Source organism: Heterodontus francisci, unplaced genomic scaffold (assembly GCF_036365525.1).
Source record: "Heterodontus francisci isolate sHetFra1 unplaced genomic scaffold, sHetFra1.hap1 HAP1_SCAFFOLD_157, whole genome shotgun sequence".
Lineage (NCBI taxonomy): Eukaryota > Metazoa > Chordata > Chondrichthyes > Heterodontiformes > Heterodontidae > Heterodontus > Heterodontus francisci.
In genome coordinates this window covers 1,155,550-1,216,497 of record NW_027140118.1, presented here as the reverse complement: position 1 = coordinate 1,216,497, position 60,948 = coordinate 1,155,550, and the positions used below count along the sequence as shown (strand labels likewise).

General features: G+C 45.3%; 1 protein-coding gene across 1 annotated transcript; it reads left to right on the top strand.

Annotated features, from left to right (window-relative positions):
* The first annotated feature begins 269 nt into the window (after positions 1–269).
* On the top strand, positions 270–27,896 carry LOC137358852 (probable G-protein coupled receptor 139). The gene is made up of 6 exons (XM_068025069.1): positions 270–387; positions 6,590–6,723; positions 8,387–8,497; positions 11,998–12,141; positions 12,436–12,631; positions 26,998–27,896. Exons 1-6 carry the CDS (start codon positions 270–272, stop codon positions 27,894–27,896), a joined length of 1,602 nt encoding a protein of 533 aa, XP_067881170.1.
* Positions 27,897–60,948: the final 33,052 nt, after the last annotated feature.

Here is a 60,948-nt window from a genome sequence, read left to right as displayed (position 1 = left end):
TATGGCACATATAGAAATAAATGAATATGATTTGATAGCTATTATAGAGACGTGGTTGTAGGGTGACCAAGACTAGGAGCTCAATATTCAAGAGTATTTGACGTTCTGGAAAAATCGGCAAAATGGAAAAGGAGGTGGAGTAGCTTTGTTAAAAAAAGAAGCTAATAGTACGGTGGTGAGCAGTGATATAGATGCAATTTTGGGTGGAAATAAGGACTAGCAAGGGTAAGACGTCACGCGTGGGGGGTCGTCTGTAGGCCCCTGAAGAGATGCCTCACTGGAGGATAAATCTTAAATCGGACACAATGGAGGCGTGGAAGAAGGGCGCTACAATTGTCATAGGTGATTTTAATCTGCAGACTGACTGGACAAATCAGATTGGCAGAGGTAAGATGGAGGACGAATTTATAGAGTGCATCAGGGATTGCTACTGAGAGCAATACGTTGCAGAACTTACCTGGGAATAGGCTATTTAAATCTAATAATGTGTAATGAGGTAGCATTAATAAGAGATATCATAGTTAAGGATCATCCGGGGGGAATGAGCACAACATGGAAGAATGTCAAAATCAGTTTGAGAGAGAGCAACTCGGGTTTCAAACTAGTGACCTCAACTTAAACAAAGACAATTATGGAGGTATGAAGAAAGAGTTGTCTAAAGAGGGCTGGAAAAAAAAAGACTAAGGGGAAGGTCAGTGGATGTGCAGTGGCAGACATTTAAACAGATATTTCATAATGCTCAGCATAAAAAAATATCCAGGTCAAAAAGAAGGACTTGATGAGAAGGATGAATGGCCGGTGGTCAACAAAGGCGGTCAAGGAGAGCAACCAATCAAAAACGAAGGCATACAAAGCAGCAAAAACTAATGATAGGCCGGAGGATTTGGAATATTTTAGCAACAAGCAGTGGATGACTAAGAATCTGATAAAGAAGCAGAAAATCCATTATGAAAACAAATTGGCAGGAAATATAAAAACAAACAGCAAGAGCTTCCACGGTTATATAAAAAGAAAGAGAGTGGCTAAAGTGTGTGTGGGACCCTTGGAGGATGCGACTGGAGAGTTGATAACAGAGAACAGGGAAATGGCAGATAATTTAAACCAATATTTTGCATCGGTCTTCACGTTGGAGGACACTATAAGAATCCCACAGATATCGGATAAGCAAGGAGCTAATGGGAAGAAAGAATCACAAGGGCCCAGAGATGGAGAATCGCAGAAAAACAATTATTTTACTCTTCAGTAGACCTGGCAGTTTTATAATGCTTTGAATCACACTGGTTGTGTTTATCATTTACAGCCGAATTGCAGATATTCAGTACTTTTCCTCCAACATTGACCCTCACTTTATCACAAATAAAACATCAATGATGCTGCAGATTGTCAGTTCCTGAACCAACACATGTATTTACGCAGCGACCCAGATTAAATTCAGACTGGGGCTGAAGAACGCAGTGAATTACATTCTCAATCTCATTGTTAAATTAGTGAAATCATAGAAAGAGCTGAAGGTTTCGAAGATTGGAACTAAATCCCATTCACATTCCAATCCCTACCCTCCACACATGACCAAAAGCATATTTTATATTCACAGCAATGAGCCCTGAAATGATTTAAATATGATTCTGAGATTATATTTTATTAATAAACTGACCTATTGAGGTGGGACTTCACACAAAGGCATCACTGAAAATCTCAGCTGGATTCAACCAAACCCAGCCTGGACGCAGAGCAAAATGGACAAAGCGACAAATCACAGTGATTGTGAGATGATGAAAGGAACAGAAGTTGCAGTGAGACAGGGACACCAGTAGATGGAGATGGTGAGAGTGGGGCAGAAACTGCAGTGAGGCAGGTACTCCAGCAGACGTGGATGGTGAGAAAGACAGTAAGTGCACTGAGGCATGGCCACCAGCGGATGGAGATGCTGAGCAATTGCTGATGGGAAATTCTGTGTTCATGAGTTTGGAAGTTTCCACTCGTTTGAGGTATTTACTTTATTTAAACCTGAGATGCTGAATAAAAGAATTGCAATACAATTTGCGTTAAATGGCTATTTTCCCACTATGTAAACAGTTGTAACATTAAACTGGCTGATGTTTGTAAAATTATTTTGATTGATGAAAGGTAATGTATAAATAAAGCAACATCATTAAATAAAACTCATGCAATCATTCACACATAAACGCTCTCTAAATGGGTTGTGTTGAGTTCTTCATCGTTAATGTTATGCCATCGGTCTCTCTCACCTATCTTTCCATGCTGGTATCTTTTCCACTATATGTAAGAGTAATTGAAGTTTTGATCCTGTTGGCTTTTGAAAGTTAATATTGAATCTGCTTTGAGAAACCTATCAGATAGTGAATTCCAGAACATAACAACTCCCTGCCTATTAGTTTCTCCCCTCTGTTATGTAAACAGTTTTTCATCATCTCTCCAAACAGAGGGAAACATTTTAAATACAGTTGATTTCTCCAGGACAGCAGATGCAGAGGAGCTGGAAACTCCTGAATTTGGACAAGCGATGAACAAAAACCCCTCTGAATCCCCCAGGAGAGCTGAGGAAAGAAACAGTCAGGGAGCAAATGGAAACAAGTGACACTTTATTGCAGCAGCAAAAACTCTTTGTCAGAATGTGGAGGTCGTTATCACTGAACTTAAAAAGTGAGGAGAAAAGTGGACGATTGTTAATAAAATTTGTGTTAAATGTCCATTTTCCAGCTTGATAAACCCTTCTAACATTAAAGTGGTAAATGAGAAGGAAGTTTTTCTTTTCCAATGATTACAGGCTAATGTTTAAATTCAGAGACCCGATAAGCAAGACCAGAGCGGCGTGAGCGAGAGCGGCAACAGGGGCGAGGAGACGTGGATAAAAAAAAAGAAACAGTGGCTCTGTACTGTGGACCTGCTTGACCAAAAGAATCGAAGTGTGACGCCACAGGAGAGCTGGTAATTGACAGGTGGGTATTTCCTCCGTGTCTCTATTTTTGTTTTGAATCATTACACGTTGAGTGTTCACTTAAATAATTATTTTTTTAAATACTGAGATCCAAATTAACTGATTAAATAGAATAGAGATGGCTGGGCAGATGATGTGTTGCAGCTGCAGTATGTGGGATCTGGTGGACGCCGGTGCGATCCACGGTGATCACATCTGCAGCAAGTGTTGGCCTTCAGCTCAGAGTTGATGAGCTGGAGTCCCAGCTGCGGACACTGCGACACATCAGAAATGGGGGGAGTTATCTGGACACTGTTTTCAGGAGACAGTCACACCAATTAGATTAATTACATCAAAATTGGACCGTCGGCAGGGACAGGAGTGTGTGACTGCGCGTGACGCAGGTATGGAGATCCACAATTTAGCTTTGGAGGAGCCTCAGCCAGTTTTATTTAATTCATTCATGGGATGTGGGCGACGCTGGCCAGACCAGCATTTATTGCCCATCCCCAATTTCCCTTGAGAAGGTGGTGGTGAGCTGCCTTCTTGAACCGCTGCAGTCCATTTGGTTTAGGTTTCCCACAGTGCTGTTAGGAAGGGAGTTCCAGGATTTTGACTGCGAGAATGAAGGAACGGCGATATAGTTCCAATCAGGATGCTGTGTGACTTGGAGGGGGACTTGCTTGTGGTAGTGTTCCCATGTATTTGCTGCCCTTGTCCTTCTAGTTGGTAGAGGTCGTGTGCTTGGAAGGTGCTGTCTCAGGAGCCTTGGTGCATTGCTGCAGTGCATTTTGAAGATGGTACGCACTGCTGCCAATGTGCGTCGGTGGTGGAGGGAGTGAATATTTGTCGATGGTGTGCCAATCAAGCAGGCTGCTTTGTCCTGGATGGTGTTGAGCTTCTTGAGTGTTGTTGGAGCTGCACCCATCCAGGCAAGTGGACAGTATTCCATCACACTCCTGACTTGTGCATTGTAGATGGTGGAATGGCTTTGGGGAGTCAGGAGGTGAGTTACTCGCATGATGATTCCAAGCCTCTGACCTGCTCTTGTAGCCACGGTATTTATATGGCTACTCCAGTTCAGTTTCTGGTCAATGATAGCCCCTTGGATGTTGATAGTGGGGGATTCAGTGATGGAAATGCCATTGAATGTCAAGGGGAGATGGTTAGATTCTCTCTTGTTGGAGATGGTCCTTGCCTGGCACTTGTGTGGCGCGAATGTTACTTGCTACTTATCAGCCCAAGACTGGATATTGTCCAGGTCTTGCTGCATTTCTGCACGGACTGCTTCAGTATCTGAGGAGTCACGAATGGTGCTGAGCATTGTGCAATCATCAGCGAACATCCCCACTTCTGACCTTATGATTGAAGGAAGGTCATTGATGAAGCAGCTGAAGATGGCTGTGCTGAAGCCACTACCCTGAGGAACTCTGCAGTGATCTCCTGGAGCTGAGATGATTGACCTCCAACAACCACAACCCTCTTCCTTTGCACTAGGTATGACGCCAGCCACCGGAGTGATTTCCCCCTTATTCCCAATTGACCGCAGATTTGCTAGGAATCCTTGATGCCATAATCGCTCAAATGCTGTCTTGATGTCAAGGGCAGTCACTCCCACCTCACCTCTTGAGTTCAGCTCTTTTGTCTATGTTTGAACAAAGGCTGTAATGAAGAAAGGAGCTGAGTGGCCTTGGCGGAACCAAAACTGAGCGTCACTGAGCAGGTTATTGCTAAGCACGTGCTGGTGATGACACCTTCCATCACTTTACTGATAATTGAGAGTAGGCTGATGGGGCGGTAATTGGCCGGGTTGGACTTGTCATGCTGTTTGTGTACAGGGCAGACCTGGGCAATTTTCCACATTGCAGGGTAGATGTCTGTGTTGTAGCTGTACTGGAACAGCCTGGCCTTGGGCGCAGCAAGTTCTGAAGCACAGGTTTTCAGTCCTGTTGCCGGAATATTGTCAGGGCCCATCGCTTTTGCAATATCCAGTGCCTTCAGACATTTCTTGATATCACTCGGAGTGAATCGAATAGGCTGAAGTATGGCATCTGTGATGTTGGGGACTTCAGGAGGAGGCCGAGATCGATCATCAGCTCCACACTTCTGGCTGAAGAATGTTTCAAATGCTTCAGCCTTATCTTTCGCACTGATGTACTGGGCTCATCCATCACTGAGCATGGGGATATTTGTGGAACCACCTCCTCAAGTTAGTTGTTTAATTGTCCAACTCCATTTACGGCTGGATGTGACAGGACTGCAGAGCTTAGATCTAGTCCGTTGGTTACGGGATCGCTTAGCTCTGTCTATCACATGCTGCATACGCAGTTTGACATGCAGATAGTCCTGTGTTGTAACTTCACCAGGTTGACACCTCATTTTGAAGTATGCCTGGTGCTGCTCCTGCCATGCCCTCCTGCACTCTTCATTGATCCAGGGTTGGTCTCCTGGCTTGATGGTAATGGTAGAGTGGGGGCTATGCCGGGCCATGAGGTTCCAGATTGTGCTGCTGCTGATGGCCCACAGCGCCTCATTGATGCCCAGTTTTGCATTGTTAGATCTGTTGGAAATCAATCCCATTTAGCACGGTGATAGTGCCACACAACACGATGGACGGTCTCCTCAATGTGAAGGCGTGACTTCGTCTCCATAAGGGCTGTGCTGTGGTCACTCCGACCAATACAAACATGGACAGAAGCATCTGCGGCAGGCAGATTGCTGAGAACAAGGTCAAGCATGTGTTTCCCTCGTGTTGGTTCCCCCACCACCTGCCGCAGATCCAGTCTCGCAGTTATGTCCTTTCCAACTCGTCCAGATCTGTCAGTAGTGGTGCTGCCGAGCCACGCTTGGTGATGGACATTGAAATCCCCCACCCAGAGTAAATTGTCTGCCCTTGCCACCTTCAGTGCTTCCTCCAATTGGTGTCCAACATGGTGGAGTGCTGAGCCATCAGCTGAGGGAGGGCGGTAGGTGGTAATCAGTAGGAGGTTACCTTGCCCATGTTTGATCTGATGCCATGAGACTTCATGGGGTCCGCAGTTGATGTTGAGGACTCCCAGGGAATCTCCCTCCCTGCTGTATACCACTGTCCCGCCACCTCTGGTTCAGTGCGCCATTCAAGTGGGAGGAGAACAGAGAAATGTAGTTGTAATAGGGGATAGCATAGTTAGGGGAATAGATGCAATTCTCTGCAGCAAAATATTAAATTCCAAAGGCTGTGTTACCTGCCTGGTGCCAAGGTTAAGGACATCTCTTCTGGGCTAGAGAAGATCTTGGAGTGCAAGTGAAGGATCCAGGTGTCATGGTCCACATAGCTATCAACAGCATAGGAAGGAGGTTCTCCTGAGGGACTATGAGCAGCTCAGGGCTAGATTAGAAAGCAGAACCACAAAGGTTCCAGATTACTACTTGAGCCATGTGCAAGTTGGCATTGGGGAAATAAGATTAGAGAGGTAGATGCATGGCTCAAAGATTGGTGTGGGAGAAATGGGCCCCGATTATGGGACACTGGCAACATTACTGTGGAAAGAGAGAGCTGTTCCATTGGGATGGGCTTCATTTGAACCATGCTGGGACCAGTATCCTGGAGAATCGTATAAGTAGGTTTCCAGAAAAGACTTTAAAGTAAATAGTGGGGGGAGGGTCCAATAGAAGGGCAGTTTAAAAAGTCGAAACGTAACGAGACAGCAGAGGTGCATGGTAATGAAAGGGCATACATTAATCGGAATGTGACAGGAAGGGACACAGAATACAAGCATAAGAGTGCAGCAGAAATTAGAACCAGAGTACGTAAAAATGGTTTATAAAAAAAAGTCAAAGCTTAAGGCTCTTTATCTGAATGCGCGTAACACTTGTCACAAGATCGATGAGCTGATGGCACAAATAGAAATAAATGAATATGATTTGATAGCTATCATAGAGATGTGGTCGTAGGATAACCAAGACCGGAACCTCAATGTTGAAGGATATTCGGCGTTCTGGAAGAATACGAAGAAAGTAAAAGTAGGTGGGGTAGCTTTGCTATTGAAGGAAGTGATCAGTGCAGTTTTGAGTAAGGAAATAGGTGCAGTGGATCCTGATGTAGAAACAGTTTGGGCTGAAATAAGGAATAGCAAGCGAAAGAAATCACGGGTGGCAGTTGTCTATAGGTCTCCAAGGAGTTGCCTCTCTGTAGGACAAAGTATTAATCAGGAAATGATGGAGGCGTGTGAGAAAAGCACTCCAATTATCATGGGTGATTTTAATCTGCATTTCGACTGGACAAATCAAATTGGCAAGGAAGACGAATTTGTAGAATGCATCAGGGATTGTTTCTTAGAACTATGCATTGCAGAATCTACCCGGGAACAGACTATTTTAGATTTAGTAATGTGCAATGAGGTAGGATTAAGAAGATATCTCGTAGCTAAAAATCGTCTCGGGGGATGTGTTCATAACATGGTACAATTTCAAATGCAGTTGGAGGGTGAGCAACTCGGGTCTCAAACCAGTGTCTTCAACTTAAACAAGGACATTTACAGAGGTATGAAGAAAGAGTTGTCTAATGCGGACTGGTAACATAGAATAAAAGGAAAGACAGCAGATGAACAGTGGCAGACTTTTAAGCAGATATTTCATAACACTCAGCAAACATTTATTCTGGTCAGAAGAAAGGACCCAATGAAAACGATGGACCACCCGTGGATAACAAAAAGGACGTTAAGGAGAGTATCAATTCAAAAACGAAGGCGTACAAAGTGGCGAAAGTTAGTGGCAGGGCAGAGGATTGGGATTTTTTTTTATAAATCAGCGTCTGACTTGAAGACTAACGAAGAGGGAGAAAATTGATTAAGAGTAAATTGGCAAGAAATATAAAAACAAGCACAAAGAGCTTCTACGGTTATATGAAAAGAAAGAGAGTAGCTAAAGTAAGTGTGGGACCCTTAGTGGATGAGACTGGGGAATTAATAACAGGGAACAGGGAAATGGCTGCTAATTTAAATCAATATTTTGTATTGGCCTTTACGGTGGAGGACACTATAAACATCCCAACAATAATAGATGTAAATGGGAGGGAGGAACTTGTAACAATCTCTATGACGAGTGGAAAAGGTTCTTGACAAACTTATGGGAATAAAGGCAGACACGTCGCCAGCACTTGATGGCCTGTATCCAAAGGTTTTAAAAGAAGTGGCTGCAGAAATAGTAAGTGCATTGGTCATAACATACCAAAACTCACTGGATTGCGTAAGGTACCAGCGGTTTGGAAAACCGCTAATGTGACGCCCCGATTCAATAAAGGAGGGATACAGAAAGCACAAATATATAGACCAGTTAGCTTAACATGGGAAAATGCTCGAGTCCATTATTAAGGAATAAATAGCAGGTCATTTAGAAAAACATAATGCAATCACACACGGTCAAAATAGTTTAATGAAAGGCAAATCATGTTCGACTAATTTGTTAAAGTTATTTGAGGATATACCCAGCAGTGTGGATAAAGGGGAACTGGTAGATGTTGTGTTTTTGGATTTTCAGAAGGCTTTCAATAAGGTGCCGCATAAAAGTTTATTGCTGAGGGTATTGGGGGTAATGTGTTGGCTCAGATCAAGGATTGTCTGGCACATGGAATGCAGAGAGTCAGGATTAATGGGTCTTCTTCTGGTTGGAAAGCCATAACGAGTGGGATGCCAGAAGCATCGGTCCTGGGGCCTCAACTATTTACTATCTATATTAATAACTTGGAGGAACGGACAGAGTGTAGTGTAGCCAAATTTGCTGACCATGCAAATTTAGGTGAGAAGGCATGCTGTGATGAAGACAGAAATAAGCTGCAAAGGGATATAGATATGTTCAGTGAGTGGACAAAAACATTGACAGATGGTGTTCATTGTGGGAAAGTGTGAGGTCATCCAATTTGGTAGGAAGAGTAAAAAGGCAGATTATTATTTAGATGGAGAAAGACTACAAAATACTGCAGTACAGAGGGTTCTGGGTGTTCTTGTACATTAAACACAAAACAGTTATCATGCAGGTTATCAGCGAGTAATTAGGAAGGTAAATGGAATTCTGGCCTTTATTGCTAGGGGGTTAGAGTTTAAATGCATGGAAGTCTTGTTACAACTGTGCAGGAGGTTGGTAATGCCACACCTGGAGTACTGTATACAGCGTTGGTCCTCATATTTAAGGAATGATCTGCCAGCATTAGAGGCAGTTCATAAAATAATTACTAGGCTGTTTCCTGGGAGGAAGCCTTGTCTTTATCAAGAACAGCTAAACAGATTAGCCCTTTTTTCATTGGAATTAGAATAATTGTTCACCTCCAGGGTTCTATTAATTTGCCTTCCAATTGATTCAAGGCCACGTTATAAATGAGTTTTTATGATAAAGGAGGAACAGTTTGGATCTTGTTGCGCTGAACCAACTTGCCAATACGGCACATTTCAATCGTCATTGGCAACTCTGTCGTCCGTCACCCATACACATCAAAATATTATACAGAAGTGCCAATTATCAGCAATTCATTTCTTTATCTTAGCATCACCTGTGGCAGAAGGTTCCTCAGGAACATTTCGTGAACAATCCATTCACTGTCATTTCGCACGTCGGCCTAGTTTTGCTTGTGTATCACACAGCACAGAAGGCAGTGCATCGTGATCAATGGGTCTTTTTCAGATTGGAAAGCCGTAACTAATCGGGTGCCACAAGGATCGGTCCGAGGACATCAACTATTTACGATCTATATCAATGACTTGGAGGAAGGGACAGAGTGTTGTGTATCTAAATTTGCTGATGATTCAAAAATAGGTGGGAAGACATGTTGCGATGAGGACACAGTATCTGCAAAGGGATATAGATAGGTCAAGTGAGTGGGGGGAAGAAAAGAAAACTTGGCAGATGGAGTTCAATGTGGGAAAGTGTGAGGTCATCCACTTTGGTGGGAAGAATAAAAAGACAGATTATTATTTAGATGGAGAAGGCTACGAAATACTGCAGTACAGAGGGATCTGGGAGCTCTTGTACATTAAACACAAAATGTTAGCATACAGGTGCAGCAAGTAATTAGGAAGGCAAATGGAATGTTGCCCTTTATTGCCAGGGGCTTAGAGTTTAAAATAGGGAAGTCTTGTTCCAGGGTATTGGTGTGGCCACATCTGGAGTACTGTGTACTATTTTGGTCCCCATATTTAATGAAGGATATATTAAAATTGGAGGCTGTTCAGAAAAGGTTCACCAGGCTGATTCCTGGGATGAAGGGGTTGTCTTATCATGAACGGCTAAACAGGTTAGGGCTTCATTTATTGGAGATTAGAAGAATAAGAGGTGACCTTTTTGAAACATATAAGATTTTAAGGGGGCTTTACAGGATAGATGTTAAGACTATGTCTCCACTTGTGGGGGAATCTCGAACTCGGGGTCATAATTACAGAATAAGGGGGCACAAATTTAAAACTGAGATGCAAAGGAATTTCTTCTCTTAGAGGATGGTGATTTTCTGGAATTCTGTACCTCAGAGAGTTGTGGACGCTAGGTCACTAAATATATTTAAGGAGGACGCAGATAGATTTTTGAAATCTCGTGGAGACGAGGGGTATGCGGAGCTGACCGAAAAGAAGAGTTGGGACCTGGTGAAGCCCATCCATAATCTTATTGAATGGCGGGGCAAGCTTGAGGTGCTGAATGGCCTAATCCTGCTCCTATTTCTTATGTTCTTATGCAAACCATCTGGCAGATCTAAATTTCTCAACTGAACTGACAGCAAAAATGTGTATTGGTGTAAATGGGAGGTGTGCTCCCTCACCCCCAGGAACAGCGGGCAAGCAGAGTAAATTTAATGGAGTATGTATTGCAAATGAATATTATATAAGGCAATGTTGCAGGCAAGTAACAATGAAATGGAATTAGGAAAGTAAAAGGTGAACATTGATTGTGGAATGAAGAGAAAAACCGACAGTTCCAGAGTAATAGCGCTCGACCTCGCGCATGTTTCAGCTAATCTGCTACTGAAACGCTCATTTATGCTTTTCTTTCCTTTAGACTTGACTCATTTCCTTCATTTTTATTCTCTCATGGGATATGGGCGCCGCAGGGAAAGCCAGCATTTGTTGCCCATCCCTACTAGCCATTGAGAACTGAATGACTTGTTAGGCCATTTCAGAGGGCAGTTAAGAGTGAATCACATTGCTGTGGGTCTGGAGTCACATGTCGGCAAGACCAGGTAAGGATTTCCTTCCCTAAAGAACGGTAGTGAACAAGATAGCGTTTTACAACAATCAATGATAGTTTCATGGCATCATTACTAAGAGTAGATTTCAATTCAAGATTTTAACACACTGCTGGCTTGTCTCACACATGCTGCTCTTTGCATACTTGAGGTCATACAATCTGTGTTGCTCTTGTATTAACTCACACCAAATCTCTTTACACGATCATTGACCTAGATTGGCTCCCAGCCAAGCAATGTCTTGATTTTGAAAATTTCCATCCTTGTTTGCAACTCCGATCCATGATTTCGCCCCTCCCTATCTCTGTAATCTCCTCCAGCCCAACAACCCCCCGAAATACCTGCGCTCCTCTAATTCTGACCTCTTGTGCATCCGTGATTTTAATGCTGCATCATTGGCAGCTTTGTCTTCAGCTGCCTCGGCCCCAAGCTCTGTAATATCCTCTCTACACTTCTCCGCCTCTCCACCTCGCTTTCCTCCTTTCTGACACTCCTTAAACCCTACCTCTTTGTACAAGCTTTTTGTCATCTAACCTAATATCTCCTGTTGTGTCTCAGTGTCATATTCTGTTTTAAAATGCTCCTGTGAAAAACCCTTGTGATGTTTTATTATGTTAAAGGCACTGCATACATATCAGTTGTGCTTGTTAAAGTTTGCAGACATGATATGATATTAACATATCTTTTCTGCTTGCCAGTAATTATCCCATTTTTATCCAAACAACGAATTATTTTCTCCTGGGTTGTGACCTCTGGAAATTTGTCCTGTAGTGACGTTGGACTGATTGGTTAGGAGTTACAGGGTTTACCGCATTTCTGTTTTTTTAAACAGTTTATAACATTTGTAACCCTCCAGTCCTCTGGTACCATCTCATATTCCAGAAGGATTGAAAGATTCTGGCCAGTGCCTCAACTATTTCCACCATATTTTTCTCTCCTACATCGCATCCGGACTTGGATTATGGCACAAAATATTCGACTTTATTATGGAAAGAAGAAGGTGAATTCAACTTGTTTGTTCAGTGACTGTAATTAATGCCAGTCTCCATGGACCCTAATTGGATCACTGGAGGATTTCCCTCTTCTGTTAATAAGGACCTCCGTTCAGTGTGCTGTCCCATAGTGTCCGCAAGAATATCACCCCAGCACTAACAGGGATTTGCAGTTCCAGAGAGAGGGAAAGGATAGATCAGAATCTGAAAACATTAGTTGTACTGTTACAGCAATGGGTCAGAATCTGAGAACCATAGATTGTAACGTTACAACAATGGGTCGAAATCTGGGAACAATAGATTGGAATGTTACAGCATTGGATCAGAATCTGAGAACAATAGATTGGAATGTTGCAACAATGGGCAGGAGTTTCTCCTGGAATCAGTACATTCTTTCTACATTTTATGATGTGCTATCATTAGACACCCGGATCAATCTCACACTTCGGTTGATTCAATTAATTTACTATCCTATGCTGGCTATGATTGGTGTCACTGGTAAGTCTCTCTATATAGCTATTAATTTTATAAACCACGTTTAACAGCATTACTGTCCTTATCATTTACTATGCCTTGCTTTTTTTATTATTCATTCATGGGATGTGGGCGTCGCTGGCCAGGTCGGCATTTATTGCCCATCTCTAATTGCCCTTGAGAAGGTGTTGGTGAGCTACCTTCTTAAACCTCTGCTTTCCATGTGGGGTAGGTACACACACAGTGCTGTTAGGAAGGGAGTTCTAGGATTTTGACCCAGCGACAGTGAAGGAACGGCGATATAGTTCCAAGTTAGGATGGTGTGTGACTTGAAGGGGAACTTGCAGGTGGTGGTGTTCCCATGTATGTGCTGCCCTTGTCCTTCTAGTTGGTAGAGGTCGCGTGTTTTGAAGGTGCTGTCTAAGGAGCCTTGGTGCATTGTTGCGGTGCATCTTGTAGATGGTACACACTGCTGCCACTGTGCGTGGGTGATGGAGGGAGTTAATGTTTGTAGACGTGGTGCCAATCAAGCGGGCTGCTTTGTCCTGGATGGTGTCGACATTCTTGAGTGTTGTTGGAGCTGCACCCATCCAGGCAAGTGAAGAGTATTCCATCACTCTCCTGACTTGTGCCTTGTAGATGGTGGACATGATTTGAGGAGAGTTACCAGCCACAGGATTCCAAGCCTCTGACCTGCTCTTGTAGCCACCGTTTTTATATGGCTACTCCAGTTCAGCTTCTGGTCAATGGTAGCCCCTAGGATGTTGATAGTGGGGGATTCAGCGATGGTAATGCGGTTGAATGTCAAAGGGAGATGGTTAGATTCTCTCTTGTTGCAGATGGTCATTGCCTGGCACTTGTGTGGCGCGAATGTTACCTACCACTTATCAGCCCAAGCCTGGATATTGTCCAGTTCTTGCTGCATTTCTACACGGACTGCTTCAGTATCTGAGGAGTCGCGAATGGTGCTGAACATCATGCAATCATCAGCGAACATCCCCACTTCTGACCTTATGATTGAAGGAAGTTCATTGATGAAGCAGCTGAAGATGGTTCTGCCTCGGATGCTACACTGAGGAACACCTGCAGTGATGTCCTGGAGCTCAGATGATTGACCTCCAACAACCACAACCATCTTCCTTTGTGTTAGGTATGACTCCAGCCAGCGGAGGGTTTCCCCCCTGATTCCCATTGATCTCAATTTCGTTTGGGCTCCTTGACGCCATACTGGGTCAAATGCTGCCTTGATGTCAAGGGCTGTCACCCTCACCTCGCCTCTTGAGTTCACCTTTTATGTCCATGTTTGAACCAAGGCTGTAATGAGGTCAGGAGCTGAGTGGCCCTGGCGGAATCCAAACTGAGCGTCACTTACAGGTTGTTGCTAAGCAAGTGCCGCTTGATGGCACTGTTGATGACACCTTCCATCACTTGACTGATAATTGAGAGTAGGTTAATGGGGCGCTAGTTGGTTGCGTTGGATTTGTCCTGCTTTTTGTGTACAGGACATACCTGGGCAATTTTCCACATTGCAGAGTAGATGCCAGTGTTGTAGGTGTACTGGAACAGCTTGGCTAGGGTTGCGCCAAGTTCTGGAGCACAGGTCTTCAGGACTATTGCCGGAATATTGTCAGGGTCCATAGCTTTTGCAGTATCCAGTGCCTTCAGACCTTTCTTGATATCACGTGGAGTGAATCGAATTGGCTGAAGTCTGGCATCTGTGATGCTGGGGGACTTCAGGAGGAGGCAGAGATGGAACATCAACTCGGCACTTCTGGCTGAAGATTGTTGCAAATGCTTCAGCCTTATCTTTCGCACTGATGTGCTGGGCTCCCCCATCATTGAGGATGGGGATATTTGTGGAGCCACCTCCTCCAGTTATTTATTTAATTGTTCACCACCATTCTCGGCTGAATGTGGCAGGACTGCAGAGCTTAGATCTGATCTGTTGGTTATGGGATCGCTGAGCTCTGTCTACTGCATGCTGCCTACGCAGTTTGGCATACAAGTAGTCCTGGGTTGCAGCTTCACCAAGTAGACACCTCATTTTGAGGTATGCCTAGTGCTGCTCCTGGCATGCCTTCCTGCACTCTTCATTGAACCAGAGTTGGTCTCCTGGCTTGATGGCAATTGTAGAGTGGGGGATATGCCGGGCCATGAGGTAACAGATTGTGGTTGAGTGCAATTGTTCTGCTGCTGATGGCCCACAGCGCCTCATGGATGCCCAATTTTGCTTTGCTAGATCTGTTTTAAATCTATCCCATTCAGCACGGTGATAGTGCCACACAATGCGATGGAATGTATCCTCAATGTGAAGGCGGGGCCTCGTCTCCTCAAGGACTGTGCGGTGGTCACTCCTATCAATATTGTCATGGACAGATGCTTCTGCGGCAGGCAGATTGGTGAGTACGAGGTCGAGTATGTTATTCCGTCGTATTGGTTCCTGCACCACCTGCCGCAGACCCAGTCCAGCTGCCTTATCCTTTAGGACTCGCCCAGCTCGGTCAGTAGTGGTGCTTCCGAGCCACTCTTAGTGATGGACATTGAAGTCCCCCACCCCGAGTACATTTTGTGCCCGTGCCACCCTCAGTGCTTTCTCCAAGTGGTGTTCAACATGGAGGAGTACTGAGTCATCAGCTGAGGGAGGGCGGTAGGTGGTAATCAGTAGTAGGTTACCTTGCCCATGTTTGACCTGATGCCATGAGTCTTCATTGGGTCCGGAGTCGATGCTGAGGACTCCCAGGGCAACTCCTTCCCTGCTGTATACCACTGTGCCACCATCTCTGCTGGGTCTGCCCTGCCGGTGGGACAGGACGTACCTGGGGATTGTGATGGCAGTGTCTGGGACATATACTGCAAGGTATGATTCCATGATTATCACTGTGTCAGGCTGTTGCTTGACTCGTCTGTGGGACAGCTCTCCTAACTTTGGCACAAGCCCCCAGATGTTAGGAAGGAGGACTTTTCAGGGTCGACAGGGCTGGGTTTGCCGTTGTCGTTTCCGGTGCCTAGGTCGATGCCGGGTGGTCCGTCCGGTTTCATTCCTTTTTATAGACTTTGTAGCAGTTAGGGACAACTGAGTGGCTTGATCGGCCATTTCAGAAGGCATGTAACAGTTAACCACATTGCTGTGAATCTGGAGTAACATGTCAGTCAGACCAGGTAAGTACAGCAGATTTCCTTCCCTCGAGGACATGAGTGAACCAAATGGGCTTTTCCAACAATTGGCAATGGTTACATGGCCATCATTAGACCAGTTTTAATTCTGCTGTGGTGGGATTCGAACCCATGCCCCCAGAAGAATACCCTGGGATTCTGGGTTACTAGTCCAGTGATAATACGAATACGCCACCTCCTACACTTGTTGCTGTTGATATTCCTGGCGAAACTATCTCCCTCAGCATCCGACACTGGCCAAGATTTTCGGCTCAATGTCACCACTGGAGATGACACTATGGAAGCCTGGATCAATAAAACAGTGCACGATAAACAGTCGGCCACTTGTGCACGAGTCGTTTTTAAAGTATTTTTCCTTCCCTCTCTATCTTCTCCGATTGTGATCTTTGGCTCTACAGCACTGCTGACACCAACACTCTGGAAGCCTTGGTCCATAAAATAATGGGATCTGCGAAAACAGACAATTCAATCTCGGCTTGCACAGTACCCATGCTGGGCATGGCTCCAGCCTGGACATACGGAGCATGTGGTGTTAGTGTTAGGAGGAGTTTGAATGAGACATCAATCTCCCATTCCGATAGCTTTGATGTACGTCTTTGAAACTTGATCTGTGCATGTCCACTGACCGCCTGTGTTAGTCACTGGCAGCTGAACATATATTAAAGCAGCGCGACGAAACCCCTCTCGTGTTATTTAAGAGGACCAGACATCCAGCTTTCTGGTGAGGTGCTTGTAACTTACTTCTGCTATTGTAAAGATTGTGGAGGTGCTGTGGATGTTTTTCTGCAGGTTGTGTTGTGAGCTGCTGCAGACAAAGAGAACAAAGAACAAAGAGAATTGCAGCACAGGAACAGGCCCTTCGGCCCTCCAGGCCTGTGCCGATCCAGATCCTCTATCTAAACATGTCGCCTAAAAGAACAAAGAACATTACAGCACAGGAACAGACATTCACGGAGGTCACAGGAGTTGGTGACCCAAGTCTGGACAAACTATAGGGACTGTATTTACAGTGTGTCTGGGTCTGTAACATGAGCAACAAATGGAGCAGAGGCTGCAGAAAGGGGATGTTCTTGCAAAGTGGGGTGGGGCCGTCTCTGCCCTACTCACCAGGGGTTTTCCAACAGCATTTTTTATACCTACACCAAACCCAGGAGCAGTGTCTGAGGTGACTCGGATTCAATAAGGAGGTGGTCACAGAGCTATGTCGCCTCCTGCAACACGACCTGGAGCCTCACATCAGTGTGAGGACGGAGCTGTCAGTGGCCGATAAGGTCATAGCTTCATTGAATTTCTATGCATCTGGATCTTCCAGGCATGAGCGGTCGTTATATCCAACATAGAGTCACAGAAAGTGATAGGGGCAAAGTCATAAATAGGAAATAAGGAGGTCATTACTCCCATCGTGTCCATTCAGGTTATCTGGTGAAGAGCCCGCTCAGTCCTACTCCCCGGCTCGTTCTCCATAGCCCTGCCAGTCCATTTCCATCAAGTGTCCATCCAGTTTCCTTTCAAAAACATTGATAGTCTACACTTCCACCACACTCGTGGGCAGTGAGTTGAAGGTTATTACCACTCGCTGCATAAAAAAAAGATCTTCCACATTGTCCCCTGCATCTCTTACTCTGGCAAGAGAGAATCTGAACATCTCCCCTTGGCATTCAATATCATTCCGATTGCTGAATCATCCACCATCAATATCCTAGGAGTTACCATTGACCAGAAACTGAACGAAGGTAATTATATAAATGCAGTGGCTACAAGAGCAGGTCTCCTCCTGATTCCCCAAAGCCTGTCCATCATCTACAAGGTATAAGTCATGAGTGTGATGGAATACTCTCAAGTTGCCTGGATGGCTGAAGATCCAACAACACTCAAGAAGCTCGACACCACCCAGGACAAAGCAGCCCGCTTGACTGGCACACCATCCAAAAACATTCACTCCCTCCACCGTCGACGCACAGTGGCAGTAGTGTGTACCATCTCCGAGATGCACTGCAGCAACTCACCATGGTTCCTTATGGAGCATCTTCCAAACCCCTGTCCTCCGCCACCTAGAAGGACAAGGGCAGCAGATACATAGGAACACCACCACCTGCAGGTTCCCCATCCAAGCCACACACCACCATGACTTGGAACTATATCACCGTTCTTTCACTGTCATTGGGTCAAAATCCTGGAACTCCCTTCCTAACACACTGAAGGTGTACCTACCCCGCTTGGACTGCAGCGGTTCAAGAAGGCAGCTCACCACCACCTCCTCAAGGGCAATTAGAGATGGGTAATAAATGCTGACCTAGCCAGCGATGCCCACATCCCATGAACGATAAAGCCTGCAGATTGTGTTTATAGGCGTTGCTCCATCAGTTAATGGAAATGGTTTTTACTCATCTAACTGATCTAAATCTGTCATAATCTTGTACTCCGCTATTATATCTCCCTTAATCTCCTTTGCTGGAGGTAGATCAACCCCAGATGTTCCAACCTAACCTTGCAGCTAATATCCTCCAACCCTGGAACCATTCTGTTAAATCTCCTCTGCACCGTCTCAAGGATCTTCTTATCCTTCCTGAAGTGTGGTTATCAGAACTGGATGCAATACTCCTGCTGCTGCCTAACAAGAGCTCTATTTAGGTCCATTCTAACGTCCCTGCTTTTGTACTTAATTTGTCTGTTCAGCTGATGTTTTTCCCGCCAAACTTTGAGTCCAATTTATTCTTCACAGATCCATTCCTACCCCATTGAATTTGGCTTTCCTGCAGATTTTTTTTTACCTTAGCTTGTTCTTTGTCCTTTTCCATAACCAACCTAATCCTAATGATGCAATGATCAGTGCACCATAAAGGTTCTCCAACTGATATTCTAACCACTTGGCCCACCTTATTAAGAAACACTCAGACCAGCAATGCCGCCCCCCCCTCCCCACTTCACACGCTCTCTCGTTGGACTGGAAATATGTAGCTTCAGAAATTTTCCTGAACCCATTCTTGAGACTTTCCCCCCTGTCTGCCATCCACACTACTGCTTTATCAGTCTATATTTGGATAATTAAATGCCGCATTATAACTTCTCTATAATTAATTCATCTCTCTGTAAAAAAATGCCACCAACACAATCGTTTAATTAACATCTTTATCAAACAACACATCCAATTATACAAACAAAACTGAACTATTCAGACTTGAGTACTCCCTTGGAGCCTGTCTTGTTGGTGTCCTCGACTTGCCTCGTGTTCTTGCACAGTGTTCCCCAGTGGCCGCAGCATGGCTGGTGAAAGGCTGCTGACATTCACTGGGAGAGATTGCAGATGGTCTTGCAGGACACACTCGGATAGCTCTGTGCTTGAGGACTCGGATTCAGACTGCACCACCTCGAAATGAGAAGCAGCAGCCTGGGCTGGCTGATAGGTAAGAGCAGGGACACTGGTTGAGTGACAGCGAAGGAAGAAGAAATACTGTCATCCTGAGAGAGGGCAGCAGGTTCATGTACCACGGAATCACTGCCACTTCCACGGGGAGACAACTCAGAAATACTAGTAATCTACTGTATCACAGATTGATGGACAGCTGTGAGAGTCTGCGAACCCCAGTGACATCCACAGCCATGTTGGAAGCAGTCTGTTCCTACATGGCAGCCAGCATGGATCTTATGATCTCAGTCTGACTTTAGGTGTCTGCCGTCTGTACTGCAGTGGAAGCTGAAGAAATGGTCACCAGACGCTGCATCACAGCTGGGACCACGAGTGCGGTCATGGAGTTAGTGACCACGTCCACAGCGGAAAGAATGGGCATCATGCTCTGTACAATGTTCTGTGTCCTGTTGGGGCTGGATCCCTCCATGCTCATGGAGAGTGACAACAAACTGTCTGACAGACCTGACAATGGACAAAGTATCTCAGTGTACATGTCCATCGGCATTCTCCTGTGTGCTGCTCCAGCAATTTTCACATCTGAGTTCTTGTGTGCTATAGCTCGTTTATGAACTCGCCCTCCGGTGAGCTGACACATGAACTGTCTTCCCCCCTCCCCACCTCGGCTTGGCTGCAGCTTACTTGTGCTCAATGACACACCCCGTGCAGATTCAGACTCTATACCAGCCACTAAGGTTCAGGCAGTGTAAGTATTTAATCTGGTGGTTGTGAATATCAAACCATGTTATGGGGCTTCTCCATCAGTGCTGTGCCGCTGCTCTCTCTGTCTCCTGGAGCTGCTCTGACTGGGAAGGCGGCAGTTTTGGGTTAGCATTGGAAATTATAAAATCAGAAGGGGAGAGTTGGGGGTGAGGGACTGAGGGTGTTATGGAAAGCAGGAGGTTCATGGTCCCGCCGTCTGCAGCTTCTGCATCATCCCAGACAGCAGAAAGAAGGGGAGGAGGCAGTTAAGAAGGGACATCAGGCAGGAACATGGCATCATACTGAAATCACTCGGTGATGCCAGAAGTTGCGAACGAGCTTCAGATAAAATTAGGTTCCTGATAATCGTGCAGCCAGACAGCAGCCCAGAACACCCTGGGCGGCACGTAGAATACATGGACATAAGGAGGCAGCATGAAGTTTGTGTGTTACCTGCGTCAACAGTATCTCGCACGGACAGATCATGAATCACAATACCTTGTCCTGAAAAGCAGCAGAAACATATTTTTATCTCTGTGTCTATTAACCTTTTTCTCTTTCACCTGTGTCTCACTCTCTATTTTTTATTGTCTGTCTCTTGCTCATAGAATCAAAGGTTGATGCAACGCAGAACGAGCCTATTCGGCCCATCGTGTCAATGTTGTTTCTTTGAAAGAGCTATCTAATTAGTTCCCCTTTCATCCTCTATCCCCAGACTCCAGCATTTCTTTTCTTTCAAGTATTCATTAGATTCCCTTTTGAAGGATATTATTGAATCTGCTTCCACCATGTTTACGGGCAGTGAATTCCAGCTCCCAACAATTCGCTGTGTAAGAAAATGCTCCTCATTTCCACTATGGTTTTTGCCAATTACCATCATTTTGTTTTTTCTTAATATTGAACTTTCTGACATTGGAAACACTTTCTCCTTAATTACACTATAAAAAGTCTTCCTGATTTCGATATTAAATATACCCTTACCCTTCGTTTTTCAAAAGAGAACAATCAAAGCTTTTCCAATCTCTTCTTGTAACTGAAATCCCAGATCGCTGGTACAGTATGATTAAAATGCTGTTGCTCCACGTAACATTCACTGAGGCATGCCGTACTGTTTTGTATCAGTTTCGTATAACTTTCTTCCTATGGTTATCTATGTCTGTATTTATAAAGCCCATGATCCCATATGCTTTCTGAACAGCTTTGTTAACCTGTCCTGTAACCTTCAATGATTTGCACACGAACTCGCCAGGTCTCTCTGTCCTTGCACTCCCTTCTGTAGCTTGCATTGTATCACGCAAACATACTTCCAAAATGTAATCCCTTTCACATCTATAACAGATACAAAATACTGGGGATGCTGGAAATCTGAACTAAAACATAAAAGTGTCGGAAATACTCAGAATTGATGAAGGTTCACAGACCTGAAACATGAATTCTGTTTCTATCTCCACAAATGCTGCCAGAACTGCTGAATATGTCCATCATTTTATGTTCTTAACTCACATATTTGCTGTGCCGATTAATATTTGAGAAGAATGAAGCTATTGTTTACAGTTCCCACTCCAAACTCTATTCCCTCGCTCCCTGCTCCATCCCTCTTCCTGGCAACTGTGCGAGAATCAACCAGACTATCCATAACTTGGTGCCTTATTTGATACCGAGATGAGCTTCATAGGAACGTAAGAACATAAGAAATAGGAGCAGGAGTAGGCCATTCGGTCCCTCAAGCCTGCCCCGCCATTCAATAAGATCATGGCTGATCTGCTCCAGACCTCAACTCATCTTTCGTTCCAGCTCCTCATAGCCCTCAATTTCCCAATGTTTCAAAAATCTATCTACTTCCTCTTTAAATAATTTCAGCGATCTGGCCTCCACAACTCTCTGGAGTAGAGAACTGCAGACATTCATAAGCCTTTGAGGGAAGAAATTCCTTCGCATCTCAGTTTTAAATGAGTGCCCCCTTATTCTGAAACTATGACACCTAGTTCAAGATTCCACCAGTAGTGGAAACATTTTCTCAACATCTACCCTTTCAAGCCCCCTCTGAATCTTACACGTTTCAGTAAGATTACCCCTCATTCTTGTAAACGCTAATGAAAAAAGGCCTACCTTTTAGCCATTCTTGATAAGTTAATCCCTTCATCCCAGGAGTCAGCCCAGTGATTCTCTTTTGAACTGCCTCCAATGCCAGTATATCCTTTCTTAAATACGGGGACCAAAACTGTACACAATACTCCACGTGCAGCCTTACAACACCCTGCACAGTTGTCACAAGACTTCCCTATTTTTGTACTCCAACCCCCCCAGCAATAAAAGCCGAAATTCCATTTGCCTTCTTAGTTACTTGCTGCATCTGCATGCTATCTTTTTTGTGTTTCATGCACAATAACAGATCCCTATATGCTGCACTTTCTGGAAGTCTCTGTCCATTTACATAATGGTCTGGCTTTGATTATTCCTACTGAAGTGCATGATCTCAGACTTCCCTACATTAAACTCCATCTGCCAAATTTTTGCCCACTCACTAAACCTATCTATATCCCTTTACAGATTCCTTATGTCCTCATCACAATATGCCCTTCCACTTATTTTTGTATCGTCAGCAAATTTGCATACATTACATGCTGTCCCCTTTGTCCTCCAAGTCATTAATATAGATAGTAAAAAGTTGAGACCCAAGGACTGATCCTTGTGGCACTCCACTGGATACGTCTTTCCAACCTGAAAAAGACCCATTAATCCCGACTCTCTGCCTTCTGTGAGTTAAACAATCCTCAATCCATGCTGATACAATGCCCCGAATACCAGGAGCTCCCATCTTGTGAAATAGTATTTTATGTGTCACTTTATCGAATCCTTCTGGCAATCCAAATATTCTACATCTACCAGTTCCCCTTTATCAACTCTGATTGCTATATCCTCAAAGATCTGTTGCAAATTTGTCAAACATGATTTCCAACCACATATATGCCCTTTCACAAGGATGGCCTATTTCCACCTCTGTAGCATCGCCTGACTTCGCCCCTGTTTCAGCACCGCTGCTCAAAGCGCTCATTCATGCCTTCCTTACATCTAGACTTGACCATTCCAGTACCCTTCTGTTGATCTCCCACATTCTACTGTCTATAAACTTCAGGTCATCCAAATCTCTGCTGCTGGTGTGTTAACTCACAGTAACTCCTGTTCACCGACCACTCCTGAGCTCGCTGATCTACATTGCCTGTTGATTAAGAAACGTCTTGATTTCAAAATTCTCATCATTGTTTTCAAATGTATCCATTACCTCACCGCTCCCTGTGTTGGATTTTATGGGTGCCCATAAATTGAGGTCGTTGGTGGGGCCCCAGACAAACGTGATGGTTAGTGGGGGCAGAGGGTTTGCCATTGCCCCATTGCCAAGTGATCCTGCCAGGGGAGGGAGGTTGTCCGATGATGACCTTCCCACCCTAAAGACAAATGTAGCCCTTAAGTAGCCATTTGAGGGCCCCTTTCCGCCACCACTGGAGTCTAACCAGTGGGAGGGGTGGGGTGACCTCACCTGTGGAGCGTGACTTGCAAAATGGAGCACCCTCTCTGCGGGCTTGGTGGGAGGCTGGGTTCTTTGTGCGCAATCTGTGGCCCACGGGGGGTCCCAGCCGTGAAACAATGAAGCTCCCATCCGCTCTCCCTGGACTTTATGACCAGTGCTCTAATCCCCCTCACTGGGGCCTTCCAGACTGGACCTGGCGACCCCGCCTCACTCACCCTGGGTCCAAGTTCCAGCGCTCGGTCTGGTTCCAAGACCTCTGCAGTACTGACACAAAGAACAAAGAACAACGAAAATTACAGCACAGGAACAGGCCCTTCGGCCCTCCAAGCCTGCGCCGATCCAGATCCTCTGTCTAAACCTGTCGTCTATTTTCTTAGGGTCTGTGTCTCTTTGCTTCCTGCCCATTCATGACAGTGGACATCTTCCCGCTGACAGTGCCTATACTGCTGAACTGCCGAAGCTCTTTTTGGCCAGCAGCTCATGGAGGTGGAATTTTCATATATAAAGGTACTAGGATCCTGGCTGGCAGACTGAGACAGGAAAAAAACCATGCAGGATCACTCCATGACATGGGGATGGTACGAAAATGTCGAGCTGGTATTGCCACCGCCTTTCTGGTTTGGCGCTGCGAGCACCGCCTCCTACACATGTCCAGTCCACTATGTCTGTAATCTCCTCTTCCCCACCAGACAATAAGGTATCTGTGTTCATCTATTAGGGGACTTTGAGTTTAATCTATTCACCACTGGTGGCTGCACCTTCAGTTGCCTGAGTCTAAGCTCTGTAATACCCTCTTCACACCGCTCCACCTCACTTTCTGCCTTTAGGATACTCCTTAACGCCACCCCACCGCCCCCCCCCCCCACACAACCCCCCTCCCCCCATCCCCCACACTCTTTGATCCAACTTTTGGCCATCTTACCTCCACTCTCTTTATGTGATTTGATGTCTTATATTGTTACATAAGGCACCTGTGAAGCATCTTGAAATGTTTTACTGCATTAAAGGCAGCGCTATATAAATACAAGTTGCTGTTGTTTCTGCCCATCTCACCAATCTGTCTCTGCCCTCATGAATTATATTACTAGTTTCCTCGCCCTTCACTGACCTTTCACGCTGCATGACCTCTCCATGAAGTCTAAGTCATTAATGTACATCAGAAACAGCAGTGGTCCTAGTACTGAACCCTGGGGAACAGCCCTGTACACCTCCCTCCAGTCTGATATTGATAAAAGACCTCCTGCAAATGGTTACTGTCCTCGTCAATATTTACTGGGGGGGGGGGGGGGCTGATGTATTATAAACCCATTATTACTCATGTTTAATTTAATCCTATTATTTTATTAACTTGTTAATCCACTCCTAATTCCAGTTGAAATCCGTTTGTTTTAATTCTATTTCCCAATCCAATCATGCTTGTATAATTTAAACCCTGGGCGGAATTAAATGGGTTCCCAGGAGTTAGGATAGAAGGCGGAGGGGCTCCTACGGCGGTGATGTAGACAACCTTCTTACCCAGAGGTCAATTGAGGCCGTTAACTGGAATTACACGAGCGGTTGGTGGCAGCTCCACAGCTTGTGCAGGCCTCCCAGTAAAACAAGGCATCCCCTCTGCAGGATTGGGGGAGGCCTCCTCCGAAGGGTAATATGTGGGCCGTGGACGGGCACTCAACAGCAAAGACTTCTTCTGCATTAAACTGCTCCGCACTCAGCCAGCCCCATCACCACCTTCCAGGAGCAATCAGACTGGACGCTGATACCCTACCGCACTTACCTGGGGTCTGGAACTCCAAGGCTGCTCTAGTCCCAGGCCTGGTGAAGTATCAGCAGTGGTCCCCGCTCCCTTGCTGGCCACGGCCATCCCACATCACTTCCCTGAGGTCCCGGGTTCTGGCTGTGGGCCTGCTTCCAGGACTGGTGCATTCTCAGCAGTTGTCCCTCCTCCGTAGCTAGCCCCAAATTGCCCACCACACATACCTGGCTCTGGGGTCTCGAGGATAGGCAGTGGTCTTGTACTGGCAGTGTCCCTCCCCCCATTTCCTTATAGGTCCCAGGCGACAGACTCACATGTACCTTGGCTATGGATGTCCAGGAATGGTCCTTGTCCCAGGCCAGCTGTAGTACTGGCAGTGGTGCCCGTTCCCTGACTGATCCTGGCTATCCTATCAGCCTTATCGGAAATCCAACCACGAGTGACATTCCTGGTCCCAGGACCTATGTAGTACGGGCAGTGGCACCCAGTCATTGATAGGCCCTGAGACCCCGCAACACTTGCCTTTCATGTCGGGCTCCAGCAGGGCACCTAATTCCAGGTCTGCTGTAGTACCAGCAGTGGGCCCCGACTCTGACGGGCCCCCACGAACTCCGAAGCTTATCTGAGAAATGGGACTCCAGTAATGGTCCGGATTTCAGGACTGGAGTAGTTCCGGCAGTAACACCCACTCCCTGACCAGACCCAGAGGATCCAAAACACTTACCTCGGGTCCCGGCTCTCCAGTCGTGCTCCTGGTCCTAGGCCTAGTACATTACTGGCAGTGGCCCCGACCAGTTGAACTGTCCCTGGTGTCCTCGCCGTATTTACCTAGGTTCTAGGGCTCCAGCTACGGTCCTGAACACAGGCCTAGTATAGTGCTAACATTTCCACTGCTCCCGGCGGTGTTGCCAATGCTGCTGAGCTGCTGGACCTCTGATTGTTCAGTAACTTTGGCAGGTGGTATTCCCATCCTAAAAGGGGTGTAGACCACGGTACCAGGCAGTTCATTTTCCGAGCACCACTGAACTGCACCGGACGTGGGCTCCAAATTGCCATGTCGGGCTCACCTCATGTTTTCAGTCCGCTGTTACAGTCTGCTGGCTCCGCTAAAGTCAACTCCCTGTTGGAAGCAGAAATCACTTTCACGAGTGCATTAATTGGAGACATACTGAACGTGGTAACAAAATGTACAATGTTACCTGAAATCCTTCAAACTGTGTTTTTTTCTCCTAACCTGATGCATAATTTCCTGATAATTTCCTTTGTCAACTTAGTGACGATTGAGATTATTTGTTTCATTGATTTTTTCTAATGGACCCATTCCCAATTATTGCTTTGAAATAATTGAATTCCGTGCTGCCTGTCACAGGTGAGAGAAGCTCTCAGTCAGTCCAGCCTTTAAATTTCTATGCAACAGCAAAGTGCTGCAGATGCTGCAAATCTGAGATAAAAACAGAAAATGGTGGACATATTCAGCAGGTCTGGCAGCATCTGTAGTGAGAGAAACTGAGTTATTGTTTCAGGTCGGTGACCCTTCATCAGAACTGGGAGAGATTGGAGAAGGAACAGTTTTTAATCCAGACAGGGAAAAGAAGGAGGGGGAGAATTATGATCCACACTGAGTTGAACAATTTCACTATCATCCTTTTGTCAGTTCAGCTCTCCTGCCTTGCATTGCAAGACACACCTTCCTGTTTGTTCTTTCAGTTCCAATATTTCAATGTATCACTGGATACAGGAGTACATTTGTAAATCTCGATAAGTTTGAAATCAAACTGGTCACTTTTCTCCCAGGTTGTTGACCTGTTTATTTCCCTTCCTCACAGTCAACTTGCTGACGATTGGGATCCTGCCTCAGGGAAAATGTGGTCTCTCCAACTGTGTCACTCGGTACCTGGTGGCCATGTCAGTGGCGGATCTACTGGTCATTATCCTGGACCTGATATTGAGACACATTCCCATTGTTTATTGGGAACAGTTTCAGTTCCTGTTGCTCATCCCCGTGTGTAATATTCACGCCGTCCTGCTTTATGCAGCCACAGACTGTTCTGTCTGGTTCACCGTCACTTTCACCTTTGATCGATTTGTGGCCATTTGTTCCCAGAAGCTGAAAAGTAAATATTGCAGAGAGAAAACGGCTGCTGTGGTTTTGGGAACAGTGACAGTGCTGAGCTGTTTAAAGAACATCTTCTGGTATTTTATGTTAACAAGTCAGTATCGGCTGGGGAACCTGCCCTGGTTTTGTGATGTTACAGAGAATGTTGCGGAATCTCGTGTCTGGGGAACAATCGAATTGGTCCATTACATTCTAACCCCGGGGCTCCCATTTGTGGTGATTCTGCTGCTCAACGCTCTCACCGTCAGGCACATTTTAATGAGCAGCAGAGGACGCAGGAGACTCCGGGCTAACAGCAGTGGAGAGAGTCGCAGAGACTCAGAGATGGAGAGCCGAAGGAAATCCATCATTTTACTGTTAGTTATTTCGGCAAATTTCATTCTGTTATGGACACTGTTAATGCTGTACTCTATATGGAACAGGATGGGGTACTTGGGGTCTGTGTCTGCTTATCTAGCTGTGTTTCTGCAGGAATCGGGCTTCATGCTGCAGCTCCTCAGTTGCTGCACAAACACTGCGATTTACGCCGTGACCCAGGCTAAATTCAGAGATCAGTTGAAGAATGTGCTGAAATATCCCTTTCCTGCAATTGTTAAACTCATTCAATGATGACAGGCACTGAATCACTGACTATTTCCAGCAGCTGGGGGACGGGGCCTGTCACTATGGATCCAGATCGGGGGGGCGGGGCCTGACGCCATGCAGACCGAGCGGGGGGCAGGGACTGTCTGTGCAGACAGAGCGGGTGCCGAGACTGTCGCGATGGTGACATAACGGGGGTGGGACCTGCCGCTATGGTGACAGAGCGGTGACAGTGCGGGGGTTGTGCTTGTCGATATGGTGACAAAGCGGGGGTAGGGCTTGTCGCTGTGCTGGCAGGGCAGTGTGGTGGGGCACTTTGCGATGGTGACGAAGTGGAGGGCGTGGGTCTCGCTATGGTGACAGAGCGGGGAGCTGAGCCTATCGCTATATTGACTGACCGGAGCAGTGTCTGTCGCTATGGAGACAGCTGAGTAGGCGGGCCTGAAGCAAAGGTGACGGAAGAGTGGGGGAGGATTGTCTGCCCCATGGTGACGGGGGGGGGGGGTGGGGGTGGGAGCGATACATGTTTCCCATGGTGGCGGGAGAATGGAGGCGGAGCTCGTTACCCATGGCGACGGGAGACTAGGGGCTGAGCCTGTTCCCTTGGTGATGAGTGTGTGGGGGCCAGGCCTGTTCTCGTGGTGACAGGGAAGTGGCAGTCAGAAATTTGCAGAATCATTTGTAATCTCGAAAATCTCTTTATATTTCCCCTGACCCTCCCGGTTCCCCTTCCCCCCTCTTCCCCTTCCCAGATCCCCCCTCCCAGCTCACACCACACGCACCCTCTTCCCCACCCCATCCCCCTTCGCAACCCCTTCCCAGCTCCTCTCTCGCAACATCTTCCCACTGCACCCCGATCGGCTGTACCCACCCCAGCACTCTACAGCCCCCTGTCCAGCTCCGCCTCAAACACCATTCACATCACACCTCCCCCTCTCATCCCCTCCTCCTACCGGCATCCACCTATCCCTGAGCAGGGGCCCTCATAGCCCCACTGCCTTGTGGGCATCTCGGGAGAGTCCAAGGCTAAAGGAGTAATCCCAAACAGAAGATCCGGAGCGGAACCCCGCAGGCGGTCATGTGTCACCTTTGGCATGTTTCTGGCAGTCCCTGCAGCCATACTGGTGCCAAACGTCGTGGCCTGCACTCCTTTGTTCCCCACCAGAAAGGCTGAGAGAGGGTTTTCACGCTTGGGCAACTCACAACGTCCATCCATTCGCCCAGGCATGCGCTATGGAGAGGTCATTCCATAGTCGCCTCACAGCGACCGAAACAACACAGAAGGCAACAGTTACGGGTTGTAAATCCAGCTCAGCTGGCATAGAGATTGGGCGTCACGGGTTGCCTTTGTCGGTGCGAGAGGTCATCGCACCTCATACCGGGCAGCCCCCGGTCAATGAGTGGAATCAGTGAGTGGGCATCCGTGAGTGGAGTCGGTGAGTGGGGTCTGTGAGTGGGGCCAGTGAGTTTATCCAGTGGGTGGGCGTCGGTCAGTGTAGTCTGTGAGTGGGGTCAGTGAGTGGGGTATTTAATTGGCGTCAGTGAGTGGGGTCAGTGAGTTGGTCCAGTGATGTTCGTCAATGAGTGGGGTCTGTGAGTGGCGTCAGGTGGTGGGGCCAGTGAGTTTAGGCTGTGAGTGGGATCAGTAAGTGGAGTCATTGACGTGGTCAGTGAATGTGGTCAGTGAGTTTCGTCAGTGAGTGGTGTCAGTGAGTCGAGTCAGTGAGTCTGGTCAGTAAGTTGTGTCAGTGAGTGGGGCCAGTGAGTTTAGTCAGTGAGTGAGCGTATGTGAGTGGGGTCTGTGAGAGGGGTCAGTGAGTGGAGTCAATGAGTGGGGTCAGTGAGTTTTGTCAGTGCGTGTGAGGTCAGTGTGTTTAGTCAGTGAGTGGTGTCAGTCAGTGGGGCCAGTGAGTTTAGATTAGATTAGAGATACAGCACTGAAACAGGCCCTTCGGCCCACCGAGTCTGTGCCGAACATCAACCACCCATTTATACTAATCCGACACAAATCCCATATTCCTACCAAACATCCCCACCTGTCCCTATATTTCCCTACCACCTACCCACACTAGTGACAATTTATAATGGCCAATTTACCTATCAAAATGCAAGTCTTTTGGCTTGTGGGAGGAAACCGGAGCATCCGGAGAAAACCCACGCAGACACAGGGAGAACTTGCAAACTCCACACAGGCAGTACGTGGAATCGAACCCAGGGCCCTGGAGCTGTGAGGCTGCGGTGCTAACCACTGCGCCACTGTGCCGCCCTAGTTTAGTCATTGTTTGGGGTCAGTGAGTGGGCGTCGGTGTGTGGTGACGTTGAGAGGGGTCAGTGAGTTTTGTCAGTGAGTGGGGTCAGTGCGTGGGGTCAATGAGTGGGGTCAGTGAGTAAGATTATTGATTACGACTTTGAGTCCTTTCTCTCTCACCTTCCCCTCTCTGTTGCTCAATCGTCTTTCAATTTAACTGGACCCGGCCCTGCTCCCCTCATCACATATCATCAGAGGATAATAGACCGGGGCCGTTGTCGCAGCTCCAGACCATCCCGTGTACCAGCTGTCATTCTCCACTTCAGTTTCAGCCTACCCGAGGCAAGGCCGGTGAGGCTGATCCCTGTGCCTGGGAGCAGTCACAAGCTCTCCCAGCTGCCTGAACAAGTCTGACATTAAATACACTTACTGTGAGACAATTGCAGCCAAGACATTTTCATTTAGTGCAGCAGCATTTGACTCGGGGATCCAGAACAGCACCAACATGAACAGGCAGAGAGTCTGCATTGTGGGATCTGCCAGCACACTCCAAATCCTGAAAGAGTGAGCAAAGGGATGACGTCAGCAAAGGGGCAGGGTGTCCAATTGAAAACCCAGTCAGTGTGAGAGTGAGACAGAGAAAGAGAGAGGGTGACAAAGATACAGAGAGAAAGATAGAAGGCTGGCGGCTGCTGATCTCTGCTTGTTCCAGGTCCTGTTTACCGGGTGGTGGTGGCACCCCTCCACCGCGGTTGTTCAGCGGAGAGTTTCACGTGATGACTTTTGTTTATTAAACTAAACCGCCAAATTTGCATATGAAGGCACGTGATGGAAACTGAGAGAGAGACAGAGAGAGATGGAGAGGGAGCGAGAGAGCGACAGAGAGAGAGGGCGATAGAGATAGAGAGAGGGAGAGAGAGAGAGGGAGAGTGAGAGGGAGATAGAGAAAGTGAGAGGTAGAGTGAGAGAGAGACAGACAAAAGTGACAGATGGGGAGACAGAGATAGACTCTTTCTAGAGCTGCCTTTTTAAGGTAAATGTTTGTTACCTCTCACCACTGCTGGGAAAGAGGGATTTCCTACCCTGTAGTGACTGGCAATGACTACTTCACCACTTCTTTATTTCTGAAGAACCCATTCTATTCTGGAATGTTTTAGGAGTGTGTAGGATGGGTGTAATTGACATGGCTCGGTTTGAAGGGATTCCTCATTCTAAACAGACAGTGTGGCCATGTTTGAATACACAAGCAGCGATGTTTTGCACACTGTCCATTTTTTTAAACAATAGCAACGTCCGGTTTTTATAACTCCTCAGTTTTAGCCCATAATGTTTAATCAGTGCAATTCTTGTAAGTGTGACAGCGATAAGGAGGGTTGTATTGGGCTGGAGGAGGTTACAGCGACAGGAAGGGGAACAGCAACAGAGAGAGGGAGGATTGTAGGCGTTGGAGCAGGTTACAGAGATAGGGAGCATTGTAGGGCCTGGAAGAGGTCACCAAGGTAGGGAGTGCTGTCGATGCTGGAGGAGTTTACAGACAGAGGGAATGTCATAAGGGCTGTCGGAGGTTACAGAGAGAGTGAAGGTTGTAGGGACTGGAAAAGGTTACAGAGATAGAAATGGTTGTAGGGGCTGGAGGAGGTTACAGAGACAGGAAGGGTTGTAGGGGCTGGAGGAGATTACAGAGGCAGGAAGAGTTGCAAGGGCTGGAGGAAGTTACAGAGAACGGGAGGATAGAAGGGGCAGGAGGAGTTTGCTACACAGTTGGTACAGAGGCAGTGATTCTCTGTCAAAGCGTCTGTACTGAGGGAGTGCTACACTGTCAGAAGGTCAGTACTGGGGGAGTGCTGCTCTGTCGGAGGGTCAGTACTGAGGGAGTGCTGCATTGTCAGAGGGTCAGTACTGAAGGAGTGCTGTACCATCAGAGGGTCAGTACTGGGGGAGTTCCACACTGTCGGAGGGTCAGTACTGAGGGAACACTGTGCTGTCGGAGCGTCAGAACTGAGGGAACGCCACACTATCGGAGGGTCAATACTGAGGGAGCACCGCAGTGTCAGAGGGTTAGTATTGAGGGAGGGCCGCTCTATTGCGGTGGCAGTAATGAGAGACCACCGCACTGTCGGAAGTTTAGTATTGAGGGAGTGCTGCACTGTCGGAGGGTCAGTACTGCGGGAGTGCTGCACTGTTGGAGTGTCAGTACTGAGGGAGCGCTGCACTGTTGGAGGGTTAGTACTGAGGGAGTGCCGCACACTCGGAGGGTTAGTACTGAGCGAGTGATGCCCCCATGCCAACGATGCCCACATCCCAAAAATACATTTTTACAATTCTCTACATGTCTTTAAACAACGTCATCTACGATCAGCTGGCACCATGAAATATTTCACCGATTCGCACTGTGATTATAATTTATACTTTACCTCCGATCAGTCTCTTCTGCTTAAACCACCAACAGTTGGCAGTCCAATGTTCTCACTGTCCGTCTGACAGGGTGACAAACACGCAACGATTTCAGTTCAACTCCTGTTGACTTAACCGCTGCCACAATAAACCTGTGCAGATCCACCCCCCCCCCCCCCCCCCCACTCTCTAAATCACAAGTGGGCTGTGATGTAAAGGGGTCAAGGATACAATACAATTCTGAGAAACTCTGACTGAACCCCATGTGGAGTAACTACATTCAGTTCTGTACACCAGAGCTCAGAAAGCATCGTCCTTGGAGGGGGTGCAGACCAGGTTCACTACAATGATACCTGAGCAGAAGGAGTTCAATGATCAGGACATTTTGGTGAAAGTAGACTGGCATTCCCTTCAATATAAAACAATAAAGTGTCATCTAATTGAGGTGTTTTGGATGAGTGGTGGATTTATTTGAGCAGATATGGAGAAACTCTTTGCTCTCATGGTTTCCAGACCAAACGTGATTAAGCTCAACATTTGAGCTCAGGAGTGGTTCCGTCACTGAACCCGCTCACTGTCCACACACAGAGCAGAGGGAGGAGTGAGAGAAGGAGGGGGAATGGAAAAGTGGAGGGCAGTAGAGAAATAGAGAGCATGATGGGCAGGGGAGCATATAACTCATTAAAGAGCTGCAGGAGCAGGCCATTCAGCCCCTCGAGCCTGCTTCACCATTCAATAGGATCACAGCTAATCCTCAACCTCGACTTCACCTTCTCACCCAATCCCCATATCCCTGGATTCTCTACGAATCTAAAAATCTATCAATCTAGCTCTTAACTGTACTCAACGACTGAACATCCACAGTTCTCAGGGGTAGAGAATTCCAAAGATTGACAACCTTCTGAGTGAGGAATTGTTTTCTTCTCATCTCATTCCCAAATGGCCGACGCCTTATCCTGAAATTGTGACTCCCTGGATCTGGAGTCTCTATCCCCAGGGGAAAGGTACTCTTCGCATCCACCATACCCTAACAATTGTCTTTGTTTCAATGAGAAATCCTCTCATTTTTTTTAAACTATGGGGAACATAAACCTAGACCTCTCAACCTCAGCTCATAAAATAATCCCGAATTCCCAGGAATCACCCTTGTGAACCTTCACTCAAATGCTAGCATAGCATTCCCAAATAAGGAGACCAATACTATACACAGTACTCCAGGACGCCGTACAACTGCTGTGTGGGAAGAGTGATGCTCCGATAGTAACGCTCTCCCTCAGAACTGCTTCCCAAGAGTACATCACCGTCTCCTTACTGCACCTCCGATGGTGCTGTAATCTCCCAGTAGGGCCCAGATCCACTTGAGTATAGCGCCCCTTCTTTCTTCTTTCGCTGAGGTTCGTTGCAGCAACCAGCAGTCAGCACATCCAATCAAGCAACAGCCAACCCCGCTTTCTCTTTCTTTTTTATCGGCACAGCGTAGAGTGAGCTTTATTCTGTATCTAACCCCGTTTGTTTTTAAAGGAAGCCTTCATACCCCAGGCCCCTTTTATATATTATTTGTCGAGGGGGCCTTAATTCCCCAGGCCCCCTTACAGCGCCCCTCACAACATAACTCATTCAGTATTATCCCTCCGAGAGTGTTGTGCTCTCTCAGTATGGCCCCTGAACAGTTAACAAGGCCTGAGTTAATTGGTGACAGAAAACAAGAAGGGGTAAAAGGGCCAATTGTGTTTTGCTGATATCACTGAGGTTTTATTGATCTGGTGACTGATTGGTTCAATGAGAGGCGTTTACAAGTGGGCAAATAAACTTTGGAAAATCGTTGGAAAAGTGCCAACATATTAAAGTGCAGCGCTCCCTCAGTACAGACACACAAAAACACACAAACATGCACATATGCACACATAGACACACCAACAAACATGCAGACACGATCTCGGAGGGGTGTTTGGTTGGAGGTGGTTCAGAGCTAGTGAATGCCGAAGCCAATGAGGCATTTGAGTCTGAGGATGAGAAATATATACGCGGGCCATCAGTGGACTGGGAGCTGCAGGGCGACCGTTTTTGTGACAATACAAGACGGTTAGGATAAAACTCAGAAACTAAATGCAGATACACTGGCGAAGATGCAAGGAATGCCCTCCTTCTGTATTGTAAGTTTTCTATCTTTCTATTAATGATTAACAAGGATGATGCTAGAACTGAGAGGTTTTAACTATCAGGGGAGGATATCAGTAAAAAGATTTGGATGCTATCCATTGGCACAGTTTCTTCTTTCCCTGGGATGAGGAAAGTGATTATCAGGAACACAGTAAACAGGAGGAGGCCATTCAGCCCCTCTGGATCCAGCACACCCACACATTTCTCCTATCCTCCATACAAATGTTCCCTGCATCCTCCCATCGATGTAAAGCTGAAACGAGCTATCCGTTTTCTAATGTGGGGCGGGGGGGGGGGGGGGAGGGGGGGTGCGGGGGAGGTCTGGTTTTCACATTTTGTGAGGGGGAACGGATGTAGGAGGTAACTACAGGACGTCATGCCTTAAAAAAAAGACAGGTTAGAGTGGCAGTGAGAGATTAGAGATGCAGGCAGTGGAGAAAGGGGCAAAGACCGATTCATCAGGATGCCACCAGAACTGAGATTGTAACTATCATGAATCAATGACAATAAGATGGGTTTTTGTGCACTGACCCTGTGTTTTCCTTCCCCACACGGACAGCAGAGTGGGGCTTCAGGACCTTGGAACGAACAATGGCTTCGAGAAGGATTTAGTGAGAAAACTGAAAGAGCAGGAGTTCATGCAGATCCAGCTTGATACACATCAACAGGACAAGGACACCCACTTTGTCAGAGACAGAAAGAGAGTGTGTGTGAGAGAGAGAGAGATCTAGAGAGGGAGAGGACAGTAAAAGGAAAAATGACAGACAGAGTTAAAGAGACTGAGACAGAGAGGGAGACAGAGATACAGGCAACGAAAGCGAGACAGCAAGAGACACACAATGAGAGAGAGAGAGTAGGACACTGAGAGAGAGAAGGAGAGAAAGAGAGACTGAGATAAAGAGCCTGAGACAGATAGGGAGACAGAGCTAGAGAGAGGCAGGGACAGAGAAAGAACTGAAGAGTTAACAAGAGTAAGAGAGAGGGAGAGTCAGAGAGAAGGAAAGAGTGGGAGATATAACCCTAAATACACGAGAGAGGGAGAGTCAGAGAGAGAAAGAGAGGGAACATGGACTGAGATAGAGAGAGAGAAAGAGAGTCAGAGAGAGGGCGAGAGTGGGCGACATAACTCCAGATACATGAGGAGAGCTAAAGTGACAGAGAGAGTGCAAGGGAGCAAGAGAGCGGAAGGTAAGCTGAGAGAGAGAGAAGGAGATTGGCAACCAATTCAATTCTGGTTTGTTGACCTCGAGGAATGGGAGTCTCCAACATTATATCACTTCCTAATAATCTTCATGTTCCTTCCAATGATTTGTAAAGAGTGAATTTGGACCCTCACAAGACTCTAAGCTCCTGCTCTCACTCCTGTGTCGATTAAGAGAACAAGTTGAAGTGAACGATGTATCTGTTACTGGGTCTGATCATCCTGTTTCATTGTAAGTGAGTGTGACGTACAATAATATTGTTAATAACTTTCCTTTCCTCTCCCAGTCTTCCTTTCACTCCCACAAGTTCGCTATCAGAAACAACGAGAAAGAAGGAGACAAAGAGAGGCATTGACAATCTTCTGCATTCTGATTTGTTGACGTGGAAAATGAACGTCACCATCTCTGCCTCACTTCCTAATGCTCTTCCTGTTCCTCCCAATTACTTGTACGAGTGGGTTGGTTATTGACAACACTCATCGTTCCTGCTCTCTCCCCTTTGCTGATTCAGAGGGCAGCTTAAAATAAAAGATATATTTGTTACTGGCTCTGATCACCCAGTTTCATCATAAGGGGTTTGTTTCAACAATAGCTCTACTTAATTCTTCACTTATTCCCACTTTCTCTCATTCTTTCACTAACTCTCTCCACTGGACTGATTGTCCCTGTTTACTGATCTCCTCCTCTCACTGTCTCTTTCCCAGATGTGAACTCATAGACTATCCACCAGACTCCCACCGCTGTCTCCAAATTTCCTGGAGAGCAGGTGAAGCTGAAATGCACCGTGGATGGGACCAGTATCCCTCAGATGTACTGGTACAGACAATACCCAGGGATAGATAGTTGGATAGATGGATGGATGGATAGATAGATACGGTGTGGTTTTATGTCACTGTGCAGTGAGACAGGGACACCAGCAGGTTGAGATAGAGAGAGGGGGACAGTAACTTCAGTGATACAGGACCACCAGCAGTTGGAAATGGTAAGAGGGGACAGTAACTGCAGTGAGACAGGGACACCAGAAATGGAAATGGTGAGAGGGGCCAGTAACTGCAGGGAGACAGGGACACCAGCAGATGGAGTAGGTGGGAGCGGAAAGTAACTGCAGTGAGATAGGGACACCAGCAGATGGAGATAGTGAGTGGGGAGACAGTAACTGCAGTGAGACAGGGACACCAGCAGATGGAGATGGTGAGAGGATACAGCAACTGCAGTGAGACAGGGACACCAGCAGATGGAGATGGTGAGAGGGGACAGTAACTGCAGTGAGACGGGGACACCAGAAATGGACATTGTGAGAGGGGCCAGTAACTGCAGGGAGACAGGGGCACCAGCAGATGGGGATGGTGGGAGCGGAAAGTAACTGCAGTGAGATAGGGACATCAGCAGATGGAGATAGTGAGCGGGGAGACAGTGACTGCAGTGAGACAGGGCCACCAGCAGATGGAGATGGTGAGAGGGGGACAGTAACTGCAGTGAGACCGGGACATCACATTGGGGGATGACAAAAGCATTTCTCCTCTTTGACAGATATTTTATATTTCCCTCCCACTGCCCTGTCTCAGCAGCCAGACCTGGAGCCCACAATGAGAGCTGGCTCTGTCGTGCCAGTCACTGCACTGTCATCGTGCAGGCAGAATTGGAGACCACACCGAGAGCTGACCATGCGTTGCCTGGCATTTCATGGTGAAGCAGCGAGTAACATGAGAAGTCTGAGAACAAGTTATTAAACATTGATTGTATTGAAATGCTACCCATCCCCCTTCCTCCCACCCCTGCACCCCGTGATCCACGAACATCATTCTTCTCTTCCATTTAGCTCAGATCTCCACTGCACCTGGACAGAGAACATCCCTGCATGAGGCATTCACATGCCCACACACTGTGAAGGAACTAAAGTTATTAACAAAACAATCTGCACAAATTGACACGGATAAACGTTTGACTAATATTACGTTCACAAATTGCACTCAAATTAATATTCATTCATGGGCCACCGAATTGTGTTTTCCTGAAGGCTGCGTGTTTTCTAATTCTAGAGCTGCCCCTTTGACCTCAGCGTGGTGGACGCTGACTGCAGTAGTAAAAATGGCACTGCAGATATTTACAACCGGAATTTTCGGCAGTGCGACCGAGAGTAGTGAATGACTTCTGGTTGATGCATCTCGACTAACTTGATGGGCATCGAACGAGGGCCTGTCAAGGGTGCAGATGCACTTCCTTCTTGAAAGAGGACACCGCCTGCAGCTCCCATTGCGCCAGTCTGCTCCCATGGGGCTGTACATTATCTCTCAGTGATCTGCATGAGAGAAAACTCAAGGACATCAGTGATCCGACCAAATCTCCTCTCCATTCGAATCACTAAATCTGTCAATGCTGCCTCTATACTTTTCGAGGCTGGAAGGGATTGTGGAAACCAATGCCCCAACAGCAGCAGGTTGGGCGTTAATCAAAGCTGACCTGTGTGAGTTGGTGCATGTTTGTGTGTGGCGTGTGTCTGTGTTTGTATCTCTGTCTGGCTTGCTGCCTGGGTTCAGATCGGTGTGTGTGTGAGTTTGTGTTTGTGTCTGTGTGCACGTGTGTGTGTTTGTCTTTGTAGATCTGTCTGGCTTGCTGCCTGGGTTCAGATCGGTGTGTGTGTGTGTGTGTGTTTGTGTGTGAGCCTGTCTCGCTCTGTTTGTGTCTATGTGTTTGTATATCTGTCTGATTCAGTGCCTGGGGTCTGATCGGTGTGTGTCTGTGTGTGTTTGTGTTTGTGTGTGCGTGTGTGTGAATGTGTGTGTGCGTCTTTGTATCTCTGGCTGGCTCACAGCTGGGTTCTGATTTGTGTGATTGTGTGTGTGTGTCTCTCTCTCTCTGTCTGTCTGTGTGTATGTGGTTGATTATCTGTCTGGATTAGTGCCTGGGCTCTGATAAGTGTGTGTGCGCGATTGTGTATATGTGTGTCTGTGTTTATGTGTATGTGTTTCCATATCTGTCTGGCTCAGAGCCTGTGGTCTGATTGGTGTATCTTTGGTGAATATTTGTCTGTCTGTCTATGTTTGTGCTTGCGTCTGTGTGTCTGAATATCGGTCTGGCTCAGTACCTGAGGTCTGATCGGTGTGAATTAGAATTATGAATTAGAGATACAGCACTGAAACAGGCCCTTCGGCCCACCGATTCTGTGCCGACCATTAACCACCCATTTACACTCATCCTACACTAATCCCATATTCCTACCACATCCTCACATGTCCCTATATTCCCCTACCACCTACCTATACTAGGGGCAATTTATAATGGCCAATTTACCTATCAACCTGCAAGTCTTTGGCTGTGGGAGGAAACAGGAGCACCCGGAGGAAACCCACGCAGACACAGGGAGAACTTGCAAGCTCCACACAGGCAGTACCCAGAATTGAACCCAGGTCGCTGGAGCTGTGAGGCTGCGGTGCTAACCACTGCGCCACTGTGCCGCACACTGTTTGTGTGTGGGTGTGTGGGTGTGTGGGTGTGTGTATGTGTGTTTGTATATTGGACTGGCTCAGTGCCCGGTATCTGATCTGTGTGTGTGTGCGTGTGCCTGTGTCTGTGTGTTTGCATATCTGTCTGGTTCAGTGCCTGAGATCTGATCGGTGTGCATTTCTGGGTGTGTGGTGTGTGTCTGTGTTTGACTTTATGTGCTTGTATATCGGTCTGGCTCAGTGCCTGGTGTCTGATCAGTGTTTGTGTGTATGTGTTTGTATGTATATGTATATCTGTCTGGCTCAGTGCTTGTCCTCTAATCTGTGTTTGTGTGCGTGTGTGTTTATATGCAAACCTGTCTGGCTCAGTGCCTGTGGTCTGATCGGTGTGTGCCTGTGCGTGTGTGTGTGTGTTAATGTATGTGTGTGTGCTGTGTATTTGTGTCTGTCTGTCTCTTTGTGAGTGTGTGTTTGCATATGGCTCCAGCTCAGTGCCTGGAGTCTGATCAGTGCATGTGTGTGTGCGTCTAATTTGTCTGACTCATTGCTTGTGGTGTGATCGGTGTGTGTATGTCTGTAGGAGCAGGAGTAGGCCCTTCGGCCATTCGGCCCTGCTCCGTCATTCATTATGATCATGGCTGATCACCTAACTCTGTAACCTGTTCCCGTTTTCGCCCCATATCCTTTGGTCCCCTTAAACCCAAGAGCTATATCGAACTCCTTCTTGAAAACATACAATGTTTTGGCCACAACTGCTTTCTGTGGGCGAGAATTCCACAAGCTCACCACTCTCTGGGTGAAGTAATTTCTCCTCATCTCAGTACTGAAAGGTTAACCCCGTATCCTTAGACTATGACCCCTGGTTCTGGGCTCCCCCACCATCGTTAACATCATTCCTACCTCTACCCTGTGATGCCCTGTTCGAATTTTATAGGTTTCTATGAGAACCCCCCTCACTCTACTGAACTCCAGCGAATATAATCTGAACCCACTCAATATCTCCTCATACGTCAGTCCCGCCATCCCAGGAATCAATCTGGTAAACCTCCGCTGCACTCCCTCGATAGCAAGAACATTCTTCCTCAGAGACCAAAACTGCACACAATATTCCAGGTGTGGCCTCACCAAGGCCCTGTATAATTGCAGCAAGACATCCCTGCTCCTGTACTCGAATCCTCTCACTATGAAGGCCAACATACCCTTTGCAGTTTTTACCACCTGTTGCACCTGCATGCTTACCTTCAGCGACTGATGTATGAGAACACACAGGACTCATTTCATATTCCCCTCTCTCAGTTCGTAGCCATTCAGATAATAATCTGCCTTCCTGCGTTTGCTGACAAATTGGATAACCTCACATTTATCCACATTATACTGCATCCGCCAAGCATTTGCCCACTCAGTCAACTTGTCCAAATCACCCTGAAGCCTCTCTGCATCCTCCTCACAACTCATCCTCTCACCCAGTTTTGTGTCATCTGCAAATTTGGAGATATTGCATTTAGTTCCCTCAACTAAATCATAAATATATATTGTGAATAGCTGGGGCCCAAGCACCGATCCCTGTGGTACCCGACTAGTCACTGCCTGCCATTCAGAATAAGACCCATTTATCCCTACTCCTTTTTTCCTGTCTGCCAACCAATTTTCTATCCATCGCAGTACAGTACTCCCAGTCCCATGCCTTTTAATTTTACATGCTAATCTCTTATGTGGGACTTTTTCAAATGCCTTCTGAAAGTCCAAATAAACCACATCCACTGGCTCCCCCTCATCATCTCTCCTAATTACATCCTCGAAGGATTCCAGTTGATTTTCCAAGCATGATTTCCCTTTCTTAAATCCATGTTGACTCTGGCCGATTCTCCCACTGTTCTCCAAGTGCTCTGCTATAAAATCTTTGATAATGGATTCTCGAATTTTCCCCACTACCGACGTCAGGCTGACTGGTCTATAATACCCTGCTTTCTCTCTACCTCCCTTTTTAAATAGTGGGGCTCCATTAGATACCCTCCAATCTGTAGGAACTGTTCCAGAGTCGATATAATCTTGGAAGATGACCACCAATGCATCCACCATTTCTAGGGCACTTCCTTAAGTACTCTGGGATTCAGACCATCAGGCCCTGGGAATTTATCAGCCTTCAATCCCACGAATTTCCCAACACCATTTCTCTGCTAATACTGATTTCCTTCATTTCCCATCTCTCTCTGAGCCCTGTGTTCCCCAACATTTCTGGTATGATATTTGTGTCCTCCTTTGTGAAGACAGAACCAAAGTATACAATTAGTTGGTCAGCCATCTCTTTGTTCCCCATAATAAATTCCCCGTTTCTGACTGTAAGGGACTTACATTTGTCTTCACTAAACTTTTTATCTTCACATATCTATATAAACCTTTACAGTCAGTTTTTATGTTCCCCACAAGCTTGCTCTCATTCTCCATGTTCCCCTTCTTAATCAATCCCTTGGTTCTCTATTGCTGAATTCGAAACTGCTCCCAATCCTAAGGTTTGTTGCTTTTTTCCTAGCGAATTTATATGTATCTCCCTTGGATCTAATGCTTTCTCTAATTTCCCTTGTAAGTCATGAATTGGCTACCTTTCCTGCTTTACTTTTGCGCCAGACAGAAATAAACAATTGTTTCAGTCCGTCCATGCAAACTTTGAATGTTTGACATTGCTTTTCCACCGTCGTCCCTTTAAGTAACGTTTCCCAGTCTATCATAGACAATTCGCGCCTTATACCTTCATAGTTTCCTTTACTAAGATTCAGGGCCCTCGTCTCAGAATCAACTATGTCACTCCCCATCTTGATGAAGAATTCTATCATATTATGGTCGTTCTTCCCCATGGGGTCTCGCACAACTAGAGTGTCAATTATTCCTCTGTCATTACACAATACCCAGTCTAGGAAGGCCTCTTGCCTAGTTGGTTCCTCAACGTATTGGTCCAGAAAAACATCCCGTTTATACTCCAAAATTCCTCCTCTATGGTATTGTGACTAAGTTGATTTGCCCACTCTATAGTTTGATTAAAGATACCCGAAAATACAAATGTTCCCGTAATACATGCGTCTCCAATTTCCTGTTTTATGCCATTCCGAACATCACTACTACAGTTTGGGGATCTATATCGAACCCCCACTAACCATTTCTGCCCATTAGAGTTTCTCAGCGCTACCCATACATATTCCACATCGTCAGAGCTAATATCCTTCCTGATTATTGCATTAAAAAGCTCTTTAACCAGCAATGCAACTCCAACGCCTTTTGCCTTTTGTCTGTCCTTCCAAAATACTGAATAGCCCTGGATGTTCATTTCCCATCCCTGATCACCTTGCAGCCATGTCTCCATAATCCCGTCTGCATCATACTCGTTTATATCTATTTGCGCGATTAATTCATCCACTTTATTGTGAATGCTCCACGTGTTAAGGCACACAGCCTGAAGGCTTGTTTTTAAAACATTAGTTGGCCCCTTCCCACTATTTTTCACTGTGGCCATGTTTGATTCTGGCCCTTGATTTCTCTGGCTTTCACTTTTCCTATTCCTCTTACTGTCTTTTGTCCTTGTCTTTGATCGTCCCTCCTCTGACTCTTTGCAAAGGTTCCCATCCCTCCGTGTGTTTGTGTGTGTGTGTGTGTTTGTGTGTATCTCTGTTTGTGTATGCGTGTTTGTATATCTGTCTGGCTCAGAACCTGGGGTCTGGTCGGTGTGTGTGCCTGTGTGTGTGTTTTATCAACCTCTTTGCTGGTAGATTTGCTAGTGCTGTTGGGGTTGGGGGGTGGAGTTGCTGTTGGGGGTGAAATAATTTGGCAGCGCAATGATATAAGACTGGAGGTACAGTCGGGATGATGCACAGTCAAATGAAGAAGAAAATCTAAATCAGTTTGGAAGGCAGAGCAAATACAGACCTGTTAAGGCACGAGCGAATAATGCAAGGATGGATTGCATCTATTTTTTTAATGCGAGGAGTCTTACTAGCAAGGCAAATGATTTGATGCCATTAATTATTACATGGGATTTTGATATTAATGCTATCACAGAAACATATTTTTGGGAATGGCAGGACTGGCAGCTCAGTATTCAAGGGTATAGAATCTTCAGGTGAGACAGACGAGGGGGTAAAAGAGGAGGTGGCATTGCACTGTTGATCAAGGAGTCAATTACTGCAGTAAGGAGGGATGATATCTTAGAGGGATCCTCAAATGAGGGTATATGGGTAGAACTTCAAAACAAAAAAACTGGCAAACACTTGGCTGGGAGTGTACTACAGGCCTCCAAACAGTCAGGGAGAGATAGAGGAACAGATACGTAGGCAAATCTCAGGCAGGTGTAACACTGATAGGGCTATAGTAGGGGAGTTCATGTTCCAGCAATATTAACTGGGATATTCTTTGTGGAAATGGCTGAATGGGGGCGGAGTTCTTAAAATGCATATAGGAGAGTTTTTTGAGCCAGTACGTAGAACGTCCGACAAGACAAAGGGCAGTACTGGACCTAATCCGAGGGAATGAAGCTGGACAAGTAATAGAAGTATCAGTGGGGGAGCATTTCGGGCTTAGTGGTCATAAATCTGTAAGATTCAAGGCAGCTATGGAAAAGGACCAGGAGGGACCGGAAATAAAAGTACTGAATTGGGGGAAGGCCAATATCAATATGAAAAACAGGATCTGGCTAAAGTGGACTGGGAGCACCTAATAGAAGGAATGTCTACATCAGGCCATTGGGAGTCATTCAAGGAGGAAATAGTGAGAGTTCAGAGCCAGCACGTACCCGTAAAGATGAAAGGGAGGTCTAACAAACCCAGAGAACTCTGCACGTCAAAGGATCTCGAGGATTGGATCAGGAAAGAAGGGGGCTTGTGGCATATTTCGAGCGCTGAAAACAGTGGCGGCCATGGAGGAGAATAGAAACATAGAAAATAGGAGCAGGAGTAGGCTATTCTGCCCCTCAAGCCTGTAGAATGTGTAGGGAAAGGAAAGGCCCAAGGCGTTTTATAAGTATATTAAGGGCGAGAGGATAACTAGGGAAAGAGTCGGGCCCATTAGGGACCAAAGTGTCAATCTGTGTGTAGAGCCGGAGGATATAGGTACGGTTTTAAGTGATTAGTTTTCATCTGCTTTGACGATGGAGAAGGAGGATGTAGGCATAGATATCAGGCAGGGGGATTGTGATACACTTGTACAAATTAGCATTGAAACGGAGGAAGTATTAGCTGTTTTAGTGGGATTTAACGTGGATAAATCCCCAGGCCCAGACGAGATGCATCCCAGGCTGTTATATGAGGCAAGAGAGGAGATAGCAGGGGCCCTGACTCAAATTTTAAAATCCTCTCTGGAAACAGGAGAGTTACCAGAGGACTGGAGGCCACTGAATGTGGTACCAATATTCAAGAAGGGGAGCAGGGATCTAACAGATAATTACATCAGTGGTATGGAAACTATTGGGAAAAACATTCTGAGGGTCAGGATTAATCTTCACTTGGAGAGGCAGTGATTAATCAGCGATATTCGGCATTGCTTTGTCAGGGGAAGATCCTGTCTAACAAACTTGATTGCAATTTTTCGAGGAGGTGACCAGATGTGTAGATGAGGGTAAAGTGGATTCTGTAGTCTCCATGAACTTCAGTAAGGCTTTTGCTGAGGCCCCGCATGGGAGATTGGTTAAGAAGGTAAGAGCCCATGGGATCCAGGGTAATTTGGCAAATTGGATCCAAATTTGGCTTAGTGGCAGGAGTTAGAGGCTGATGGCCGAGGGTTGTTTTTGGGAGCGCAGACGTGTGACCAGTGTTGTACCACAGGGATCGGTGCTGGGACCCTTGCTGTTTGTAGTGTCCATTAATGATTCAGACGTGAATATCGGAAGTATGATTAGTAAGCTTGCAGATGGCACTAAAATTGATGATATTGTAAATAGTGAAGGAGGAAAGCCTTTGATTACAGGACGATATAGATGTGCTGGTGAGATGGGCGGAGCAGTGGCAAATGGAGTTTAACCCTGCAAAGGTGATGCATAGGAGGGATAACAAGGCAAGTAAATATAAAATGGATGGTAGGACCCTAGGAAATAAAGGGTCAGAGGGACCTTGGTGTACTTGTCCATAGATCATTGAAGGCAGCAGCAAAGTTAGATAAGGTGGTTAGGAAGGCGCATGGGATACTTGCCTTTTTTAGCCGAAGCATATAATATAAGAGCAGGGAGGTTATGATGGAGCTGTAAAAAATATAAGTTAGGCCACAGTTAGGGTGCTGTGTACAGTTCTAGCCTTCACCTTATATGAAGGATGTAATAGTACTGGAGCGATTGCAGAGGGGATTCACCAGGATGTTGCCTGTGCTGGAGTATTTCAGATATGAAGAGAGACTGAAAAGGCTCGGGTTGTTTTCCATCGAGCAGAGAAGGCTGAGGGGGGACGTGATTGAGGGAAACAATATTCTGAGGGCATTTATAGGTCAGATAGGAAGAAACGTATTCCTTCAGCTGAGGGATCAATAACCAGGGGGCATAGATTTAAAGTAAGGGGCAGGGAGTTTAGAGGGGATTTGAGGAAAAGAATTTGAACCCAGAGGGTCGTTGGTGTCTGGAACGAACTGCCTGAAGATGTGGCAGAGGCAGGAACCCTCACGACATTTAGGAATTATGTAGATGAGTATTTGAAACGCCATAGCATACAATGGTCCGGGCCAAGTACTGGAAAATGGAATTCGAATAGTTAGGTGCTTGATGGCCAGCACAGACACGTTGGGCCAAAGGGCCTGTTTCTGTGCTGTATTACTCTATGGCTCTCTGATTGACCACCGCACAGTCCCTCTGGAGCCAAGGTCCTGTCTTTATATTGAGGTATACTCACCATTGTAGTGTGTGGCACTGCCACGACGCTAAATGGCATAGATTGCAAACAGATCTAGCAACTCTAAGCTGGGTAACCACGAGACGCTTTGTTCCATAGGCAACAGAAGCAACAGCAGAATTATATTCAGCCATAATGTTTAACTTCATGGCACGGCATATCCCCACTCGACCATTAACATCAAGCCGTGGGATCAACCCTGGTACAATAAGAGTGTTGGAAGGCTTCCCAGGAGCAGCAACAAGCATACCTAAAAATGAGGTGTCAGCCTGGTGAAGTTACAACACAGGACTACTTGCCTACCCAACAGTGGAAGCAACATGTGATAGACAGAGGTAAACAATTCCACAACACACAGATCAGCTCCCAACTCGATGTCTTCCCCACCAGTATTGCCAGCCGTCCTGACTCTCAGACCATCTCCAAAATGCTTGAAAAATTCAGCCTGTTGAATCAAGCAAGGCTCCAGCCTCATGACACACCAGATAAAATAACTTGTTGAGAAAAGAAGTAAGTCATGTGGTCGATGAACTCAATTTTCCCACAGTTCATATAAAACTCCTCCTCTCCCATCCCACAAGCTTTGTGTAATCTCTTAAACCCAGAAGCTCACAGTTGAAAAATCTTTCTTCATACTGTCCCCACTCACGTGCCTGGATGAGTGCAGGTCCAATAACACTGAAACAGATGTGCAGCCTGCCGCATCCAGTCACGAATGGTGGTGGACAAATGATCAACCAACAGAAGGAAGAAGTTCCACAACTATCCACATCCTGACTAATAGTGGAGCCCAGCACATCAGTGCTAAAGACGAGGCTGCAATATTTACATCCATCTTCAGCCAGAAGTGCAGAGTGGATGATCCATCTCGGCCTCCCAATGAGGTCCCCAGCATCGCAGATGTCAGTCTTCAGCCAATCTTATTCACTACACGAAATATCAAGAAATAGTGAAGGCACCGGATACTGCAAATGCTCTGTGCCCTGACAGTATTCCGGCAATAGTACTGATAACTTGTGTTCCAGAGCTAACCATACGCTGAGCCAGGCTGCTCCAGTACGGCTACAACACTGGCATCTACCTGGAAATGTGGGAAATTGCACAGGTATGGCCTCTCCACAAAAAACAGGACAAACCCAACCTTGCTAATTACTGCCTTATCAGTCTACTCTCGATCATCAGCAACGTGATGGGAGGGTGATCAACCGTGCTTTCAAGCAGCTCTTGTTCAGCAATAACCTGCTCACTGGCACTTAGATCTTGACCTCATTACAGCCTTGGTCCAAACATGGGCTAAAGAGCACAACTCTAGATGTGAGGGGAGCGTGACTGCTCTTGACATCATGGTAACAGTAGACTGAGCATGGCATCAAGAGGCCCGAGAAAAACTGGAATCAAAGGGCTTCAGAGGGAAAGCTCTCCACTTGTTGGAGTCGTACCTGGCACAAAGGAAGTTGGTTGTGGTTGTTGGAGGTCAATTATCTCAGCTATAGGACATCAAGGCAGTGTGCTCGGCACAGCCATATTCAGCTGCTTCATCAATAACCTTCCCTCCATTATATGGTCAGAAGTGGGGATGTTCGCTGCTGATTGCACAATGTTCAACACCATTTGTGAATCAGAATATACTAAAGCAGCCTGTGTTCATATGCAGCAAGACATGGAGAACATCAAGCCTTGTGCTAATAAGTTGCAAGTAATATTCGTACCAGACAAGCGCTAGTCAGTGACCATTTCAAACAAGAGGTAATCTAACCATCTCCCCTTGACGTTCACTGGTATTAGAATTGTTGAATCCAACACTATCAATATCCAGTGGGTGACCGTTAACCAGAAACTGAACTAGACCAGCCAGGTAAACACTGTGGCTACAGGCGCAGGTCAGATGTTAGGAATTCTGTCTCGAGTAACTCATACCCTGTCTCCCCAGTGCCTGTCCACTATCTACAAGGCACATGTCATGAGTATGATGGATTACTCTCCACTTGCCTGGATGGGTGCTGTTCCAACAACACACAAGAAGCTCGACACCATCCAGGAAAGCAGCCCGTTTGATTGGCACCCCATTCATAACCTTCAACATTCACTCCCTCCACCACCGGCACACAGTGGAAGCAGCGTGTGTCAAGAACAAGGTACACTGCGGCAACACACCAAGCACATACCAAAGCCGCTACCCTTACTACCTAGAAGAACAATGGCAGCAGATGTACTTGAACACCAGCACCTTAAAATTCCCCTCCAAGCCACTCACCATCCTGACTAAGAACAATACCGTCGTTCCTTCATTGTCGCTGGATTAAAATTCTGGCACACAATTCCTCAAAGCACTGTGGGTGTACCTACACCCCATGGCCTGCAGCAGTTAAAGAAGGTAGCTCACACCATCTCAAATACAATCAAGGATGGTCAATAAATGCTGGTTTAACCAGGGACGCCCAATCCCCATAAATGAATAATAATAAAAAAATCTCTCCTGCCCTCTGTTCGATCACACATATTAATTTTATTTCTTCTTGCCGCCTTCTTTCCACTTAAAAAAAAAACTATTACATTTCTAACCTTTTCCACTTCTAACAAAAGGTCACAGACCGGAAATGCTAACTCTGTCTCCACAGATGCTGTCAGATCTGCTGAGCATTTCCAGCACTTTCTGATTGAAGGTCAGTGTTTATTGTGCTGCCTGAGTGTTACATTATTAACAGGGATCCCAGAAAATGACAGTGTTGGCACAGAGATCCTCACATTTCTGCGTTCATACTGCATTCTCTTAAGTACTTGAGAAAGTCTGAGGAGATCTTGCATGTGGAACATAATTTATATAGGTTCTTTGCTGAGTATCAGCGCTTCCTGCAAGTTCCTTGGTTCGTGTGACCATTTTCAGTATGTTTATGTGTAAGTGCCACTGTTTACAGGATTGATCAGCTCCTCACAGATACAAGAGATTGACCCAAATATCTTCAATCTCCACCATTCTGTCCGTGTGCTTCAGGTTTCTCTGACAGCCGGTTGCTGTCAACATCCATGTCTCATTCTGAAATTGTCAGTCTGTGATCTCTGAAAAACACACCTCAGGGGGACAAGTCTATCTGATTTGTAAAGACTGGATACAGCTGCAGAAACCAAAGAGTGTCTGGCAGTGTTATGGGGCGCATTAACTTGTTTCAAATCATTTCTGTCTAGATTGATAATACAGTTTGTGGAATTCTTTTATTCAATGTCCATTTCGGGAGAGTTTTTGTTTCATTCTATGTGCGATCCGGGGAATTAATCATTTGAAGGTTTTCTACCTATGATAACTTTACAGTGGCAGCTCAGCTGTGTTCATTTATTGATCTGTTTTAAGTTCTTCAGACTCTTTTCATTACCCAGATCTACTTTCACTCCCAGAGAAATCAGGCTGACATTTAATTTTATTTATTGGGGCACAGTGGACAGTTTATTTTGAAGCAACTGTCAATCTTCAGATCCCCTCTTTGAATTGAATCACAGCAAGTTAACTACTGACATTGACACAGGCTGCATTTCCAGTAATCGGATCACAGTGAGTTAACACTTTACATTAACACAGGCTCAATCCTCCTGATTGTATTTGATTCTTAACAGTATTCCTGCTTCATTAACCTATACAGGAAACAGCCTCAACATCTCATGGCATCTTCTATTTTAAATTAAAACCACAGCGAGAATTGATGCGTTGGTGTATCTGTCTTTGCTGATTGAATTGGACTCAGAATGATTTATCGTGACCTGTTGATATTGTGTGTTATACATTTGGAAATTGTACACAGATTACAGTAATTATGTACTGTGATTCACTCCTTGTGATGAGATATAGTTTATTTGCAGACACTAAGCTGTCAAATATTTCCAGTGAATTAATGATATTGCCCATAAATGCTTCCCCCGATACATTGTCCTTCTGGATTTTAAACAACGTAAGTTCAAATTCCAAGCTGAAACATCCTGCTGCAGTATCTTGATAATTCAGAGCAGCAGGCAAAAAAAACAGAAGCACTGAAATCACCACAACGCCAGGTGCTTCCTCTCAGTAGAACTGAAAAACACACAGTGACTGTTCTGAGGCTCTGCAGACTGTGAGCTGCTTTTCACATATTTCGGTATTGGAAAGCCTTTCTTGACTCCAAGTGACCACCTTCCAGAAAACAGAGACCTTTTTTGAGGGAACACATCACATCCCTCCCTGTATAGTTCAACGATGGTGAATATTCACAACTTATGATGACCAGTCAGTGTCTCTGTGTGATCTGCGTGTCTCACAGTCTCAATGAGTGAACACATTTCGTCAAATATTTGGCAGGTTTCCCAATAAAGCTGCGCAGTCCTTATATGGAGTGCAGCAGTTTTGAGAGGAATGGCTCAGAAACACTCTGCTGTTCTGCAGTGGGCAAATACAGCAAGCAGTGATTGTTGTATTGCTGGTAATGGTGGTAATAGTAATCGAGGTGACTGCCCTCGGTATCAAGGCAATATTGGACCAAGAGTGTGCCTAAGGAGATTACTTTCCTGATCCCATCATATTCTCTTTTCTCAGCCTCTCCAAAGTTATTGATCTATTGTGTGTATGTCTTTACATTCAATTGCAGCCTCACCCCATTTCCCCATGATATCATCTTCCTTAAAAAGTCAAAATACGGCGGATGCTGAAAATCTAAAATATGAACAGAAGATGTTGGAAATACTTAGTCGGCGGGGCAGCAGTTTGAGAAAGCGAACGAGACTTAACCTTCCCCGCTGGAGAATTTTCTTCAGAACTGGAAAATGTTGTGCTTTAACAGTGTTTCAGTAAGCACAGAGGCTGGGAATGGGGGAACGGAGGAAGGAGATAAAGAGAGAAAATGTGATGGGGTGGAAGGCAAGAGTGATTAAATGAAGAGAAGAATCATTACCAGAACCTGCTGTCAAAAACAAATGGGGGCACTCGTTCCCATGTGTTTTTCTTTTTGAAGTTGATGTTGATCTTGAAAATTGAAACAGTGTAGGAGGCTGAGTACAGATGGGTCAGCTGGCAGTGGGACAGGGAATTATAATGGCAAGTGAATGGAAGCTGAGGGACTTAATGACTGCTCAGCAAAGCCATTGTAGAATGTATGCTTCATCTCCACGGTGTGGAGGCCACTTGTTAAGAATGAACACTATTGATGAAATAAAGTAAATTACAAGTAAATCACTGTTTGTGGGCCTGACGGTTGAAAGAGAGGAGGTGAAAAGGCAGGTAATGCATCTCCAACACTTGCATGGGAAGGTAACATTGGAAGAGTAGTGGGTGTTTCGAGTGATGGAAGATTGGGTCAAGCTGTACCTTCAGAATGCTGAAAAAAAGAGGAGGATGTCTGGTGGTAGCATTGTGGTGAAGTTGGCAGAAGTTATGGAGGATAGTTCATTGAATGTAGAGGCTGGTGGAGTGAAAGTTGAGGGTAAGGGCATTTTTTTTGTTCTTTTTTTTGGAGATAAAGCATTGAAACAGGCCCTTCGGCCCACCGAGTCTGTGCCCACCAACAACCACCCATTTAAATTTAAACCAGGCATTTAAATACTGTTGCGACAGGAGTCGGTCAAATGATCGGTCCACTACAGACAACAACTCATCTACCGGTTCCACAAAGACATTTCACCATCTACAAAGCACTAGTCAGGAGCTGGTAGAATACTTCCCACTTGCTTGTAGATTGCAGCTTCAACTATTTATAACAATTAGTTGCAGTTCCATGGAAAACATGTGGTGACTGCACAGCTCTCGGTCCTCTCACGAATATCAAGCTGCACCTTTCAGTCGCACTAAAAACAGAAAGAATTCTGCCCATTGAATATCAATCCCAGTATTTATGAGGAATGAAGGACTATTTCATTGTTACATATAGTTACCACGATAGTTTATATTTTAAATAAATTGCTGTTGTAATGTGTGAACTGACATGTTGCCACTCCAGATCTATCCAAATGTAATTGTCCATCCAGCTGAGGCGTAGCTGGAATAGATCACTAGAGGGATGGGGACGGACTCGCATCAGGAATCGACTGTCTGGAGTGGTTATGGATCTCATATTCGCCTTTCTGCCTCGGAGAAGTCAATTTAAAATGAAAGCATCGCTCCACGATGCACCATTACTGGGAAAGGCGTTAACTGGGATTAACTGCAGGCAATGGGAATCAGAGGGAAAAATCTCCACTTGTGGGAATCATACCTCGCACAAAGGAAGAAGGTTGTGGGAGTTGTAGGTCAATCTTCGCAGTCTCAAGACATCTGGGCAGGGGTTCCTCAGGGTAGTGTCGTAGGCCCAACCATCTTCAGCTGTTTCATCAATGACCTTCCCTCCATCAGGTCAGAAGTGGGTATGTTTGCAACAGAAAAACTATATATTGGGGGATTCGACAAGTGAATCATCTATTCACTAATCCATTCACAAAATGAGGTGTTAAATAGTCTAGTGTTTATTATACACCCCCAAAAGTGAGCACTAGATTATGGACTTATTCTGTCAGGGAAGTTCAGAAAAACATAAAAATGATTTAACCTTCAATTACAATAATATAGTCTGGGACAGACCATAGTAATGGAGAAGGTGTAAAACAAGATCTGCAATTTCTTATTTATGTAGTGCCCTTACATAGTTAAAATATCCAAGTCATATTATCAAACACAATTTGATAGCGAGCAGCATTGACAGATATGATGGCAGATGACCAAATGCCTGGTCAAGGTGGTAAGTTTTAAGCAGTGTCTTAAAGAAGGAAAAAGATATAGTGAGGCAGAGGTTTATGGAGGGAATTCCAGAATTTAGGATCTTGGCAGATGACACCAAGAACACCAGCGGTGGAGCGTTTAAATTTGGGAATGCTCAAGATTCCGGAATTGAAGGAGCACAAATATCTCATCGGGCTGAAAGAGATTACAGAGATAGGGTGGGAAGAGGTCATGGCGAGATTAGAAAATAAGCGTGAGAATTTCAATATTGTTCAGGTGAATAACCAGAAGCCAATGGGAGTGCAGCGGTGATGGGTGAACGGGACCTGGAGTGAGTTGTACGTTGGCCGCCGAGGTTTGGATGCCCTCAGGTTAACTGAGGATGCAAAGAGGGAGGCTGGCCAGGACGTGTATTGGAATAGTCAAGTCTAGAGGTGAAGGTGGGGAATTAAATGCTGCACTCTTTGGATGAAAAATGAATTGTCAGTTAAGGGAAAAGAGAAAGAAGAAATTCATTGCAAAATCCAATTCAAGAATATAATCTAAAACCAGATAGATAGCATAGTGTACAGGGAGAAATAGAAAAATAATACAAGAAGGACAAAGGGAGAGCATAGAAAAGATTAGCAGCAGCAAATCTTGTAAAACATGTAAAAGTGACAGGGATAGTTAAAGGAACGGTGGGGCGGATTATGGAGAAACAAGTAAATATTCCTGTCGAGGCAGAGGGCATGACTGTGGTACTGAATGAGTAATTTGCAACTGCCTTCACAAAAGAAGAGGCTGAAATTAATGTCGCAATCGAGTCGAGGGAAGCAGAGGTCTTGCATAGGATAAAATAGATGGGAAGGCGTTGCTAAACAGTTTATCACTCAATGTGGACAGCACCGCTGTTCCAGATGGGAAGCATCCTCGGAGGATAAAGGAAGCTGGGTTAGAGATAAGATCAGCTCTGACCACAATGTTTCAATCCTCCTTGTTTATCGCACTGGGGCCAGAGGACTTGAATTTGGTCAATGCTAGACTCCTTTTCAAAACGAGAGGAGAGGGTAAGCCTTGTGACTACAAGCTAATCTATGTGACGATAGTGAAGGTTGAGAGATCTACTAGAGGCCCCCATCAAGGACAAAATTAATTCTCACTTTCAGAAGCATGGGGTAAGATGAGAAAACCATCTCGGATTTGTTGAAGGCCAATTACGTGGAACTAACCTGACTGAGTTGTTTAATCAAATAAGAGACTGAAGTGGGCCTTGTGTATGTGGGCATTCAATGTTCACGAAGTACCTCATAACAGACTTATTCAGACAATAGGAATGCATATTATTAAAGGGACGATGTCAGCTCGAACAGTTGATTGGCTAAGAGATAGGAGGCAGAGAACAGTGGTGAATGGATGCTCTTCTGACAGGCGAGCATGGCGGTTGCCCGGGGATTCGTTTTAAGACTACTGTTTTTTCTTTCTGCATGCAAATTACTTAGACTTGGGGTTAGAATGTATAATTTTGACATTTGTGAATGGTGAAAAACATGGCTCTGTAGTAAATCGTGAATATTATCATAGCAGACTTCAGAGTAGACAGTCTGCTGAAATGGTCAAATCAACGGTAGATGCACCTTATTGTGGTCAAGTCAGAAGTGAAGTTCAATGGGAAAATATCATGTCAGTACAGTATAAATGGTACCATTTTTAGGGGATACAAGAACAGAGGGACCCGGGAAATGCAAGTCCATCCATCTTTGAGGATTGCAGGGCAAGTGGAGAAGCTGGCTATGAAGAGAGGTTGAGTAGATTAGGATTATTTTCATTAGAAAGACGGAGGTTGAGGGGGGACCTGATTGAGGTGTACAAAATCATGAGAGGTATAAACAGGGTGGATAGCAAGAAGCTTTTTCCCAGAGTGGGGGATTCGATTACAAGGGGACAAGAGTTCAAAGTGAAAGGGGAAAAGTTTAGGGGAGATATGCGTGGAAAGTTCTTTACACAGAGGGTGGTGGGTGCATGGAACGCATTGCTAGCGGAGGTGGTAGACGTGGGCACGATAGCGTCTTTTAAGATGTATCTAGACAGAAACATGAATGGGCAGGAAGTAAAGAGATACAGACCCTTAGAAAATAGGTGACAGGTTTAGATGGAGGATTTGGATCGGCGTAGGCTTGGAGGGCCGAAGGGCCTGTTCCTGTGCTGTAATTTTCTTTGTTCTTTGTTCTGATTGAGAAAGTGTATGGGATACTTGATTTGAAAATGGGGTAATTGAATTCAAACACAAAAGGCATCAGGCTAATCCTTTACAAATCAATTGTTATGACTCAGCTGGCGTCCTGTGTGCAATTCTGGGCATGAATACCTTGGAAGAATTTCAAGGCCCTGGAAAGGGTACAGAGGAGGATTAGCAAGAAGTAACCACTGATGAGGGAATTCATTTGCATGGATAGAATGCAGGAGTTTGGATTTTTCTTATTGGCGCAGAGAACGTTCAGTGGGATAGAAATACAGAAAATAGGAGCAGCAGCAGGCCATTCGGTCCTTCGAACCTGCTGTGCCATTCATTCTGATCATGGCTGATCATTCAACTCATTAACCTGTTGTCGTTTTCACCCCATATCCTTTGATCCCTTTAGACCCAAGAGCTGTATCTCACTCCTTCTTGAAGACATACAATGTTTTGGCCTCAACTGCTTTCTGTGGTCGCGAATTCCACAGGCTCAGCACTCTCTGGGTGAATATATTTCTCCCTATCGCGGTCCAGAAAGGCTTATCCTGTATCCTTAGACAATGACCCCTGATTCTGGACTCCCCCACCATCCTTCCTGCATCTACCCTGTCAAGTCCTGTTTGAATTTAGTAGGCTTCTATGAGACCCCCCCCCCCCCCCCCCCCCCGCCGCCTCACTCTTCCGAACTCCAGAAAATATAGTCCTAACCGACTCAATCTCTCCTCATAAGTCATTCCCGCCATTTCAGATCTAACAGAACTCAAAATAATGAGGGGTTATGATGGAGTAAGCATTTGGAAATTATTTCCTCTCATGAATACGTTTGTCATCAGAGATCATGGCAAGGATTTTACTGGCCCCCAGAGGCATGATTGGAAGCCAGGAGAGGTGGGGAGGGGACAAGGAGAAAAGCGGCGGCTGGCAGGGGATATGGCAGGATGCAGAGCCCAACGCATCCCCCTCGTCCAGTGATCCTGGGGGCAGGATAGACCGACAACAGCCTTCTCGCCCAGTGGCACATTGAGGATCTTATGTGGCCTATTATGGGATAATTATGGGATCATTCCACCGCCGCTGGGATCTTACCAGCAGCGAGGTCCTCCACCACATGGAGAGGACACCTTGTAAAACGAAGCACTCACCCTGCGGCCTTGCGGGTGGGATGGGGCGCTGCCTCGTTCGTGGGTATTTTGTGGCCCACAGAGCACCTCCACCAGGAACCAGTTCATTCCCCGGGACCTCCCTCCTCCTGCACCACCAGAACACCGCCTTACTCTCTCACCGGGGCCTTACGGACTGTAACTGGTGACCCCGCCTCACCTACCTCTTCTCTGGGCTTCCAGCGCTGCGCCTGGGGGCCAAGGCCTTCTGTAGAACCGGCAGAATAACTAGAGGGGGAATGAAGAGACAGTATTTTGCACAGAGGCTTGTTAAGATCTGGAAAGCACGACCTGAAAGAGTGATGAAATCAGATTCCTGAGGAATTTTTAAAGACAATTAAACAAGTGCTTGCAGTGGAATAATTTGCAGGGTTACAAGAAAATGCTACATATGTGACAATAAATTAGACAGCTCTTTCTAAACGACTCTGACCAAAGTAGCCGAATGGCCTTTCCTGTGCATCTATGATTCGATGATCTGGGCGCCAGATCAGTGATTCATTTACTTTTCACACTGTCACATGTCATTGTCCTCGCAGGATAGGCTGGTAGTTGGAACCTGGGTTCATTTTATCCATTAATGGTCACATTTCATCTCATTGGTGTATTTTACCAGACTGTAATTCACGGTTCACACAAGTCAAAATCTATTGGGTATTTGGAAGGAAACATTGGTTTCTGTAGAAACTTCTGTCAAAGAATTAATTTCCACAACAGTCAGAGTTTCAGAAGTTGCTGGAAGGAGCTCTTAGTCTTTGAGAATAGCGTTCGGTTAATGTTCTGTTCACATCGCTGTCCCTGGCACCAGAACGATGCTGCGGTCCTTCCTGACCCTGTCTCTACTGCAGCTTTTGAACTGTGAGTTACGGATTATTGAATGCATTATGTTATTTACTGATACACTGATTATTATTACAAGATATGTATTATTAATCTAATTATCATCTTTAATACAGAACACATTCAGGAGATGTAGAAAGTAAATAATGCTTTGCACATATTTAAATTCTTGTTTAGAGTGTAATGAAATATCGGAACTTGTTTATTGCCTTATACCTGCCGCTCGTACAGACAGAGCAGACTGGAGTTGAAAATCTAATGGTTCTATTTAAGCAGGGTCTGTTAGAAAAAGAGCCACTTCGCTGTTAGAATAGAATCTGTCAGTATCTGGGATCAGTTTACAGAAAACGCATCTATTTTATTTACAGTTGTCATTCATTGGGATGATATGAAATGGATACTGAAAGGTTTATACAATTTGTAGAAGTTTCATTTGACACACATTTGGGATTGATTGTTTCCATTTTAAGTTCTATCAACAGCAAATAGGAATGAACCTCCATATATATAAAAATGACTTGCGTTTATGTAGCGCATTTCACGACGTCAGGACGTCCCAAAGAGGTTTACTGTCAATTAAGTACTGTTTTGTAGTGTTGTTCATACTGTAATATAGGAAACGTGGCTGCTAATTTACACACAGCAAGCTCCGACAAACATCAATGTGATAATGGCCAGAATACTTTTTTTGTGTGTGTGATGTTGATTGAGGGATCAACATTCCTCAGAGCACGAGAGATAATTCCCCTGCCCTTTCTCCAAATACTGCATCTGAAAGAGCTGACGGGGCCTCAGTTTGACTTCTCCTCCGATGGAAAGCATCTTGGACAGTGCAGCACACCCTCAGTACTGCACTGGAGTGGCAGCCCACATTTTGTGCTCAAGTCTCTGGAATTAGACTTGCACCCACCATCTCCTGAATCAGAGGCGAGAGTGCTAACAATTGAGTTATTGCTGACAGTAATATTATATTGGTGACAGTAAACGAGTTTGGAATATTCTACATCTCATTAACGGGTATTTTAAATTCCCAGTTGAATTTGTGTTGGGCACAAAGACCAAGGCAGTTTGTTTTATTACCCGCCCCCCCACTCCCCCCGCCGTCCCGCCCTGCGTTTTTTACACTGACACAGCCAGCTGGAATTGAAATTCTAATCTGATTATTTAAAGCGAGACTGTTAGAAGTAGAGCGCCGTCTTTGTTTGAATAGACTGTATATGAGTCTGTGTGTAAGTTATCTCACTGAGTGTCGAACACCAGTCAAAACTGCTTTTACGGCTGACATGAACCGCCACAGACATTTCTGTCACAGATATTTTTCAATACAAATGTTGTCTACTCTTCTCGTGATACTGTTCATGAGACTAAATATTTTAAAATAGTTTGTTCAGTTTTGAAGTGTAATATTCAATCCATAATTCCTCTCAAATGTGGATGGAACCAAAATTTGTCAATTTGTTTTCATTGTTAGTATAATTATCAATTGCACTCTGCAAAAAATGGTGTTACTGAAAGTTCCTGAATCGTTGGGGAATTTGCTCTGTATTATTGATCAGTTAGTGATGATCTTCAAAATTAGTATCTTTTATATTAAATTCATTATTCTATATCCTCCATTTTTATGTACAGTACCGAAAGATAGTTCAGTTTTCCCAATCACATATTTTTACACAGTGTCATGTAGTGTGTAATGAATTCGTGATAATGTTCTTTATTATTGCTCCAACGGCTCATGCATGTTGCATATTTGTTGTTTTATTCCATTGATGATTCAATTCTGTTTCTCACTATTTACCGTGTGTGTTTCTTTACATTCATTAATCTCTGTCTATTGACACTTTATTGGTTTACTGACAGGAGAACTTAGTCCCAGTGCTATCCAATACTTTATGTATTTCGCGAATTATATTTCCGTGAATATTAACTAATTGGAGAGTAAAATCCTGTTTTGTGGATTATTTTTTTTAAAATTATTCAAGTCACTGAAAAGATAAAAAATGAAGTGCACATGACTCCCTGTATCCTTTTCTCCAATCGCTAGTTGCTCCGAATGATTTTTAAAAAGCAGGCATGCTTTATGACAAATAAGACAATGTTTCATTGCTGTCATATGAAGCGAATATTGAAATAGTTAATATCATTTGTGGAATTCGCATTGAATACGGATCTTGGGCAGTTGGCTTGATTTTACATTCCATCAATATTAAATACAGAACAATTATCCATTCTTTCTCTATCAGAAATCATTGTTTTTATAATATCTTACATCTGATTAACACGTCTTCTCAATTCCCTGGTGGGATATGTGTGAAACTTTCATTTAAATCCAAAATTGAAAACAAATAACGTGGCAATTAATTTTATGTGGTCCTCTGCGGCTGTTGTACCGACACGACTGACTGGAGTTGAAATTCTCAGCAGATTATATAAACACAACAATCGAGCAGCAGAATGTGATCAGAGTGAGAGTAGAAGGTCTCGGGGTTTGGGGTCTGGGGTCTATGGTAACACAGGGATTATAGAACAGCAGTCAAAGCGAAATCTACTGCTGACTGAACCCACACGGGCATTTCTGTCCCAGGTATTTCACAGTAGAAGTGCTGTCTGACACTATATGATACACTGAGTGGAACTGAAATAATTTAAATACGTTTGTTCCACGTTAGAGTGTTGTACATGATCTATAAATATTGTATAATATATTAACTGGAGACAGGACCAATATTATTTCAATTAGCATCAGTTATTACTGTAATTGTGAAGTGCCTCTCCAAAAGATAATGTTACTGAATATTCCAAAATCTGAGGAAGATTTTCCATTTATTATTGTTTACTTAATGATGACCTTGAAACTTTCGAACGTTGTATTGTAAATTCTCAACTTATTTCACATATTTGTATGTACAGTGTCAAGTACTAATTAATGTGACAAAGTCTCCTTCCACATGCTCCTTTTCTGTAAAGCATCGTGAAGTGTTTAATGAGATATCATGAATAGTCTCCTTCCACCTGCTCGATATTTTTGCAGAGTTTTTCGGTCGATGATTCGATTCAGTTTCTCACTGTTTCCAGAGCGGGTTTGGTTACATTTGTTAATGTCTATCGACAACAAATGCAAGTTCATGACAGGGAAACACTCCCTAAATGTTATTACATACTTCCGTGATGAATTTTCTTTTGGTTTTGTAAAAGGGATTGTGTTGTAAAATCCTGATCTTGAAAGTAATTTAAGAATATTTTCTGCAAGCCACAGAACAGAAAGAAAGTATGAAATGCAGCTGACTCCCTGAATTTTTGTTTTTAGCAATCGGCCCCAGATCAAAATCAATTTATAGGAAAGTGCATATTTATTTTAATTTGTCATTTATTGAGATCGTATAAAGTGAATATTGAAACAGTTTCCTTAATTTATAAATTTGTCATTAAATACATTTTGTCCTGTTTGATTTCAAATAGGGAAATGTTATCCATTTTTGTCGCTGACAGCAAAAAGGATCTAATATTTGTCATCTGTTTAACATTTAATTGCATTTCCAGAGGAGATTTGAGTTAAATTTAGCTTTAGTACCAAAATTGAATATAAACACCGTAAGAGTCGGTTTTATGTTGTTTCCTAAGACTCTAGTACAGACGCAGCAGACTGGAGTTAAAGTTCTAATCAGGCGTTTAAAACGGAGACTCCTGGAAGTAAAAAGTAGTCAGTGTTACAATCGAGTTTATGGGAGTCAGAACTGCAGAATACCGGGATCTCCATCCAGTCGACTCATCCCACATTGAGATTTCTGTCCACGGAATTTCTCAGTGAAGTGCCGTGTCATACAGAGAATTAGATTAAATATTGTGTACAGCATTTGGAA

Coding starts and splice junctions, on each gene's coding strand:
- LOC137358852 (XM_068025069.1), top strand. CDS start 270: ATGCCTCACTGGAGGATAAATCTTAAATCGGACACAATGGAGGCGTGG. Junction 388..6,589: donor GACAAATCAGATTGGCAGAG/GTAAGATGGAGG, acceptor AGGGTCCAATAG/AAGGGCAGTTTAAAAAGTCG. Junction 6,724..8,386: donor CAGCAGAAATTAGAACCAGA/GTACGTAAAAAT, acceptor AATTTGTTAAAG/TTATTTGAGGATATACCCAG.